The sequence below is a fragment of the Hypanus sabinus genome, chromosome 5 (genome assembly GCF_030144855.1).
Source record: "Hypanus sabinus isolate sHypSab1 chromosome 5, sHypSab1.hap1, whole genome shotgun sequence".
Taxonomy (NCBI): domain Eukaryota; kingdom Metazoa; phylum Chordata; class Chondrichthyes; order Myliobatiformes; family Dasyatidae; genus Hypanus; species Hypanus sabinus.
Genome location: NC_082710.1, coordinates 165,000,081 through 165,061,028, shown reverse-complemented (window position 1 = coordinate 165,061,028; position 60,948 = coordinate 165,000,081). Strand labels below are relative to the sequence as shown.

The window sequence follows — 60,948 nt, the reverse complement described above, 5'->3', positions numbered from 1 at the left end:
GAAGATCAGGACAGGACACAATGCGGTAAATTGGTCGGTTAAATGGCCGCTGTGGAAAGTAGGTAGGGTAAAGTCTGGGTGGGGGAGGAAGAGTGGGAACTTATGGGTGTTTGGAGCAAAAGGGATAGCAGGGAGAGCGGGCATTGACTCAAATGGCTTTCTTTTATGTTTACAGAAATGACTTCCCTTCACTCGCTGGTCAGGATGGGAGCTGCTGACTAAAAATATTTCACTGTAACCCTATGCGGTGTCCCAGGAAGTTAACCCACACTTGGGTATCTGGGAAGGAGAGAAACTCCTTAACAAGACACGGGAAGAAGGTTTGCATGGAACAATAAAGTTTATTGAAAGCAATCATGGTAACTTAGCAGCACAGAATGGCAGCATAACACTGGAGGAGACATTCCTGGTCTCGGCAAACCCCTTTACAAAACGTCATCTCAAAACAAAAACGAAGCCAAACTGACTTTTGGCAAACCTCTTGCTCAAGGCTCCTTGACACTGTCAGTCCTCAGCCCACAAGCCAGAGACTGGGGCAGGTATTGGGGGCAGGGCCTGTGGAGAGCGAGGGGGTGGGGGTGTTGATAGTCTGGCTAGGGGTTGGGGAGGGCAGAGTAGGGGTGGACGAATGCCACGGACCTCTCTACCCCTGATGCCAGGATCTGTCTTGCACCACAGGTACCCCCCTTCTGTCTCTCTGCCAAAGACCATTCAAACAAAAAAAAAACCCAAAACCACAGCCCATTCCACATCACAGCCATTTTTTTTCCTTTCGCTCTTTTTCTTAACAAAAAAATTTGCACATTTGTAAAGCATAACAGAGAATACATTGAAACAGTTGGAAAAGAAATATCAACTAAACATAATAGAAATTCAAAATCAGAAACCATTCAGAATTTCAAATCTAACCTGATAGGGCCCCTGAGTTGAGGCAATGTTCAAAGTTGGACCTCTTCCCATCCAATCAGGGGCACTGTGCCATTTTATGGTGTTTAAGAACTTGTAACTCACAACTCCACATCCCCACCCCAGCAGGTTTACCTTCTTTAGGCTGGGGAAGAAAGGCACGAATCCTAGGGTGGCACAGGAGGGGCTCCTGTGTAAGGGCCAGTATTTTCAGTTGGCTATTTTGCCACTGGCGACTCCCTTTGTCATTTGCTTGGCTTGGACTGGAGTTGCTGTGGAACAGATAGGTTTAGGAAGGGTGTGGGAACTAAGTCTTGAGTGTGGGTAACTATCTCTGGGCAATTTTCCCCTTCCGTATTTCTTGGGAACCATCTCAATGGTGTACAATGATGTACAACTTTCAGCACTTACTCCCTCCTCTCCTGCCCACCCAAAAATTAAGAGCCACACGTCCACAGTGGACATTCTCCATGGACACGCAGAAGGCAACAGGAAATGTCATGGCGGATGCACACTTCCCCCCTCCCCCATGGAACAATCGCATAGTTGCACCAATAGTGGCTTTACAGAGATAGCTGGCTGCAGCCAGTGCCTCTGGATGTTGGTGGTTGCCATGGTGCATTTAGAAACCCTGGTGCTCTGGTAACCCGAAAGACAATTCCACTTGGTCCCTACTCTCCTGTGAGGGTGGAAGAAGAACACAGAAGGAGGCCACACATGAAACCTGAAGGGGCAGAAGCAACAGGCAAGTTGCCTGAGGCCCAAGAGCTGGCACACTCACTCAGCCTAGGCCACAGCCTTTTCCAGCACCACTTGTCAGGATGGAGTGAAAGCGGGGGTGGGGAATGACAATTTCCCCCAAAACAGATACACAAAAGATCAAACAAAAAATATCTCAAATCCATCTTTTATTTTGATCTTCATCCCCTCTCCCCTTTGAGCTCAGAAACCCTCCAAGTAAGATTTGAAAAATTTGAAAAAAAAACTGGTCTCTGATTCACAGATTTTAATAGGTAACAATCAGCCTGCCGCTGCCTATATCCCAGGATGCGTGAAAACCGTGACAAAATTATCCTTTTTTTTGTCAGCGCCTTCAACTTAAAATCATCACACTGCAATTTTGTGCTGATTTCAAAAACCACTTTACAAAGAAAAGAAAAATAAACAAAAAAATGTTCTAGTGTGAATGTCAGAGGTAGTATGTGAGCACTCTAAAACTGGTAAAACATGTAGTAATTCTATTGGTTTATATGAGCTTGCATGAGGTAATAAAGCCGTTTTTTATTTTTTTTGATTGGCTAATCATGTACAAATACTTCTTTCTACAGTATATACACTGTGCCCGCGAGTTAGCACGACTAGTTCGCAGTGTTAAAAACGTCACTGTAAAACCCTAGTCATCAATGCGTGGCAGACAAAAAGAAAAAAAAGTATTAAAACACTGAGAGAGATAGACCTGGAGAAAAGGAGGTCTTCTTCCCGCTTCCCCCGAAACCCGCGACAACGCAAAACCACCCTCCCGCCCGACCCCACCAAACGCAAAAACGTATAAAGTGTTCACCTCAGAGGAGGAGAGATTGGCTGAGGATTCCCCTCAACAAACCATGGGGGTTGCTGTACCAGTGACGCCAAGCAGATGGGAGGAGGGTGGGGGGTTTTGGAGAGAGGAGTGATGTCCACTTTGGAAGGTAGGAATAATTCTCTTGAAATATAGAAGATCTGGTAACGTTGACCTCAATGGAAGCAGGGTATTGGGAGGGAGGGGAACGGGTTAAGATGATGCATGCTTAGCTGACGCAAGCACTTAAGGGATTTCTGCCCCTCTTCTATTTCTCTTGGCCTCTCCAAGAACTCCACACCTGCTTCCAATGCAACAGACCTATCAAACTGCCAGCTCATGAAGCAGTCCTAGCACCTGGGCCCCACCACCCCAAAAGTTTCCCCTGCCAGGTAATCTCCCTGCATTTACATCAATTCCACCCCTCACCCACACTCTTGGGGGCAATTTTTAGGTTCCATTAAACCTACTCTTTGGGATTTGGGAGGAAACTGCAGCTAAGGGAAACCCAAGAATGTGCCAATGGCAAGCAGAACCTGTGGAGAAACCGAGGCCCAGAGGATATATTGGGGGTAGAGTCAGTGGGACCTCTGCACTAACCCTACACACTTGCCTGCGCCACCCACTCCGCCTCTACCACTGGCTGCCATTCCTGTCAATCTTACAGATTATGTAGACAATTGGTTGATTCTCAGGTCTCAAGGAAGGAGAGCAGCCAATGAGCAATATAGATTGAGGAAACAACCTTCCTTTTGACTGTTTCTGGCAGTTGCAGCTCCAGGAAACCTGGGCAGATGTGAGTTGGACAGGGACAGGCAGCAACAGCCAGGGCACAGCTGGTGCCCTGGTCTCTCCTTCAGGTGAGCACCCCGCACTGGGCCCAGGGTCATGGGGCACTCCCAGGTCTCTGGCCTGTGTGAGTGTGACTGAGGGTGGGGGGTGGGGGGCGCTCTATCATTCAGCTGGCAGGTCGCAGGTCTGGACCAACACAGGAAGCCATTCAGCCCATCAAGCTCTCGTTGGCTCATAGAGCAACACTATCTTTTTCTCTCTTCCACTGTAATTTTCCCTGTAAGCTGATCTCCCAGCATCTACCAGTCCCACACTGTCCATGATGGAGAGCACACAGAGGATGTCAATCACACCACACTGAAAAATAGGACACACTCATCCAGGCAGAAAACACACACACACACACACATACATGCACGAGAGAAAAACACAGATCAGACACTTACAGATAAACCCAGACCACATACATGCATAGAAAAATTACGTATGCACACAGAAAACTCACCACATAAAAACACACACATACATACACCCTGAGGGAGAAGTAGAGAAAATGTAGCGGGGTTGAGGGAGAGAGGAGTGGGGGACAGGCAAGGGAGCATGGTGGAGAGACAGAGAGAAGAGTAAAAGAACAGTGGAGAGTGAGGATAGTAAGAGATAGAGACGGAGAAAAAAAGTGAGTAGGCAAGAGGAAAGAGTACATTGAAGAGAGGAAGAATGTAGGGGGTAAGGTGAGAGGGAGGTGGGACAGTAAAGGGAGAGATCACAGTGAGGACGAGAGTGTGAGGGAAGAAAAACAAGGGGGAGAGAGAGGGGGACAGTGGGGAGGGGGGAGACTGAGCTGACAGGTTCAACCACACCACACAAACTGTGTGTGGGACAACCATAAATTGACTCTGTCCTACCTGGGCCAGGGCAACAGAAAGCCTTCCCTCAAACTCCTCCCCCAACAGAAAAGACAAAGGCCAAGGTGAGGTGCACCCATGCGTGCCTCCGATCTGCAAAGCCCCACACTTACATCCCACTGAACCACACACCTCATGAGTAACTGCACATCCCAGTGGAATGGTTGCCTTCCTGGACAACAGAGGGATGGGTTGAACCCACCAACGGTCCGTGTGTCATGAGCAACCATTTGTAGGGACAGGACAGGATGGAATGTGGGAGGGGTGGTGGTGAAGTGGCCCATCCTGGGAGTGACATCCCTCTTTAGGGGTTATTCCTCCAACACCTGCCACCCTCTGTACACTGAGGTCCAAGGTTTTACAGTGAAACACACAAGGAGATAGGTTAGTATCAAGGTCACCCCAATGTCTGAAATCATCCTCTCCTCTGTCCTCTTCTTTCTTATTGGTCAATGCTGGAGACAAGCCCATCGGATCAGGGAAAGGCCCGGTTTCTCGGAGATCAGTTGGAGGTATCAGAGTGCACACTTCCAGGCCCTTCTGTGGGAGAGGTTACAGAGGATGGGGTGGCTGCATCCTGCCAGCCTCCATTAGCCTGGAGTCAGAACGGAAGCAGAGTTACAACCTGGGTAGCACAGGGGGAGGTCACAAAGCTTGCGGGACCAAACTCCAAACACTACCACTGAATTAATAGTGACCCCCAACCCCTAACCAAATCCCATCAATGGCAAACTCCAATCCACCCCCAAGGCCTGACCAAACCCCAGTCTAACTCCTGATAAAAATTTAAACCCAACCTGCTGATTAAACCATGAGCTCCCCAAGAATGAACTCCTGTCCAAACCCCAAATTAAACCCCAAAACTCCTGGCCAAACCCCAAATTAAACCCCAAAACTCCTGGCCAATCCCCAAATTAAACCCCAAAACTCCTGTCCAAACCCCAAATTAAACCCCCAAACTCCTGGCCAATCCCCAAATTAAACCCCAAAACTCCTGGCCAATCCCCAAATTAAACCCCAAAACTCCTGGCCAATCCCCAAATTAAACCCCAAAACTCCTGGCCAATCCCCAAATTAAACCCCAAAACTCCTGGCCAATCCCCAATGCTGACTAAACTGCAAATTCAACCTCTGAGCAAAGCAAAACTCCAACCCCATACCAAATCCCAATCCCACTCCTGACCAAACTGCAAGCCCCACTTTGGCCTGAGCCAAGCCCCAAAGGTGATTCCATTTCAAGCCACCCCTTCCCCCCAGGATGCCATCTTCTCCACCACCTACCGAGGTCTTGACCCTTTTCCAACCATCCATTGCAAAGAAAACGTTGGTCTCTCCCAACGGGAAATCTGCCCTGAACTCGGCACCATTTCCTGGCCTCTTAATGTGTCCCCTTGGGCCGATCTCTTTGGCTCAAAGCGAGTACCCTTTCCCTTTCTCCTCAGTCCCAGCCCTAATGCTCCCCTAAGGGGCAGGGACCCATGCTCCAGCTGTAGCCTCACTAGTAGCTCACACAGTGTTAGCAATAATATTCTTCAGGGCAAGAACAAGATCACCCAATGCTCATGCCAGTGGCATCAGGAACCCAGAGTAAGGGCTGGGGGTGATCCCAAACCTGGTGCCTTGTAACTCGCACTGTGTCCTGCACACCCACCAGGCACCTCTCTGTCGCCCATGTCCCTGTTGCCATATGGGCAATCTAATGGAATAGCAAGATCCACAGTAGGTCACAAGGACATTAGTCAGGCATCTTTTGGTATTATTCACGGTATCAAATGATATGGTGAGAAGGCAGGTGTATGGGGTCGAGTGGGATCTGGGATCAGCCATAATGGAATGGCAGAGAAAACTCGATGGGCTGAAGGGCCTAATTATGCTCCTATTTCTTATTGTCTTCTGGACATGCCAGGGTGACGGTGAACTGTGGGGTGTACATTGAGGAGCCATGGGCTTGTAGGAATCAGAATTCTTTAAATCAGGGGCTATGGGATTATTCTGTGCATTTGAGGGTTTTGGTCCTGTGACCCAACTGGGAGATGGTAGCCCAGTCAGAACAGGAACCCTCCAGATATCCGGACTAAGAGAGCTTCTCCGATTTTTCCCCCTCATTTCCTAAGTTTCCTACTTCCATTTCTCGACTTCCCCCCACCTTTGTCGCACTCTCACTCCCTCATCGATGGAATTACCTCTCTCCACATTGCCTACCTCCTTATTCCTTCCAACTCTTCCTCCAACCAACGGTTCATCCGAAAATAACCTTCCTTCACCCAACATCACCCAGTCACTGTCCCTCACACCCCTGTACATCCTGACACCCAGACCTTCCACCAATAGCACCCCCCTCCCCCACCCCACTGAGCTCACACCAGGCTATGGGTGGGTGAGACACGGAGGTGCTGGTGACTCTCATCCAAACTCAGGGATTCACCCCAATCACCAGCCCAACCTCCCCTCCACTGTTCCGTCACTCTTCCCCCAAATCCCTATGACCTACCCTCACGTCCCGTGGGCTGTACATCTGGTTGGCGGCCAGTCCTTCCCCATAGGGCTGGTTGAGGGAGTGATGGAGGGTCTCCACCTGCAGGGAGGGAAGACTAAACCATGAGTGTCACCCCAAGAGTCCTCCCTCCTTTTCACCCCCAGATTCCCAACCCCACAAACCTCCACTGCCACCCCTTCAGTACCCCAGCATCAGATGGGGCCTTGCCTTCTTTTCACAGGCCATTCAGCCCACTCCCTCCCCTCTGTCTTGCAGTCAGACTGGGAATCTGGTGGGCAGAAGGTTCAGGGGACAGCATCGTGGTGAAATGGTTCCGCTCCTCCGTGTCTCACCCTCAGGGCTTCCACCCCAGGGAGCTCTGCCAGAAGGTTGCAGGAGGTTCACACCTGGGAGTGGATGGGATGCCACAAGGGGGAAGGAAGGAATTGGGGTGGGAGGGAGAGAGATGGAAGGAACGGGTATGATCAGGGATAGTAAGGATGATAGATGGGGGGAGATCCAAGGTGGGGAGGACAATCGTGATTAGGAAGGACGACTGAGGGTTGGATGGGGGTGCGATCGAGAGTGAGGTAGTGCCGAGGGAGGGAGATGGGACAAACATGAGAGGCCGATAATCACAGGTGACATCTGCTGCAGACCACACTCCTTCCCCCACCTCAGCGGAGCAGCCCCACCCACGAATCGCGAGAGCTCACGGGGTGAGGCTGCGAGTTACTGACCTGTGCCCCTGGGTAGGAGTCTCCATTTAACCCCTGCATCCCCATGAACATGTCTCCGGAAGCAGACAGATTGAACGAGCCAGAGGAACCTGGAGAGGGGGAGAAGGAGAGAACGAGAGCACTCAAGGTCAGCAGCAGGAGCAGCCAGTGACAGCATATTGCAGCAATAACCCCATTTTCAGTAAGTACCCCCTTCCCCTCCCTACCCACCAGCTTCTGCAACAAGAGCAAAGCACCAGCTGTGCAATCCCAGAGCAGTTCTCAGTGAAATGAGGATCCTGTCACTGTGGTACCATGGACAAGTGTACACAGGGAGAAGTGGCTGCAGGCGCAAGGGACACAAAGGCAAAGGCAGACTGATACACACAGAGCCACCCAGTCCTTGTTGACCATCAATCATGCACTTACACAGCTCCCATTTTATCCCCTCACATTCATGGCCAGCAACCCCACCCCAGCTCCCACCTGTCATCCCACACTGGCCAATTAACCCAGGGTCTCTGGAGCACGTACTGCTTATTGATGACGTCAAGGGCAAGAAGATGTGCATAGGAGCGTGCCAGGGTCACACAAGGACTGTTACTGTGAGGGCACAATTTGCACACTGACCAATTGCTGGTTACTTTGGTGGAATTTCAACCGGAGAGGCAGTTGGAGCAGCCAATGGAACAGACGGGTAAGTTTTAGCTGAGGATCCAAACTCATTCTGTAGTAGTGGCTCAAAGAGTGGTAACAACCACCGGTCTGAGCAAAAGGACCTCACCCCAGCCCTCATGCTGAAGCAATCTGCAGGGAGGAGAGCAGGAGAAGTACAGGGCGGCCTTGAGCTGGGAGCTCCTGAGGGGCTGAATGGCCTCCCCTCACTCCCATCTCTTGCACTGTCAAACCACCGGTGATGCAGTGTTCAGTGTTTGTCTGGATTTTCTTGAACTAACTGGCAGAAACATCAGTGGAACGGGGTTCATGAGGCAGGAGGCAGAACGAGAGTCTGAGGTTGGTGGAACCAGGTCACGGTAGGGTGAGACTGGGGGTGTGAAGTCCTTGCAATCGTGAGAATCAGATTACACCTCCTGCAGCGGCAGGTAGACACCCACTCAATCAGAAAACCGGGCTGAGGTTTTGGGAGGCAAGACTGACAACAGGACCAGAGCCTCCCGCAGGTTCAAGTTCCAAGCACAGCAGCCCCAATGTGGACCCCAGACCAGGGAAATGCTGAGAACCAGCTACTAAACCAGAAATAGTGCCGCCATTCATTAAATGTGGGAATGCACAAGTATTTTATCTTGGAGTAGCATAGTTTCTTTAAGCTAAAGTATACTCTGTTGCATTCAAACTGACGTTGATGGGACCGTAGAACCGCGTAGTGTGTCAGCCTCACAATGCAATAAAACACTCTGCACCAACAGACTATCAACTACTTTTAAAGTACAGGCACAAGAGATTTCTGCAGACGCTGGAAATCCAGAGCAACACACACAAAATGCAGTAAGTCTCTGTAGGCCAGGCAGCATCCATGGAGGAGACTGAACAGCCAACGTTTCGATGAAGGGTCTTAGCTCCAAATGCTGACTGCTTATTTTCCTCCACTGATGTTGCCTGACCTGCGGAGCTTCTCCAGCATTTTTTCTGTTGCTCAACCCTTTTTAAGTACCTTGAAAATAAACCTTTACCATTCTGTCGATAATTACAATATCAAGGAATAAGTTAGGAACAGCTTCTTCCACCACCAGGTTCCTAAACAGACGATGAACCCATGAACAACATCTCACTAGTTTTGCTCTCTTTAGAGAGCAAAAAGTACTTATTTATTAAAATTTTTTAAAAATCAAACTTTTCCTGCTGTAATTTATAGCCTATTTTTATGTAATGCACTGTATGGCTGTCATAAAACCAAGATCTCGACATATGCAAGTGATAATGAACATGATTCTGATTATTACTCCTTCTTAAGTGGAACGACCCCCAAATTCTGAAGTGGTTCTAGATAAAAAAAACTTGCATGATATATGTCCTTTCAACTACCCCATCTCATCTCAAATGCACGTCCTCCTGTACTTGACATTCCTACCCAGGGGAAAAGATTCCTTCCACTATATAAACTCCTTTCATCCTCCAACACGCCAAAGAAAACAACCCAAGTGCGTGCAACCTCTCCTTGGAGCTGATACACTCAAATCCTGAATAAACCTATTCAGCACGTTTTCCAAAGCCAGTATATCCTCCAGATAACCCGACGACTACAGACTCCCCAGAGTCGAGTGTGTATCAACAAGTCACCTCGTTCTTCTAAACTCCATCAAATGCTGGCTCAACCCGCTCAATCAGTCCTCGTGAGGTGGCCTCTTCATCACAGGGAACCCTGATCCCTGGCAACCCATGGTCAGAAGTACGACTGAAAGAAAGGTCATTCCAGCCCTTTGAGGACCACAGGAGCAGGGGTAGGCCACTGGGCCCCTCGAGCCCGACCCATCATTATTTAATCCACAGCCGATCAGACTGTAAAATCAGCTTGATGTTCCCACCTAACACCAAACATTTCACCTCTCGGTTCATTAAGAATCTGTCCAGCTCTGTTAAAAAAAATATTCAAAGATTGTTTCTATCACCCTCTGGGGAAGGCTGCTGAGGACTCTCAAAGAAAATGATCGCTCTATTTTTTCCCTGAAATGGGTAACATCTTGCTTTTAAACTATTAAGTGCCCGTGATGCTGCTGTATGCAAGATTTTCGTTACACCATGCATACGTTCTTGTACACTGACAAGTTTCAGATTTTCCGCACATCCGCTCTATTGAGAATCCTTGGGATCTCAGCAAACAGATGACTGGAACACAGATCTCCCAACTGGAAAATCACTGCTCATATCTGGACAGAAATCCTGGAAAAGAACCAGGGGAGCAGGTGGGAGGACATTTGGTTGGCCTTGGAACAGGACTGAACAGTCCCAGTAGAGATCAATTCCCAGCAGAACCTGCATAGTCTGCCTTAAAGTCCTACAGCAATATAGTATGGAAACATGCCCTTCAGTCCACTGAATCCATGCTGACCATCAATCACCCATTTACAGTAATTCCTTCATTCTCCACATATTTGCATAGCTCCAGTACTACCAACCAACTACACGCTCATCAAATCTACAGTGGTCAATTAATCTATCCTTGGTATATGGAAAGAAACCGGAGCAGCAGGGGGAAACCCACGCGGTCACAGAATGTGCAGACGGTGTTCGAGGTCAGGATCGAACCTGGATCTCTGGAGCTGTGAGGCAGTGGCTCTACCCACTGTGCCGCTCCCTCACCAGGATGTTAAAGCAAGTAACATTAACCATCTAGGATTCCACCCCCACCTCTGGATCACTACATAACATCACCCTACCACATGCACACTCAGCAAAGCCAAGATGGATGTGTGATGCCCCTGTGGTTAAATAGTAACCACTGGCCACTGGTCAGTGAAGCCACACTGTACAGTGTTGAGCGTTGGCAGGTCCACAGTGGGGATTCTGTTCACCGCAGGCTGGAAGAGATTGTGAGACAGCCAGAGAGCGCGCCAGAGAGTGCATGGGCAAGAGAGAGAACCTGGGGGAGCAAGCAGGAGAGGCTAAAGCGGGGATCAAGGGAGCGAGAGGAGCAGATATATAGAAATCATACAGAGTGAGCTCGACGGAGAATGGGAGAGATATAGAGCATGAACAAGAATGCATGAGTGTGGGAATGGGAAGGGAATGATATGGAGAGGGAGGGAACCAGTCTGGGAGAATAAGGGGAGAGTAAGGGGGTGAAGGGGTAGAGTATATTTGATGGAATGGTAGGGAGAATGATGGAATGAGGAGAGTGATAATGGGAATAAAGGGGAAACAATGTGTAGAACAGAGATTTCCAACCTGGGGTCCACAGATCCCTCCGTTAATGGTAGGGGTCCATGGATAAACAAAGGTTGAGAACCCCTGAGGTAGAGAGTGAGGGTGGGTGGGGAGGAAAACATGCATTTCAGCGAAAGGTTGAGGTGCAAGGGGAGACCTCTCAACCAATGACTCAGCTGCTTCAGGGACTCATTGTCTGGGGTGGGTCCCTCCTGCATTCACTGGGTCAGTTAGAAGCAGAGAGAACTACCCCAGCACCACCCGCAGGTGTCAGGATAAGGGAATAGCATTGCAAGTGAGACAGGTAGCAGAGTAACATATCCCAGAGGCCACAGAACCAAGCCCCAGAGTACCAGCAAGCCATATCCCACAAAAGAAACAGCAGGAAATACTTGCAGCAAGGAAACAAACATCAAAACCTCAGAAATACCAGAAAAGCACACACAGACCGGCAGGTACGGTTAAAGATACTGCGGGAGGAATTCTTTCTTGCCTTAAACCAATCGGGTTGTCCTTTTAATTTTTGCCCCACCCCTCCCCAATGACAGAGCCAATTAGTGCAGAGGAGATGTTGCTCAGTTAGCAGCCTACCTGCGGAGGTGGGAGTGGTGGGCGAGTTTGCTTGACTGTTCTGAGAGGCAGCAGTCGCATTGACGGCGGTCTTAACAGCGTAAATGTTAGCCTCCTCCTGGAACTTACCAATGTTCTTCTTATATCGAATGCGCTTGTTTCCAAACCAGTTGGACACCTGCAGGGAAAGACACGAGGTCAGACAGAGCAGCGAAGGGGGTTGAGCAAAGAGCAGTAGGTGGAGTGGGGAAGGGTGCGAGGTGGAGGGTGAGGGAGCACGGTGGAGGGGGTGAGAAGCTGGAGACAGAGTGGAAGGGGATGGTAAGGAGAAAGAGAAAGAGGAGATAATAGGAAGGAGGGGTGAGGCTGGACCTTGGACTTATCTCGGAGCTGCAGCAACCACTGCAGCCCCAGAGGTTTGCACTGACCTCAGCCACCCCATTTCCACCCCCCCCCCACACCCCCCAGCGCTCTGAAACCACGGGGCTGAGGCTCAACTGGAAGCTGTTGAAAACTTTGGGTAGGTTTCTACCCTACCCACTTCCCTGAGGAAAAGGCTTCCCTCATCGACTCCTGCCAGACAAAGTAACCCTTTCCTTTCTCCCCTCCCATTTTCAGGCCCTCCTTTTACTCTCCGTATTCCGCTGCCCCGAACCCCTGGATATTAGATACTGTGGCTCTCAGACCCTCACCTTTGGTCCAAATCCAACCTCTCCCCTTTCTCGTCCCACGGACAGCCCTTCCTGGTGCACCATCTCCCCAGTCCCCCCACTGAATTTCTCCTCCCTCCTCCCCCACCCAAGTGCCCTCTTGCCCAGCACCGACTGTATTCTGCCTGTGACCCACTTAGTGAATACTCCAGTTTCCTCCCACATCCCCAATGACATGTGAGTCCGTAGGTTAATAGGCTACTGTAAACTGCCCCTGGGGTGGGGTGAGCGGTAGAATCTGGGGGAGTTGATAAGGGAATAATTGGGGAGAGGGATGAGAATGCCTGACAAGCTGGCACAGACTCGATGGACTGAATAGCCTCCATCTAAGCTGTGCAAAATAGGGGCAATAAAACAGAAACCAGCACACAACCATTTCCCCAGCCTGATGTCCTTTCTGCTGGGTATATGTTACTCAACAACCTCACCCGCCACCCCACAGGCCAAACAAAATGCTTGCATCCCTCCCCACCACATCCTACCAGCTATTTGAGGAAAGGAGTTCCTGTGTTTCCTCCCCAATCTTGTTCTAACTCTACAGCTGCTAGCTCTGTCAATCCCTTCTTGCAGTGGCCACCACTTGACCCAGCACTGATCATTTTGATGCACCTCCCCTTGTCCCACAGCAGGGAACGTCCGAACACCACATGAGACCAACAGACCCTAGCGTGGCCTAAAATCCTCTCTTATGGCTGACCCACCAGCAGGACACTCACACGTATACCCAGAGAAGCTGAAACGGGCCTAACCTGGGATACACTGACCTGCGACACAGTGATGCCACACTTCTTAGCCAGTTCCTCCTTGGCCTCCTCACTGGGGTACGGGTTACTGAGGTGGGAGTAGAAGTACTCATTCAAGATTTCCGTGGCCTGCTTGCTGAAGTTGCGTCGCTTTCTCCTGTGGAAGTAAGGTTTGGAGGTTACTCCTGTGGGCTCAGACTGTGTCAGATAGGAAGGCCACTCAGCCCATCTAGCTTTCCTTGCTTTTCAGTATGATCTGGCGCATCTATTCCAGATCTCAATTCCACCAGATCCTCCACCCCTCACTTTGGTACTTTATCTGCTACCACCAGTGATTCCTCCTGCACAACACGCTGGGGACAGAGATTCACTGCCCTCTGCCAAAAGAAATTACTACACGCATGGTTTTAATTGATACTAGTTTAAAAACAAGATTCCCTTGTTTGAGACAGTCCTGCTGGTGGAAACAAAAAGCCACTGGATCCAGCATGAATCTAAAACAAGCCGGAAATCCAGCATGTGTTACTGTTTGTGGTACTAATTTCATCCCTCTTGTATCCCCTCCACCAGCTGTACAGAATTTCCCAAGGGCCCAGACCCTAGGCTGCCCCCAACCTTAATTCTCCAAAATGAATTAATCAAATATACCCCTTAATCTTCCACAGGAAAGATGGCCATTGTTTGTCTAATCTCCCTTGGAGTTTTGTCTCACTCTTATCAGCCTCCACTGCAACATTACCACTGTACTCTTCACTCCATCTGCCTCTCATGTTATCTTCCCCCCACTTTGCCTGCTATTGCATCCAACTCTAACCCCCCCCAACTTCAAGCTGCCCATCACCTCAACCCTCAGCCCTCATCATTCCACCAATCAACTTGTGCTCCTCTCCCAGTCCTTCCCCTCTCCTCCCAAAACCAGCAATCTCTCTTCTCCGCTCCCATCCCTCATGCAAGATCTCCACCCGAAACATTGGCAATTCCTCTCTCCCTCACAGATGCTTCTCAACCAGCTGAATTCCTCCAGCGGATTGTTTGTTGTTCAGTCTGGTTAGTCTACTCTAGCTGATCCAGGAGTGGGTACATGGGGCTTGGTAGTAAAAGAGGATGGTGTGGACTGAATGGGCCAAAGGGCCTGCCTGCTTCTGTGCAGTAATGCTTGATGACTCTTCTGACTTCTTAACTGTTTTAGATACTGGTCCACATTGCTTTCTATCCCTGTCCACAGTGCACTGGTGATTTTCGTCACAAAACAACCCTCAAGCCCTTGTTTGCCACTGGTTCCGGCTACACACACCATAGAATATACTGTGCCCCACCCTCCAACACAGCCATGAGCTTGAAGACCTGCAGAGCTTCTCCCCAAGCTGGGGAGCCTTTCATGCACTCAGAGTCATAGACTGATCACGCTAATTGGCACTTCTCTAACTCCTGGAGGAACGTTGTTTCGTTTTTACTGTGTACTGTACCAGCAGCTTATGGTCAAAATGACGATAAACTTGACTTGACTTGAAGACTAATTCTGGATCAGGCACCCAACTGGGATAATCAGGGGCCATAGGATTAACAAGCCAGGCAGCATTTGGCAAAGAAGTTTCATCATCGTATGCCAGCAAGTGACAAATCATCTGGAGGTCGACTCAGTAAGCTCAGGGAATACTGAAACACTAAATCACAGAGAATAACTGGACAATAACTGTGACGAAAGCACACTGTTTTGGAGGGCTATCATCGAAAGTCAGGATACTGTTGCATTATTAATATGTGATTTCAGAAAGGACATTTTTTTTTAAGATGCATTGTATTACCACTGGTGGAAAAGGGCAGCACATTCACCCCACTGTGGGACTCCAGAGAAGGGGTCTCAACCAAAAATGCCTACAGTCCATTTAATTAAAACCAGAAGGCACAGGAGTAGAATTAGGCCATTTGACCCATCGAGTCTGCTCCATTATTTCATTATGCTGATCCATTTTTCCTCTCGGCCCCAATCTCCTGCCTTCTCCCCAAATCCCATCATGTCTTGACCAATCAAGAATCTGCCTTAAATATACATAAAGACTTGGCCTTCACAGCTGCCCATGGGCAACGAATTCCACAGATTCACCACTCTCTGGCTAAAGAAATTCGTCCTCATCTCCGATCTAAAAGGACACCCATCTATTTTGAGACAGAGTCCTCTGGTCTTAGACACTCCCACCATAGGAAACATCCTCTCCACATCCAGTCTATCAAAGCCTTTTACCATTTGGTAGGTTTCAATGAGGTCACCCCTCATTCTTCTGAATTCTAGTGAATACAGGCCTCCAGCCAGCAAACAGTCTTCATATGACCAGCTGTTCAAAACTGGAATAATTTTCAGGAACCTCCTTTGAACCCTCTCCAGTTTCAGCACATCCATTCCAAGGGATCCAAAACTGCTCACAGTACTCCAAGTGAGGCCTAACCAGTACTTTATAAAGCCTCAACATTACATCCTTTTATATTCTAGTCCTCTTGAAATAAATGCTAACATCACAGTTGCCTTTGTCATCAAACTCAATCTGCAAGTTAACCTTTAGGAATCCTGCGCAAAGACACCCAAGTCCCTTTGCTCCTCCATTGTTTTGCATTTTCTCTGCATTTAGAAAATAGTCAACCCCTTTATTTCTTCTACCAGAGTGCATGGCCATATACTTCCCAACACTGTATTCCATCTGCCACATCTTTGCTCTTTCTCTTAATCTGTCCAAGTCCTTCTGAAGCCTACCTGTCCCTCCACTTACCTTCAAATTGTCTGCAAATTTGCAACAAAGCCATTAATTCCAGTATTCAAATCATTAACAATATAACATAAAAAGAATCAGTCCCAACATAGACCTCTGTGGAACAGCAGTAGTCAACCAGAAAAGGCTCCCTTTATTCCCGCACTTTTCCTCCTCTGCTTTATCCGTGCTAGAATCTTCCCTGTAATACCACGGGCTCGTAGCTTGTTAAGCAACCTCAGGTGTGGCACCTTGTCAAAGGCCTTCTGGAGATCCAAGTTCACAAAATCAACTGATTCTCCTTTGTCTATCCTGCTTGTTATTTCTTCAAAGAATTCCAACAGATTCGTCAGGTATGATTTTCCCTTGAAGTAATCATGCTGACTATGGCCTATTTTATCATGTACCTCCAAGTATCCCAAAACCAAATCCTTAACAATCGACTCCAACATCTTCCAAACTACCAAGGTCAGACTAACTGGTCTATAAGCACAATATGCTGGAGAAACTCAGAGATGCCTCCACAATTTCTTCAGCCACCTCTTTCAGAACCCTGGGGTGTACACCATCTGGTCCAGGTGACTTATCTACATTCAGACCTTTCAGTTTCCCAAGAACCTTCTCTCTTCTTATGGTAACATCACACGCTCATGACCCCTGACTTGTGGAACTTCCAGCATACTGCCAGTGTCTTTCACCGTGAAGACTGATGCAAAATACTTGTCTAGTTCGTCTGCCATTTCCTTTTCCCCCATTACTACCTCTCCAGCATAATTTTCCAGTGGTCTGATATCCACTCTTGCTTTTTTTTTACACTTCATGTATCTGCAGAAACTCCTCAGATGCTGCCTGACCTGCAGAGTTCTCAAATGTTTCAGATGTTGCTCCAAATTTAAAGCACCTGCAGGCATGTGCATCTATCCTGGGCTATCCCAGTCTGCTTTCAGGACCCTAGCAGTTCAAACTCCCCACAACCCCAACAAGCCCCCCTCCCCCCATCTGATTCCCCTGCCACTGACCTGGCGTCGAGGAACCTTGACCTCAGGATCATGACAGCCTCGCATGTGCTCTGCTTTAGCTGCATCTGGATGGAGCTAAACTTCCGATGGATGATCCCGACCATCCTCTCGATCTCCTTGGGAGAGATCGGCCGTGTCCGACTCTGTTCCCGAAGGAGGTTCATCACATGCGTGGTAAATTCGTTGCAGGCCTACGTGTGGACAAAAGCCAGTGGAGAGTCAGGAGGAGTGGCCTGTGCTAGCGCGCAGCCCAGGAAAGTCAGGGCTGAGGTGATGGTGGGGAGGGGGTGAGAAAGAGTTTCAAACACCCCCTGACTAACACAGCGCAGATCCCCAGAAAGGAAGGGGGAATCTTCATAGGACAACAAGTAGAAAGAGAGGGGTTGTGCAAGAGAGAGGGTCAAAGGCACAAAGCGTGTAGAGTGAGGAGGGAGAACAGGAAAAGGGTGGATGGAAGAGAAAGAGGAGAGAGAGAAAACAAAGGTGAAAGGGGGAGAGTGAGAGAGACAAGAACGGAGAGGACAGAGAGAAGGCAACAAAAGCCATAAATGATCTCAAGCTCTCACCCAGAGTACAGAACCATGAAGGCACAGAATGAAGACAGGAAGGCTTCATTTCATCTCCTTCACATTTCGAAGTATTATTGTCAATAGTGTAAGAGGAGGCTTTGCTGTGTTCACGCTGTATCATCCCTTGTCCCAGCAGTGTGTGATGAAATGGCGTGGAGGTGACTTCACTCTGTCCCTGCCCTGGGAGTGTGAGGTATGACACTGTGAGAATATAGTCAATACTGCATGAGACAGGACGGTGTAGAGGGAGCTTCCTGCTGCGTCTAACCTGTCTGGTCTCTGCCCTAGGAATGCGGGACAAGGTGGCACGAACAAAGCTTTGTTCTTTTAACAAGAGCACTTCCAGTCACCATCATAAGATTTTGCAGTGACCCAGGCAATGGTATTTCACAGTGAAGACCAGTAACCCAACTTAACCCTCTGCACAGTTCCCCACCCCAGCGGACAGCCCCCACCCCCCCCCCCACGAGCCCAGAGACCCCTCCCCCGCTACCTGCTCATATTTCTCCAGCTCCGTGTGGTAGATCTGCCGGATCTGGGCCAACTTGGCCCGGTAGTCAGAGTGCTCGATGGAGTTGTCGGGGGAGACCCCGCCGGAGGCAGCCGCTGCCGCTGCGGCCGCCGCTGAGCCCCCGCCCTTCTCGGGGCCAGCCACGCCCTCCGCCAGCAGCATGTTGTCCAACCGCATCAGCTGTGGGTCCACGGGCTCCTCCTCCTGGCTGCTTCGGATGCTCAAGCCTGCAATGGGCAGCAGCTGGGTCAGGTTATCCCCGTCAGGAACCCCCGTCCCCCACCTTGCAACTCCCCACCCCAGGCATAACCGTCCGAGCCGTCGGTGTCCACGGTGACGCCGTGCTTTAAGGGCAGGACATCCCGTGTATTACAAGGCCATCAGGATATTCCATCACTCCAAAACTCCACGTGTCCCAAATCAAATTTATGGTCCAGTGCACAAGTACCAAGTATCTTGTAAGATAACATCGACCCTCGATCTCACAATTTACCTCACCATCTTCCACCTTATTATTTACCCGCACCGCACTTCCCCTGTAGCTTTTACACTTTATTCCGCATCCTGTTATACCCAAAAGATAGTGGGGGAGGGGGGTTCACAGTAATTCATGCGGTGGTCTGTAGTGTTTTGTTGCTAAGTTACAGTGAGGTCTGTGAGGATCATTTCATGAACCTTTTGGTTGCAGGAAGGTAGCTGTTCCCGAACCTCCAGAGGTGTGGGTCCAGGCTTCTGAACCTCCTGTCTGGAGGTGGTGAAGAGCACATAGCCTGGATAGTGGGGATCCCTGGTGATCGCTGTCGTGTTCTTAAGGCAATGCCTCCTATAGATGTTGTCAATGGTGGGGGGGTGGTTGTGCTCGTGATGGACTAGGCTGTGTCCACAGCTCTCTGCAGCCTTCAGTACTCCTGGATGCTGGAATTGCCACACCCGGCTGTGATGCAGAGAGCCTACGGAGTGGGATAGAGGCCAGGGTCCAGGATGCTGACTGGACAGAGTTTCGGAATCCACAACTGAGGAACAAGGATCACGGGGAGGTTTGCAACCGGAGAGAAGGTCCAGAGTACCAGTGTGTTCCCTGCTCCCTCTAAACTCACAATGCTCACTAGAAAGTCTACTATCCTACTGTGTAAATTGTTAAAAGTGAAATAAAAAGCTATCTGGGTATAAAGAGGAGACAAATCCAAGAGTCTGGAAAACCGACCAGCCTGGCACTTTTGTAGTCCGGAGAGAGCTGAGCCAGATTATTGGAGTTACACACTACTTCCCTGCTCTCCGTACCCTTTGCTCGGTAAGTTCTCGGCCACGATAATAGATAAGTGGCAGCTGATCAGTGCATGGCAAACCCCAGGATCAGCGATGAAGAGGACCAAAGCATTTAAAGGTAGACAATGGCCAGCTGGTAAAGCAGCATCAACAGGGCCAGAAGGCACATGGCCTTATTGGTGGCAAACCTTTGTTCTGCAACGAGAAGGCTCAGAGGATCATCCATGGAACTGGACCAGCATCCAATTGGTCATGGCCCCACGGGCACAGGCTGGGATGAGGCAGATGAGTAAAAGGGGATTAGGGGAGGTGAGGAGGAGGAGGGGGTGACAAAAGTGGGGAGGGCAAGGATGGGTAGATGAGAGGGAGATGGGGTGGTTGAAGATGAAAGGAACTGGAGAACACGGGGAAGTGGAGGTGACAAGGGAATGGTGGGGGTGGAGAGGATGGGCACGGAGGGCTTGACATGGGGATAATGCAAGTAAAGGGGAACTGATGGGGAGGTGGGGAGTTAAGGTTGAAGGAAGGTGAGAATGGGGGGAGGTGGGGGAGAATGGAGGCAAGGACAGGGTGGTGTGGACAAGGGGAGATGGGAACAAGAAGGGGGAGTGGGGAGGGCAGGATTAGGGGAGAATTGGTGAGGATGGGAGAAGTGAGGTGGGGGTGGGCAAGAAGGGGAGGTTCGGTAGTTGAAGGTGGGGGGGGGGGGTGAGAGTGATAGAGAGCAGGTTCCGAGTGAAGCTGGGAGAAAGGCAACAGATGCAGGTGGGGAAGGCAAGGACGAAGTGGCCTTTTGAATCAACACCCCCTCCCCCCCAAACCATAAACCTATGGGATGGTGCAGACTTCCGACCACCTTCATATTCCCTCCCGGTAATCCCCACAGGAAGTAGTGGTAGTGGTAGGGTTGAGAAGCCTTTATGTCTTCTAGACCCCCTTGGTGCCGTAGCTCCGTCCGCACTCCGCAACCCTCCACATGGGTCGGCCTGTGCCTCTACAGAGACTGTGCCCCTGTCCTTCAACAACCGCCAGAAGTGACCGCCTGCCCTCCCCTTTCAGGTAGGAGGAGTGGTTGGACATTTTTACGGGGGAGAAGATTCATCCGCTGCCCCAAGCGCGAGTGGTCGGGAGCTGGGGCCTCGGAATGGAGGCCTGCCCAGCTCTGGGAGGGGGTAGGAACCGTTGCCGTGGGACGGGACGGGTCGGGTCGGGGCGGGGAGGGGCCGAGGCAGCGGAGCGAGGCCCGTGGTGCCGCCGCAGCGCCCAGGTACAATGCACTGGGGAAGGCCGGCCCCGCACTGCTTCGCTCCAGAACTGTCGCCATGGCGACAACCTAGCAATGACCTCCTTCCCTCGCCGCCCCGCGGAGTGGGGGGAGGGTCGGGGAGCAGCCGCCTCCACTGCTCACAGGAATGTCCGCAGCGGGGAGGGGAACTGGGGACGGCGGCCGAAGGGAGGCAGGCAGGCAGCTCCTCCTCCTACTGCCCCCATCATCGCCCCGCAACTCAGTCCTACGGATTTACACACACTCCCCCATCCCTAGTGTCAGTCACACACACACAAATACACTCTCTCTCTCTCACAAACACACTATTGTGCTTTCCCGTTCTCTCTCACACACGAAATTGCACCCTCTCACAAACACACTACTGTGCTCTCCCGTTCTCTCACAAACACACTACTGTGCTCTCCCGTTCTCTCACAAACACACTACTGTGCTCTCTCTCACACACACAAAACAATCGCGCACACACTCGGATCACAAACAAGAGAAAATCTGCAGGTGCTGGAAATCCGAGCAACACACACAAAATGTTGGAGGATCTCAGCAGGCCAGGTGGCGTCAATGGAAAAATCAGAGACTCCAGTCCTGCAGAAGGGTTTCGGCCCGAAACGTTGACTGTACTTTTTTCCATAGTTGCTGCCCGCTCTGCTGAGTTCCTCCAGCATTTTTGGTGTGTAACACACACACACACATTCATTCTCTTTTCTCTCTCACACACACACACATTCATTCTCTTTTCTCTCTCACACACACCCTCAAATTCTATAAAAAATTGGTTTATTGTCACGTACCAAGATTCAGTGTATACTGTGTCTATAGATCCGATCATTACACAGTGCATTGAGGTAGGATAAGGTAAAACAATAATCTCTCTCACACACACACGCACCCACACACTTTGATACACTACACACCTGCCAACTCAAGGCAGAACCTGTTCATCCAGAAACTTTACACCTCAGGAACGCTGAGGCCGAAAATAAAATCCACCGCTGTCACTGCCCCATGCTCGCCCATCCCCCGTCAATCATGGCGGCACCTCCGTGCCCAGTCCCATTTTCCCTCCCGAACCCCTCTCCCTGCACTGCCCCCCCCCGGCAGAATCAGCCCTCAACCACGGGGTGTGTGCACTGACTGCAGGTCGGAGGGAGGGAGCTGGACTGGCATCAACCCCCGCAGTAAAGTGCTTCTCAATGTCCCTGCAGTACCCCCCCCCCACCACCCCACCACCCCAACACCCCACCACCCCAACAACTTCAGGAAACCCTTTGCCAATTTTTCCTCTGCTGGAGAGACTGCTTTCTACCTGTGCACAGCAAGATCCCAAGGCCAGTAACGTGGCAATCATACACACACCACTTTCCCATATTTGAGAGAAATCAGTCCAAGGCCACCCCTCCACCCTAATGCCAAACAATGCCACGAACTTCACAAAATGGCAGGTAGATGCTTGGCTTAGCTCATCACCTGCGCGAGTGCACCCTCTGACACTGGCACTTCTTCAGTGCAGCCCAGCACCGCCCGCTGTCCTCCGCCAAGGCTGTCCCATGGACCTGTTCCGCCATTCTGAGCAACGTCAGCCAATGCAACACAAGTGCGAGGACGATGTGAGAGGGGGAGGGTGTTCACGCATCTTCCGCACACCCCAACATCCTGGAACACCATCTCCATCTAGTCTCCCATGGGATCAAACTGTGCCCCTGGCCGTCACTCCCAACGTTCCGTGAGATCCCTTCCAACATCCCTCCCTCCCCCAACATTCCTCAGGACACTCCCTTGTTGGAGGGTTTAAGACCAGAGATCCCTTTTCCAGCAAAGAAAAAGGGGAGGTTGGCTGGAATTCCCTGGAGGGGAGGGAGTTAGCTGAAGGAACTGGATTTATCCACAACCCAACTGCGGGCAATCAGCTGCTTACTCCAAGGGATGTTTAGTGCACTCCACTGGGGAACTGGATGCCCTCTCTCCCTCGCCAAGCCTGATCTTACTCTCTCGCCAAGCCTGGGACCCGGCACAGGCTGCATCTCTGTGAAGGAGCACTACATCTTGTTTGAATGTAACGCATGGATGCAGCATGTGAAGCACCTTACCTGATGCATCATGGAATCATGTGGCAATTGCTCTGCCCGGGACCGTAAAAACCTGCAGAGTTGTGGACACAGCCCCAAGGTTCACAAATCTAATCCACTGACTCTGTCTACATTTCTCACAGCGGTTAATGTAATTAAAAAAAACATTCAACCTGGTCATTCTCTCTCCTCCCTCTCCCTTCGACAAAAGGTTGAGGACACAACCACCAGACTCGAGGACAGCTGCTTGCCCACTGTTACAAGAGTTCCTATACAAGACCTGTAGGATAAAGATGAGCTCGTGATCTCTCAGTGTCACACTGAAGTTGGTTTTGTTGCCAGCCAAAAGCCACTTTCACTGTACTGGTCACCAACTGACCCGTTTAGAAGTTGTGGCCACTCTTTCCCATTGGCTGGCTTGCTTGCCACACCACCAATTTCCAGTTCGGGGCGTCTCAGGGGTACAAGAATAGCATGCGAGGGAGGTTTGTGCTCTTTCTTCAGCGATCCAGTGCTGAAAGAGCGTTGCAGACTCAGACGCCACCCCCTCCCCCCACAAGTATCCACTAATAAAATGCTTAGTTCTTTGGTTTTAGAATTTGGGGAGATTTAGCGGAGTACCCGTTCAACTAAAAGGCAACTGAATGTCCAGTTTTGTGGTTTTGGGTAGTTTGAACGAACACTTTTTCAGTTAGAAGCCTGGTTTAGTGTTTCACTGTTCATTTTTAAACGAGTAGTTAATGTGTCTATTTTAAATCTGTATGCTGTGTCACTCGTTGGATCCTCAAACCTGCCCCCCATTACACTCCATCTACCTCATCATTGCCCTTGCACCATATTTATCTGCCTGTGCTGTTTTCTCTGAGACTGTAACACTATATTCTGCCTTCTGTAATTAGTTTACTCTTCATAGCACCACAATGTACCTATACATGAACTGGTGTGTCTGATTGGCATGCTAAACAAAGCCTTTCACTGTAACACAGTACATGTTACAGTAATAAACCAATAACTAGTTACTAACCTGTCCCTGACTGTTTGAATCTTTGAAAAAAAAAGCCTCTTTAACCAGGCCAGTTAACGACTGGAGAAATGTGTGGTGTCAAACTCCACAATCAGCCCTGGTGAGATTGTGCCTGACGGTAACAATCACAGTACCTCACCCGCCAGCACCCACACCCACCCTCCACCACCAACCCCAAATTCTGCACAGGTCAGAATCCATTAGAGAGTCTGCTACCTCTGCAGGTTTCTGTCCCCAGGCAACCACAATTCAGTTAGGCCTACTTGCTCAGGCCTCAACAGGCCCAGTCTCCAGGCAACGAGTGATCAGGTTAGAGCTTCAAGCTGAAATAATACATTCGTATTACACCGAATCTGTGCTGCACCTGGAATACGAGGCAGGTTATGGGCATGTTTAGGCAAGGAATCTGGATCCAGCTTACACATACTGAGAAAGAGTATTGGCCTGCAAAGTCCCTGCTATAGTTTAATCTGGCATTGCCCTTTGCGTTCTCAAATCTAGGGGAAGAGTGGCCAAAGGTCATTCGGTAAGCCAACTCCAGAAGCTTGGATTCCTTGCTGGAGTGGCGGAACTGCACGTTCCTGAGGCCTGTGGGTTCCTTCCATTGGAGTCGGTGCTAGAAAACAATCAAACCCGGCTGATGGAGTTGCAACATACTACATGGAGAAACACACACAAAATGCTGGCGGAACGCAGCAGGCCAGGCAGTATCTATAGGGAGAAGCTCTGTCGACGTTTCGGGCCAAGACCCTTCGTCAGGACTAACTGAAAGAAAAGATAGTAAGAGATTTGAAGGTAGGAGGGGGAGGAGGAAATGCAAAATAATAGGAGAAGACAGGAGGGGGAGGGATGAAGCTAAGAGCTGGAAAGGTGATTGGCAAAAGGGGTATGGAGCTGGAGAAGGACAAGGATCATGGGATGGGCATTTGGCCCAGCAAATTCATGCAGACCATCAGTCACTCATTCACTCTAATCCCATTTTGTTATATCCTCCAGTGCCATCAATCAGACACCTCCCCATAGATCTACCATTCATCTAGATCCTAAGGTTAATTAATCTACCAACCCAAACAACCTTGGGGTGTGGGATGAAATTGGAGCATTGAGGGTCGTGTAGATCAGCCACAATTGCATGGAATGGCAGGGCAGCTTTAATACGTGGAGTGTCCTTGCCCCACTCCTATTCCCTTGTGTTTCAGGGTGAGCAGAGGATTGGAGGAGGAGAAGGAGACAGGGAGGGGTCAGACCAGTGGGGGTGGGGGGGAGTGGCATTTAAATCAGGCTGGGGGGAGGGTGTGTCTGTTGAAGAGTTGAGGAGGGGGGGCTTTGCAGGCCGAGAGAGGTGGTAATCCTGGGGAATGAGACAGCGGCCTAAACCACCTCACAACAGCCTGCTCCATCCCAGGGCAACAGAGCAGGCGCAGAATGAGGTCGAGACTGTCCTCATTGCGGCCCTGAGCCCTGTCCTCTCTGATTCCTCCAAACCTCATCAACGAGGCGGGATTCCCACACTGTTGAGCCCTTGACAGCTCACTTTGATTAAAGATTGTGTTAAACGTGGGATCCAGCACGCTGGCAACCTCCAGTGAGCGATACACTGTCAAACATGTTTAAAATTACACCCATCACAGGGAGCTCACACATTACTTGTGCTGAGGAATGAAATTATATCACTCTGGGGGTGCTGTAAAGAGGCAATGAGTGACTTGTGAGCTGTCTGTTTTATAGGGCTGCTGTTTAATACTGTAATGCATTACAGCCATCCTGTCCCCTTCACCCCAGCTACACAGAACAAGCCAGAATAAGCTCACTGCGATAGAGAGCGGGAGTCGGCTCTGGAATTGCTGATGCTCTTCCCTGGCCACATCCGGGAAGGCTGCAAGAACACCGGGAATGCTGGCAGTACATGGAGCCTGCCCCCACTCACTGTGTGTGCCGGGGAGGGGTGGGGCGGGGGGCACCCAAGCCTTGCTGAGAGATAGCAACAGCCTTCTTGCCAGCTCCATGGAATGCCAGGCCTGCCGTGGATCAAATCGCAGGGAGAAAATGTTCAGGAAGGGGGAAATACGTCAGGGCAGCAGACTCCCGTTGACCCGGATTTGGTGCTGTCCTCGTGGAGATTACAAATTCTTCCTGTGCTTTTGTAGTCACCAGAACAAGGCTCTTCAGCCCACTGAGTCTGTGCTGACCACCTGACACTGATTTACGCTAAACCTACACTAATCCCTTTTTATTCCCATCTGCAACTCCACCACCACCACCCCCTCCCTCAGATTCAACCACCTACCCGTACACCGGGGGGGGGGGTACTTACAGCAGACAGTTCACCCCAGCGACCTGCATTCTGTGGAATGCGCAGGTAAACCGACATGGACGAGAGCTGAGATCTTTCTCTCTCAGTGGACGGAGAGTCTTTGCAACCCTCTCCCTCAACAGGTGGCAGAGAGACATGTGGAAGGGGATGCAAGTGTCAAGGTCACAGTCGGAGAGGTCACTGTATGGTGAAGCAGGTCCTGGGGCAAAATGCCTTCCTCTCACTCTTAAATCAATCATTGTAAGGTGACAGGGAGTGGTAGGTGCCTGGAATGTGCTTCCAGGGGCAGTGGTGGTAAGAGGTAGGACAGCAGTGTTCAAGTGTCTTTTGGACAGACACATAAACAGTCAGGGAGTTCTGTAGGAATACACAGCAAGTCCAACTTAAATTGGCAACATATTCGGCACAGACATGGCAGTCCAAAAGACCTATTCTCGTGCTGGCACTGCACGGACACAACAAGGAGAGTGTGTCCTCTCTCGCCCAACACCCTCCCCTCTCTCTCTCTCTCTCTCTCTCTCTGCTGGTCACGGTGTCAATGGCAAGATGAGCCTGCGTCGTGGGAAAAGTCAGGCCGAAAGTGTGCAAGGAACCGGGACGCGGATCCCAGAGACCCCTGAGAGCGCCAACACGGCCCCTCATCACACCCGCTAAAAATAACCAAACGTAAAAATCAGCAGGAACCAGCACAGCAGAATCTCAAAATTCAGGTCAAACTCGGGATGAAAAAAGTAGCGAAAAAAAACCAAGAATCTCATTGCTAATGTATGCAGAAATGGATTTAAAAATAACACCAAAGGATTTGTTCAAGATGACAGATATACCGGATGATAAATATGGCAGGAGCAGGCCACTCTGAGACTCCAAACTGTTCCACCACTCAGTGAGATCGTGGATCGTCCAACCCTCACCCCTCAGTGATATATCACCCCTCACTGGTCAGGCGTCTCCCCACCACCCATGGGTTAAGGGAGTTTCGAAGGCCCACCACCCCTGCAGAAAGAAATCTCAGCTTACCACCTGCAGTTCAAGCCACCCTCTTAACAAAAAAGGCGTGGAGGCTTTGGAGAGGGTGGTTTACCAAGTTGCTGCCTCAATGAGAGAGTGTGGGCTACAAGCAGTTTGGGTGCTTTTTGCTCTGGAGCATTAGTGGTTGTGGAATGACCTAATAGAAGTATATAAAGTGTAGCCATAGCTTTAAGGAGGGACAGGGGAAATGTACAGTTTATATGATAATTATTTTTTTTAAAAATGCAGAGTGGTGGGAGCGTGGAGGTACTGCCAGGGCAAGCATATACACATAGGAGCCATTTAGACAGATTGCACAACGTAGCAGAATTGGACCATCGAGTCCACTCTGCCATTCGATTGTAGCAGATTTATTTCCCTTCTCAACCCCATTCTCCTGCATCCTTTGACGGCCCGACTAATGAAGAACCTATCAACATCCACGTTAAACATACCCAACGATTTGGCCTCCGTGGATTCACCACCCTCTGGCTAAGGAAACTCGTCCTCGTGGACGGGCAGGGAACCGAGAGAGACGGACCACGTACAGGCGGATGCACCGTTTGCACTGCGCCTCAAGGTCCTCACCGACATCGTTTGGGCCTCTTCCCTGGTGTAGGATGGCACGGTACAGCAGCAGTTGGTGAACCAGCGATTGGGGTTCAATTCTTGGCCGCTGCCTGTAAGTAGATTGTACATTGTCCCTGCGGTCGCTTGTGTTTCCTCCGGGTATTCCGGTTTCCTCCCACGTTCCGATGATGTATGGTTAGGGCAAGGTAAGTCTTTTGCACTAGAAGCATGTTGACACATGGGTTGTGCCTCACATCCTCGGACTGTGTCGGTCACTGACGTAAACAGTACATTGCACTGTATGTTAATAAAACTATTCTTCCCGTGCTGCGTTCTGAAACCCCTTATTTTCAAACAGGGACCCTCAAAGCTGCAAGTTCTCCCACATCACCCAAGAAGATGGGGAACACCTCATTGCTCCCCACAAAACCTCTACCCCAGCCTCAATACAGTCATTGGCTGGAGGCATTTTCCTCACTTCCTGTCTCCCTCCACCTGCCTCCTCCTCTCTCCCTGCAGATGTTCATTAAATCTGTCATGTTCTCCGAGTTATCGCTCAGCAACCCTGACTGGATATGGCGTGGGTCACTCCCCCACGATGCACTTCGGGCAGAGGAAGGCCACGTTTCTCTGGATGTGACTGCTGGTGTGGACGGGGCAGAGGTTAAAGGTCACTGCGGGGCCGGGACCACCGGGGATGATGCTGGGGGTGGAGTTGAACCGTCACTACGGGGCCAGGACCACCGGGGATGATGCTGGGGGTGGAGTTGAACCGTCACTGTGGGGCCAGGACCACCGGGGATGATGCTGGGGGTGGAGTTGAACCGTCACTACGGGGCCAGGACCACCGGGGATGATGCTGGGGGTGGAGTTGAACCGTCACTACGGGGCCAGGACCACCGGGGATGATGCTGGGGTTGGAGTTGAACCGTCACTACGGGGCCAGGACCACCGGGGATGATGCTGGGGGTGGAGTTGAACCGTCACTACGGGGCCAGGACCACCGGGGATGATGCTGGGGGTGGAGTTGAACCGTCACTGTGGGGCCAGGACCACCGGGGATGATGCTGGGGGTGGAGTTGAACCGTCACTGAGGGGCCAGGACCACTGGGGATGATGCTGGGGGTGGAGTTGAACCGTCCCTGCGGGGCCAGGACCACCGGGTGTGGGGGTGCAAGGTCAGGAGGGAAGCTGGTCTGAGCAGAATGTGGTTAAAGATAGTTTAACCAGAGGCAACACAGTAATGGGTGCAGGGAACACACTGCCAGGGGTGGGGATGCAGCAGATACATTAGGGACATTTAAGAGATTCTTAGATATGCACATGGATGAAAGAAAAACTGAGGTTTATGTGGAGGGAAGGGTTAGACTGATCTTTAAATAGGTTATATTGTCGGCACATCATCGTCGGCCAACGGGCCTGTACTGTTATATGTTGTACGTTCTTTAACACCAGGCATGGGGGGGGGGTAGATTGCAGGAGAGTGAAAGTGCGCAGAAGTGGGGAGGGGTCAGAGAACTGACAGTGAGAAAATGGTATGGGTGAGATCAGGACAGAAAGTAGATAAGAGACGGTAGGATGGGGGAGTGAGAATGAGGGGGTGAAAGGGCTGCAAAGATCCCATAACATCAGCACAAAGAGAAGATAAGAGTTACCTCTGGGCCAACATTAACCCCTCAGTCCAGTCATTACCACCTATTGCCATCAATACATTTTGCCTTATGGGTATCCCCGACAAAGCCAGCATTTAGTATTAACTTGGGCCACTGCAGGCCTTCGGAAGGAGTTCCTATGGTGCTATTGGTGGAGGATTTGTTCCAGGGTTTGGACCCAGTGAAGGAACAACAGTAAATTTCCCAGTAAGGAAAAACTGGTGCCATTTGTAGACGTTGCACACTGCAGCCTCTATGACCCAGTAGAGAAGGGAGGGAGTGATCAGGGTGGGAGAGGGAAGCCCGTGGAGAGGGCTGCTGGCTTCATCCTGGTTGGTGCCAAGCCTCCCGAGAGCTGTTGTAGCCACAATGACCCAGGAGGTGCCGAGTATCCCATCGTACTCCCGACCTCCAATCTGTCCTGCCTCTGAGAAAGAGGCCACCTGGATGTGACCAAATATCCCAAGATGTCCTTCTCTAATCAAAGGGTCCTACCACACCCCAAATCAAGGTCATTCCCAAAGTACCAATCTGACACAGGAAGGAAACTCTGACTGGCTGCTCCATAAGTCAAAGGGCACGAGGCTTCCCAACTGGGGACCCTCCCCATTTTACATCCCACCTCTCTGCACCCCTTCACCAACCTTCACTACAGTACAACCAAGTGCACCCCTTCCCCTGGCGGTCCACGTACAATGACACCCACACCCCTCCCCTCTCCGCAGCAGCCGCTGAACCCCCCCACACTCAGACGACTCAGTTGCTGGGATAAGCTCACGGTCTGTCCCAGTGGACCACGTCCCAGGTTCTCCCGCGGGATGGCTTTGTGGATATAGGAAAAATGCATTCTGTCCTGTGGGAGAGCCACAGCCAAACTCACATCCACCCCCGGGGAAACATTAGCAGAACAAACCAGAGTTTGACCTGATCCGAGCAGACTGAGGCGCAGGCAGGGAGTCATTGATCATACCCATTCCCTGCAGCCACCGGCTGGCTCCGTGGGGAATGGTACTTGGCAATGCACAGGCACTCCCAGGATCCCGTAACCTCCCACTTCCAATTGCAGCAGAGTAGCTTCAGGATTTAATTCAATTAAAATCTTCAAAAAATCCAATTAGCTCCCAAATAAACTCAGGGCGGGTGTGAGACTGTGAGGCTGCCAGTGGGGAGATGGTAACAGATTAGAAAGAAACAAAACCTCACCAGGCTCCGATAGGAACTGGCAGTTAGAGCTGCTGTCTGGAGGGGCCAGGTTCAATACCAACTTCCGCTGCTGTCTGGGTGCAGACTTTGCACATCCCCGTCACCCCATGGGTTGCCCCTTTTCCTCCTGCCTCCCCGAGACATGCGAGCTGATAGACCTAACTGGCTGCAGTAAATTGCACTTGGTGGCCAGAATGTGAGGCGAATACCTTACAAGTAAAATCAGTGGAGAATTGTATACCTCTGTGAGCCGGTACAGGCTCGATGGGCCAAATGGCCTCCACCAGGACTGACACCACAGAGGATTCAGGGTCACTCCCCACTAGCATCAGAGACTCAAACAGATCAGCCACTCAAGTACAGGTGCAGATAAGAGGCAGCATATCCTGTGGTGAGGGACACCCCTTCAGTCTTCCCACATCAACAAGGTATATATAGGTCAGTAATCTGAAAGAACACTCTATATTGACCTGTGTCCACCCACTCTCAACACCATCCAGGACAAAACAGCTGATTGCCCTTGATCGGTGCCCAAACTTCTACGCTTGGCTTTCCCTTCTCCCACGACCAGCACACAGAGACAGAATGCAGCGCAGTCACCCTCCCAGGCTACTCCATCAGCATCTCCCAAACCTGCCATCTCCAGTGCCAAGAACACCAAGGGCAGAAGACACAGGAGCTCCACCTTCCCCACTTACAGATGATCCAATGCCCAAAATCAAAAGAGACGGCAGAGTTTCAGACTCAGCCAACTCAATCACAGCCACAACCCTCCTCGCCATCGAGAACATCTTCAAACTGCGGTGCCTCAAGAAGATCGCATCCTTCATTATGGCCCCTCACCTCCTGGGGTATGCCCTCTTCTCATTACTACCACCAGGGTACCACCTGGAGCCTGAAGACCTACGCTCAATATTTTAGGAATTGCTTCTTCCCTCTGCCATTAGTTCTGAATGGTCCATAAACCCACAAAAACTACCTCACTGTTCATCTTTTATACTATTTTTATGTCTTGTATTGTACTGCTAATACAAAGCAAATTTAAAGGCCTGCACTCAACGGTCATTTAATTAGATACACCTGCTCGTTAATGCAAATATCTAATCAGCCAATCACATGGCAGCAACTCAATGCATAAAATCATGTAGACATGGATAAGAGGTTCAGCTGTTGTTCAGACCAAACATCAGAATGAGGAAGAAATATGACCGAAGTGACTTTGACCATGGATTGGCTGTTGGGGCCAGATGGGTAGGTTTGAGTACCACAGAAACTGCTGATCTCCTGGGAATTTCACACACAACATTCTCTAGAGTTTACAGAGAATGGTGTGAAAAATTAACATCATCCAGCGTGTGGTAGATCTGTGGGCATGAGTACCTTGACATTGAGAAAGGTCAGAGGAGAATGGCTAGACTGGTTCAAGCAGATAGGAATGCGACAGTAAGTTAAGTAATCGATGTCACTACAGTGCAGAACATCTCTGAATGCGCACCTTGAACTCGAAGTGGATGGGCTGCAGCAGCAGAAGACCATGAACACACACTCAGTGGCCACCGAGTGCATTTCTCTGATAATAAACCCAATTCCAATTTTCGCAGTTGCCCGCCATACCAGCCTGACTAGGAAATCTATTGCCAGTCCCTCACCGTGACTGGGACTCAATCCTGGAACATCCCCTGACAGTACAGCGAGAATACCTGCACGGACAGGATCACAGTGGCTCAGAAAGGCAGATCGAACCCCCACCCCCAGGTGTCAGCTGGGGATGGCTGGCTACGGTACCAACGCTCAGGTCCTGATCAAATGAATGGAATATGCTCCCTGCTCCTCAGAGAAGTTTACCAGGCAGCGAGCAACATCAAAACTTCACATCCAACTCCCACTCCCAAAAGCAAGTGTTGGACAGTGAAACCCCAGGTTTGACCCACAAGAACACTCTGGAACCCTCCACTCCCTCAAACCGGTCTCAGGAACTTCCTCAAAGTGGAAGAACGTGGCACTGAAGGATCTGGAGCAAGGCAGGGCACAGACCTGTGCTCTATTCTTCCGGTGGTTCTGCACCCCACCCACGTCAGGCCAGAAGTCACAAAGCAGTTGGGAACTGGACACCCTATTCCAGTGTGATGGAATCAGCAGCCCCAAGTAGAGCAATGGGATTGAGTATTCTTCTAAGTCATAGATACAGGCCATTCAGCCCACCATGTCCCTGCTAATCCTTTTACTCACCTACACCAATCCCACTTCATAGCTCCCTGAAAGTGGCGGCACTGGTTAATAGGGTGGTTGCTTGCCCTTATTAGTCCAGGCACTGAATTCCAAAGTGAGGAAGTTATGTTGCAACTTTATAAACTTCTAATTAGGCCTTATCTGGAATATTGTATGCAGTTCCAGTCACCCCATTTATAGGAACGATGCCGAGACTTTTGAGACCAGGATGCTGCCTGGATGAGAGGGCATGGGCTATAATGAGAGGCTGGACAAACTTGAATTGTCTTCTGTGGAGTGGACAGAGGCTGACGGGAGATCTGATAGGGGGTTGTAAGATTATGAGGGGTCTAGACAGTGGACAGTGGACAAACAGTATCTTTTTCCCAGGGTCGAAAAGTTTAATGCCAGAGGGCGTTCATTTAAGGTGAAAGGGGGTAATTTCAAAGGAAATGCGAAGGGCATGTTTTTTTTAAAAAACACTGAGTGGTGGATACCTTGAATACACTGTCTGTAGAGGAAGAATAGTGTCTTTTAAGAGGCATTTAAATAGGCACACGAATGTGAGGAGAATAGAATAAGGACATTGCGTAGGCAAAGGGGATTAATTAGGTTCTCCAATTGATTTCTACTTTAATTAGACTGGCACAACATTGTGGGCAAAGGGCCCGTTCCTGTGCTGTATTACCCTTAGACTATTACCCTTCTAATTAAGTGTCTGTCTCAATGCCTCCTGAATGTCTTGATTGGGTCCGCTGTGAGAATCCTGCACTTGGAAGCAGCAAGAGCAAGCAGTAAAAACCAGTCTTATCACCGAGAAACGGGATCGCCCAGTTTCTGTCAACAGACCTCTGACTGCCTCCGGCAGCCATTTCAGAGAAAGGCTCACCTGTTTTCCAGCATCCTGGGAAGAACACGCCCCTCTGGAGTATCACTGAAATACTCGCCTCCTCCTTCCCAGCTCTGCTCCCTAAAGGACAATCGGGTCTACCCTGTCCCCAGAGGACAGGAACTTCCCAGCATCCCAGTGCAGTGGTGATGCCACACCTGGAGCATTCTGCACGGCTCTGCTGCCCTCAGTTAGGAAAGGATCTAATAGTACTGGAGGTTCACTAGCCTAATTGCTGGGATGAAAGGTTTGTCCTGTCACCAGCAGTGAAAGAAGTTAGAGCTACATAACTAGATTAAACTACATAACTTTATTTGTAACATGTACATCAAAAAAAAAGTGAAATGCGTCATTTGTATCAATAACTAACGTAGTCCAAGGATGTACTATCAGGAAGCCTGCAAGTATTGCCACGCTCCTGTCGCCAATGTGGCATGCCTGCAACTTTCTAAGCTTATCTGCGTGTCTTTGGAATGCGGGAGGAAACCAGAGGATGTGGAGGAAACCCATGCAGTCATGGGGAAAAGTTGCAAACTCTTTACAGTTAGAGGTGGGAATTAAAAATCGCTGGCGTTGTAAAGCATTAAGCTAACTGCCACACTATCATGCTGAGCACTTCTTGGAATTCAGAAGCATTAAGGTGAGAGGGGGAAATGTTCAAAAGGGATGCACGGGGCAAGTTTCTTTTATACAGATTGGTGGGTGCCTAGAATGTGCTGCCAGGGGTGGAGAAGGAGGCAAACACAATAGAGGTGTTTTAAGAAAGGCAGACACAGAGAACACAGGATGAATTCAGAAGGTCAGGTAGCATTTATGGAGAGGAATACAGAGTCGTGGTTTCAGGCCGAGACCTTTCATCAGGACTGCTCCCTGCTCCCGAGACTACTTGACCTGCTAAGTTCCTCCACAAACAAGAGAAAATCTGCAGATGCTGGAAGTCCAAGCAACACTCACTAAATGCTGGAGGAACGCAGCAAGCCAGGCAGCATCTACGGAAAAGAGTAAACAGTCGACGTTTCAGCTGTCAAGAGGATCTAGGCCCAAAATGTCACCTCTTTACACTTTTTCATTGATGCTGCCTGGCCTGCTGAGTTCCTTCAGCATTTTCTGTGTAGTGCTCAAGATGTCCAGCATTTCCAGAACCCCGTGTCTACCTTTTGAGGGATAAACAGAGGAATAATATGCAGAGAATGGAAGGTTACGGACCACACGCAGGCATAAAGAAATTACTGTAATTAGGCACCCCTTTACCCTACTCTTTCCCCCTCCCTTTCTCTCCCTCACTTCATAACTTTCTTGTTCTCTCTCTCCCTCACCCATATCCCTGCCTTTCCACTTACCTCTCTTCTTCAGTATCCCCCTTTCTGTCCCAAACCTATATCGATCTCTTTCCCCTCTCTCTCCCTGTCTGTCTGTCTCTCTATCTCTCTTCCCCACCTCATCTCTTGTATCCCCAAAACCCTTCAACGATGGGTCAATGAGTTTACTCCTCGGTACCTACCGAAATTTAAATTTTTCATCACCAGGAGTCTTTAGTCTCAGGTATCCAGCCTGAAGCTGCAGAAATAACTCCTCCCACCTCTGTGTGATGTTTGCTTCCCACTCTATACCTCCTCCTAGGGTGGGAAGCAAGGTCTGGGGATGATGTTGTCCCCTCTAATGTGCCTTCCGGATGGACCATGGGGTGAATTGGTGATGTGGTAGAGAGATAGTCCGGGAAGTGGGGGAGCTGGGTTAGTTTGCTGAGGTGGGACGTATAATGATTCATATCAGTCGCCAGCCCCCACTCTCCAGTAGGTCACTGGCAGATCTGAGAGACCATGCATGGCTTGTTAATTTACAGGCTTCAAAAAAAATTCTGCAAAATCAGCTTAAAAGGAAAACAAAATAGTGAGCAGGAAAAAAAAAAATCAGGTCAAAGAGAGAAAGAAAATGCACCTGTGAAGAAGAGGAGAGTGTTTGCAAAGTACTGGATTCTGTCCGATTACAGAAATCAGAATCAGATTTAATATCACCAGCATATGTTGTGAAATTTGTCGTCTTTACAGGACAACAGCATAATACAACTCACAGTAAACCAGAAGACCATAAGGGAGAAAATTAGGCCACTTGGCCCATCGAGTATGCTCCACCATTTCATCATGGCTGATCCATTTTCCCTTTCAATCCCAGTCTCGTCTTCTCCCCGAATCCCTTCATGCCCTGACTAACAAGAATCAACCTCTGCCTTAAGTATACCCAAAGACCTGGCCTCCACAGCTACCTGCAGCAACAAATTCCATAGATTCACCACTCCATGGCCATATAGAGAAAAAATAATAGAGAAAAAAAGCAAATTAAAGTCTAATTAATATATAATATTTAAAGAAGTAGTGCAAAAATAAAAGAAGTATTGAGGTATAGCGTTCATGGGGTCAATGTCCATTCAGAAATGGGATGGCAGAGCAGAAGAAGCTGTTCCTGGAGGGAATGAAGGGATTTCTTGGATAGCGAAGGGGGCGACCAGCAATGTAGAATGGACAACACCCACATCTCCAAGATCCATGAGGAGACCAGAGCGCCTGGAGGAAGGCAGCACCGGAGGTTAGGACAGAAACAGGGTTTTGTGCCGCTTTATCGGTTTCATTCTCCCCACACTCCATAAGCCCAGAAGACGTAGAAGAATTAAGCAAACCAGCCCATCGCATCTGCTCGGCCATTCCAGGGCTGATTTAATTACCTCCCCCCACTTCAACCGCATTCTCTTGCCTTCTCCCTATAACACTGATGCCCTTACTAATCAAAAACCTATCAAACTCTGCTTTGAATACACCCAGTGATTTGGTGGTCTGTGGAAAATAATTCCTCAAATTCACCACCCTCTGGCCACAGAAATTCCTCAACTCTGTTTCATAGGGATGTCCTACCAACTCCACTTCCAGCCCCAGGTTGTACCCCTCACCTACACTCTGGGGAATGGGTTTGGCAATTCGCAGCCACTCTGCCATGGCTCTGCATGTCTTCAAGATATGATCACACAGGGAAAATATGCAAACCCCGTGCAGACGGCCCGGGAGGGTGGGTGGAGGCAGTAATCAGAATTAATACAACTGGAATATGTTGTTCTCTGGGAGCAGTATATTGCAAAAGGTAACAAAAAACTATAAATTACTTTTATATATAAATTTGAAAGTAGTGCAAGATGAGAGGAAAAATAGTGAGGTAGTGTTCATGGGTTCATTGTCCATTCAGACATCTGATGGAAGAAGCTGTTTCTGAAGAGTATGTGTCTTCACTCTCCAGTAAGAAGATGACATGTCCTGGGTGAATCGGGTCCTCAGTGATGGATACTGCCTTCTTAAGGCATTGCCTTTTCAAGGTGACCTCGTGCTAGGGAGGCTAGTGCGCATGAATTTACAACTTTTGCAGCTTTTTTGATCCTGGGCAGTGGCCTCACTATACCGGACAGAGATGCAACCAAGTTAAAGTGCTCTCCAAGGCACATCTGCAGAAATTTTCAAGTATCCTTGGTGACATAACCAATTCTCCTCGAAACTCCTAATGACATTAACTGCATGACCCAGGATTGATCTTCAGGGATACTAACACCCATGAACTTGAAGCTGCTCACCCTATCCACTGCTGGTTTCTCGATGAGGTCTGGTAGGTGTTCCCCTGACTGAAGTTCACAATCAATTCCTTGGTCTTACTGATGTTAAGTGCAAGGTTGTTGATGGGAACCCACTCAACCAGCTGATCTATCTCGCTCCTGTATGCTCTGCCAACAATAGTTGCGTCATCTGCAAATTTAGAGATGCCATTTGAGCTGTGTCTAGCCACACTATCGTGCATGCAGAGAGTAGAGATGGGGTCTAAGCACACGTCCATGAGGTGTTCCAGTATTGATGGTCAGTCAGATGTTATTTCTGATCCACGCAGGTTGTGGTCACCCGGTGAGGAAATCGAGGATCCAGCTGCAGAGGGAGGACGGAGGTCCAAGTTTTGGAGCTTGTGGATTAGAACTGAGGGTATGATTGTGTTGAACGCTGAGCTACAATCAATAAACAGCGGACTGACGTGGGCATTACTATTGTCCAGGTAATTCAAAGTTGAGCGGAGATCAAGTGAGATTTCACCCACTGTAGGCCTATTGTGGTGATAGGCAAATTGCAGTGGGTCTAGGTCCCTGATTAGGCACTGAATGTTGCAGGGTCTCCGTTGATTCTAGCTATGACCAACCTCTCAAAGCATTTCATCTCAGTAGATGTAAGTGCCACTGTGCTCTGGTATGATTGTTGGCCTTTTGAAGTAGGTGGGAACTTCCAACTGCAGCAGAGAGATACTGAAGATGTCCTGGAACACTCCCGCCAGTTGGTTGGTACAGGTCTTCAGAGCCCCACCAAGTGGACCATCAAGGCCTGATGTTTTGTCCTCCTGATCTCTCACTCTCTTGAAAGATATTCTGACATCAGCCTCCAAGACGGAGATCACAGGGTCACTGGATGCTGCAGGGATTTGCACAGATGTACTTTTTTCCACTCCCTTTCAAGACATGCTACTATGCTCATCTGGGAGTGAAGCATCACTGCTCTTCATGATGTAAGGTTTCCCTTTGTAGGAAGTACCGGCCTGCAAACACTGCCAGAGCATCTGATTCCATCTCTGACCTCAATTGGAATTTTGCTCTTAAAATAGCTTCCCATAGGTCTAGCCCTCAGAAGACCATGGATCTCCCGGTTCATCCAAGGCTTTTGCTTTGGGAATGTCTGGTACATTCTCAACTCATCCACACAGGTTTTGATGACGTCGGTGACAAATGTGACTAATCATTCAGATTTGAAGATGAATCCCTGAATACTGTCCAGTCCACCAACTCAAAGCACTCATCTGCTTCTCTTGACCCTTCTTGGCTTTCACCACTGGTGCTGTGATCTTTAGTCTCTGACCATGCTCTGGGAGAGAAGTACAGCCAGGTGATTAGACTTTCCAAAGTGTGGGCGTGGGGTGGCATGGTAAGTTTTTTTTTTGATAGTGGTCAAGTGCGTTGGCTCCTCTGGTTCCATGGGTGATACGTTGGTGGTAGTAATTCTGAGACTTCAAGCTGGCCTGGTTGAAATGCACTGCAAAGATAGGGTGCGCTCTTTCATGCCTGCTTAGCTTCCCTAGTGCGTGTCTGACACTGGCCTGAAATGGAATGCACACTGCTACCAGGATGATGGCGGAAAACTCCCTCAGCAGATAAAAGGACCCTATGTTCCAGATTGGGTGAGCAGGGTTGACACAGAACGCCATGTCTGTATACCACGATGAGTTAATCATAAAGCATATTTGCCACCTCCATAGACCCTGGATATCTTCTTCCCCTAATGCCCCCCACCCCTCTGAACTAGAGCCAGGAATTACCTTTGGGGAGATGACCAATGTTTCCTCTAGTTTGTAATGACCAGTGTGCGCAAAATCAAAGTGGTTTTCGTTTTAACAGCTAGCAAAACACTGTCAATAAGAACTTTGATCTCCTCTGGGTTCGATCATTTTCGCTCTCATTCATCTGCGCTCTCACAGTGCATACGTAACAGGCCTGCAGCGGGTAATGAAGGATTTTCTCACTGGAGCTTTTGCACAATGTCCAACTGTGATTTGTTTGTTAAATAATGCTTTAAAAAGCCATGTTTCCAAACATCACTTCACTTCTTCCCACCTTCGAATTCTCCAACAACTTTTGCATTGCGACAATACACGCAGGTAACACCAGTTTCTGTACTGTACAAAAATATTTCTCATTGCTGCACGTTCCTGACCTCATGAGCTTTTGGTGTAGCCGTTTCTACTGCTTCACTAAGCCATTTTGCTTCAAATGAATAGTTCTTTCGTGCTTCACCCCTTTGTTTCTTTGGAATTCGACATAGTGAATCAATAAATTCTTCAATGAAAACAGTGCTCATGCCAGTTCTAAAAATCGACAAATCACCACAAACTCCACATTGTCAACACCACCCCCATCAGAAACCAGAAAAGGAAATGTGATTTTGTATGATTGTGAAATATACGTAACATGTCAATGAGGTAGAGGGCGGGAACCTTTGTGTGCAGTTTAAATTCCTGTGTGTGCTAGTAGCAAAAGATGTGTGCGCACACACACACCTCAGAAGAGACATTAGATGTGACGATGGAGCAGGTATCCCTGCAAGGGCAGCCCACCTAATCAGAGAGTAGCTTACATCAACATTGTCTGCAAAACAGCCACAAGAGGAAGAAATTTAAGTAACTTCCACCCCTCAAGGGAAGGATTATTCATCCTGTTAAAAGACGACAAGGACACTGGATAAAGATCCCATCGTAAAATACTCCTTCGAGGTTTTTCTCATCAACCTTAGAGGTGAGACTGCAGCAGGGCTCACAGACACTGAGTGTGCCCTCAGACTACAGACAGGGTGATCACATCCCCTTTAAGATGTCAGGAGCGCACACAAGCAAACCAGCTTTAATGGAGGCAGAAGGGGAATAAAGGAGACCCATAACATCTTATGAAGACATCGGTCATTTTAATGAGAGTTATAAAGTGCGCTCTCAGCCCATTTATAGAATGAATGAAAGATCAAATGTATCGAAAATCTCTACTTTAATGGAGTCTCATTTATTAAAAGGATACACGAGGTGTAATTATTGAACCACCTCCCTCAATGCTTCTAGAGAAAACTGCTGCAGGACACTGATGCTTCCTTATAATCTCAGTGAATCGCAACTCTTCCTGACACCCACAACAGATTGTGGCCATTCCATCTCTGCCAAATGGATCATAATTCTCGCCCATTCCTATAATTCCTGTGGGCCACAGACAATCCCACCCCATCCCGACAATCCCAATGGTTCACACGGCTTCCCACTATTCCCAACAAATTTCACAACACATGCCGGTTGCTGGCATGTGAGCAAGTGGGTGGGGGGTGGTAGCGTGAGAAAGGGGCTTGTTGTTCCTGTTAGTGTCTCGTTTTGTTCCGTGGAATATGGAGGACATGCTATGTCGGCACCGGAATGTGCGACGGCATTCATGGACTTCTGCAGCTCACTGTGTTGGTTGTTAACGTAAATGCTTTGCCACATGTTGTGATGTGCCCGAACCTGATAGCAGACATCCCAACCCATGCCGAACGGATCACAATTCCTCCTACCTTCTCCTCATCTCTGAACAACTATGCTGGTTTTCGCTGGACGGCGATCGGCCAGTCACACAATCCTGATGGATTGTAGGCAGCCCCACCATCCCAAATGATCGCACCAACACTGCCCCTTCCCGACAATCCCAACAGATCGCACCAACACTGCCCCTTCCCGACAATCCCAACGGATCGCACCAACACTGCCCCTTCCCGACAATCCCAACGGATCGCACCAACACTGCCCCTTCCCGATGATCCCAACGGATAGCACCAACACTGCCCCTTCCCGACCGTCCCAACGGATCGCACCAACACTGCCCCTTCCCAGCGATCCCAACGGATCGCACCAACACTGTCCCTTCCCGACAATCCCAATGGATCGCACCAACACTGCCCCTTCCCGACAATCCCAACGGATCGCACCAACACTGCCCCTTCCCGACAGTCCCAACAGATCGTACCAACACTGTCCCTTCCCGACGATCCAAACGGATCGCACCAACACTGCCCCTTCCCGACAATCCCAACGGATCGCACCAACACTGCCCCTTCCCGACAATCCCAACGGATCGCACCAACACTGCCCCTTCCCGACAGTCCCAACGGATCGCACCAACACTGCCCCTTCCCGACAATCCCAACAGATCGTACCAACATTGCCCCTTCCCGACGATCCAAACGGATCGCACCAACACTGCCCCTTCCCGACAATCCCAACAGATCGTACCAACACTGCCCCTTCCCGACAATCCCAACAGATCGTATCAACACTGCCCCTTCCCGACGATCCAAACGGATCGCACCAACACTGCCCCTTCCCGACAATCCCAACGGATCGCACCAACACCGCCCCTTCCCGACAGTCCCAACGGATCGCACCAACACCGCCCCTTCCCGACAATCCCAACGGATCGCACCAACACTGCCCCTTCCCGACAATCCCAACAGATCGCAGCAACACCGCCCCTTCCCGACAATCCCAACGGATCGCACCAACACTGCCCCTTCCCGACAATCCCAACAGATCGCACCAACACTGCCCCTTCCCGACAGTCCCAACAGATCGCACCAACACTGCCCCTTCCCGACAATCCCAACAGATCGCACCAACACTGCCCCTTCCCGACGATCCCAACGGATAGCACCAACACTGCCCCTTCCCGACAGTCCCAACGGATCGCACCAACACTGCCCCTTCCCGACAGTCCCAACGGATCGCACCAACACTGCCCCTTCCCGACAATCCCAACAGATCGCACCAACACTGCCCCTTCCCGACAGTCCCAACGGATCGCACCAACACTGCCCCTTCCCGACAATCCCAACAGATCGTACCAACACTGCCCCTTCCCGACGATCCAAACGGATCGCACCAACACTGCCCCTTCCCGACAATCCCAACAGATCGCACCAACACTGCCCCTTCCCGACGATCCAAACGGATCGCACCAACACTGCCCCTTCCCGACAATCCCAACGGATCGCAGCAACACCGCCCCTTCCCGACAATCCCAACAGATCGCACCAACACTGCCCCTTCCCGACAATCCCAATGGATCGCACCAACACTGCCCCTTCCCGACAATCCCAATGGATCGCACCAACACTGCCCCTTCCCGACAATCCCAATGGATCGCACCAACACTGTCCCTTCCCGACAATCCCAACGGATCGCACCAACACTGCCCCTTCCCGACAATCCCAATGGATCGCACCAACACTGCCCCTTCCCGACAATCCCAATGGATCGCACCAACACTGCCCCTTCCCGACAATCCCAATGGATCGCACCAACACTGCCCCTTCCCGACAATCCCAATGGATCGCACCAACACTGTCCCTTCCCGACAATCCCAACAGATCGCACCAACACTGCCCCTTCCCAGCGATCCCAACGGATCGCACCAACACCATCCCTGCAAACCTACTAAACAGTGCCCTTGCCCTGATGCACACCGGTGACCCAAGCTCTCTGCTGCCAGTCAGTGCCCCCCCTCCACACGTGCCATCAGTGCTCCACACCACACCCCTCCCTACAAAAGCGATTTGTTGAAGGGCCACGTGTCTGCACCACACAGCAAGAAGGCAGACACTGCCAGACTCTCAAACCTCGTGCAGGGCAGACTTTGGTAGGTAGCTGGGGAGAGTGAATTGAAAGACACAGGAGGCTGCTTGGCCCATTGGCTCCATGCCAGCTCCCAGGTTTGCAGTCCCATTGGTCCATGTGTGTCCACATTCTCTCATCTACACCCCCACTAACTGCCCTCAAATACAGTCTTTCATCCACACAGTAGAGACAATTTCCTGTGGCCAATTCACCTACCAGCCCACATGTTTTTGGGATGTGGGAAGAAAATGGAGCATCTCAGGAAAGGCTCTTCGTCTCATGTTCTCAATATTGATTGCTTACTTATTTATTCTTCTTTCTTTCTCTTTGTACTTACGCACTGGTTGAACTCCCAAGTTGGTGTGGTCTTTCATTGATTCTATTATGGTTTATTAGTCTATTATGGATTTATTGAGTATGCCCACAAGAAAATGAATCCCAAGGTTGTATACGGTAACATACATGTACTTCGGTAATAAATTTGCTTTGAACTTTGATCTGCAGCACTGCTTTCAATTCTCATCACCCCATCACAGCAAGGATGTGGAGGCTCCGAGGAGTGCCAAGAGGCCCCAGAACAGCTTCTTCCACCAGGCCATTATGCTGATAGAATTATATTTCCATGTTATATTGACTGTCCTGTTGATCGTACTATTTATTATAAATCACCATAAATTGCACATTGCACATTTGGATGTAACGTGAAGATTTTTGCTCCTCTCGTATATGAGGGATTAAGTCAATTCAATGCAAGAGGTTCAACAGATGCTGCCCGGATTGGAGGACACGCGCTACAAGGAGAAGTTGGACAAACTTTGGTTGTTTTCTCTGGAGCATCAGAGGCTGAGGGGCATTCTGACAGAATTTTATAAAATTGTCAGAGGCACAGATAGGACAGAGAACTGGAATATTTTTCATAGTGCTAAAATGTCTAATACTAAAGGGAATGTGTTTTGGTCGAGAGGGGGAATGTTTAAAAGAGATGTGCACAGAATTTTTTTTTAAAACAGTCATGGGTGACAGTGGAGGCAGATGCAAAAGAGGCCTTTAAAAGGCTCTTAGCCAGTTACATGAATATGCAGAGAATGGAGGGATATAGAACATGCGGGCAGAAGGGATTAGGTATCATTAGCTGAATTAATTAAGCACACCTTGTGGACCAAAGGGCTTGTCCCTGTACTGCACTGTACACTGAAGGGGCATCTTGTATACATGCAAATTAGGAGCAAAAGGCCGCTCAGACTCTCGTCTGCTATGCCATTTTGCAAGTCATTGGCTAGTCTAACTGCAACCCTGTTCCCTCAGTCACCCCTCAGTCTCTCACTTACTAACCACATACCCGGCTCCAATCTAAAAAACGTTCAATGACTTTGCCTTTACCACCCCGTAAGGAAGGAGTTCCAAAGATACACCACATCTCCTCAGCTTCTTCCTAAATGGCCACCTTTTGTTGAGCGGCCTCCTTGGTAATCATCACCTCTTCAGTGGAGACATAGAACACAGAACAGTACAGTCCAGGAACAGGCCCTTTGGCCTACAATGCCAAGGTAACTCTTTAATGAAAGGACATCTTTAGGACCAATCCCCCACCCCTATTTCTAGGCTGTCCCACTAGAGGAAGTGAGATTCTGTCAGACATCTTCAAGAGGATCAACATGTCAACATCACAGAAGGAGGTGATTTTCCTCCAATGAGTTTGTAGTTCTATTGGGGGGGGGGGGGGGGGAAGAGGATGCAGAACTGGGAAGCCATTGATTCCGCAGAGATGGGCATCCATTTCAGATGGGAATCAGGCATTTCTTTGAGGTGTAAAGTCTTCACAACTCTCCTCAAAGGCAACATTCAAGCGAGGTGCTGAAACTTTCTGTCCATCAGAAAGTAGACAGAGGTCACACAGCGGGTACAGCCACTGCCTCACCGTTCTGAAGACCCGAGTCTGAACCCGACGGGGAGAGAGAGAGAGAGAGAGAGAAAATATGTGGAATTTGCACTTTCTCCCTGTGACCACGTGAGTTTCCCTCCCAACCCCCGGTTACTCTGGATACCTCCCAGGTCCCAGCGTTGTGTAAGCCGGCCACTGAACTGTCCGCAGGGGGGTAGAGTCTGAGGGAGAGGTCGAAGGGGAGGTGGAGGAAATAAAAGGGACCATTGTAAATAGGTTGACACAGAATTAGTGGAGCAAAAGGCCTCTTTCCCTGTGGCGAATCTCTGAGAAGTTTGTCTGCGACAAATGCTGCTCCTCACTCCCATCCCGAGCTCGGAGGCCCCCTATCGCACGAGCAAAACCCAACAGACTCGAGCAGCCCCACCCCATGTATACTTGTGGTCAGTTTAGGTTGCCTGAGGGGACGTGGAGTGGGTAGTGATGGTGGGGGGTGGGGCGTAGAGGCAGGGAGTTCCACACTGGCACCAGTGGCGGAGCCAAGAGCTGGGCACGGGCCCAAATCCAAGAGTCAGATTTCTTGGCAGAACCCTGGTCTGTTTACCAATATTCTGCCTGAATCCACTCCCTGCCCATTGTTGAGGGAGTTTCCCTTGCTAACTCGAGTGTTGTCTGGGAGACACTGAAGGGTCAAGGGACAAGCCTGGGCTGGAATCTCTCCTCCCACCTCCACTGAACGCTGGCAGCTCAGCATTAACACCAAAGGAGTAAGGGGGTGTTGGATGCTGAAGGAAGAACAGATTCCCGGAACTTCACCCTGCCCTGGAACCTGCTGTCGCAGCTGCTCCCTCCCCCAACCATGTCCCACCGACAGGTGGGAACCCCCACAGGCAACTGGCTGTAGACCTTCCAGTGACAACGGAAGGTCCTGGTGGGAAGTGACAGCAGTCTGTATTACCCCGTGAGTTTCAGCCGTGAGCGTGCACTGCACTGTGATCCCAGAGTAACTGATACAATGGCCCAGTGTTCACTACAGAATGGTCTCAGAGTGATCCAGTACAAAGCAGATCTCAGAATGATCCAGTGCGCATTGCAGTGAAATTCCCCGGGGAGATCCCACTCACGTAACAAGGGACAAAAGATCCTGGAGACTGATGCAAGGGTATCCTGGTGATCCAGCAGATAATACGCCCAGCTCAACGCATCAGTGATCCACTGCACCCCTGTGCTGGGAGGACTACAGACCGTTCAGCAGGGACATACAGAGATCCAACGTGCACGATGGGGGGGGGGGGGTGCGTTGGTGCTCACAGTACAGTGAGGACCCAGAATTGATCTACTGTCAACCATGCAGTGATCCAGTGCACACTGTAAATCCCCAGCAACTGATCTTGACACATAGCACAGAACCAGAGATTCAACGCACGTTCTCCACCAAAACCCCTGAACCCATTGCAGTCCACATCGTATATGTATTAAGAGCTACAGGCTCTGGCCACTAGTGCACACTGTGTGCTCATAGTAATCACTCCCAGTGAACACAGATCGTAACCTGACCCCGGTGCACACTGTACACCCAGAGTAGTCGGTCCCAGAGTGACCGATCCCAGTGCATCAGCCTCATTGCATCTAAATCCCAGATCTCCTTCCCCAAACAGTACCTTCCCTGGAAGGACTGTGGTGGCTCAAGAAGATGCCTCCTCCCCCACCGTCTAAAGGGCAGTTGGGGATGGTGAAGGCAGATTGTGAGAAATTATTTAATTAGGCACAGGCTACCTCTTGCTCTTTCTCAGTGGCACTGAGAGAGATGGGGGAGAGGGGGTTGGAGTTGCAATGAACCAGCACAGGAAACCCATCAAATATTTTGACCCTCCCCCCTTCCCATTATCCAAGCCTCCATGAGGCAAGAAGAGGTACCTGCACCCCAGGTTCAGCTTGGAGGCAGGAGGGGGTTGGGGGGGGAATACCCAATCACAGGTCATCACTACAATTCAGCCACATTTCCCAGGGAAGCTACCACCAACAATCTAAAGACAAAATATACAGCGATCAAGCTGCCACTTGTCAAAGCTTTGGCCAATAACAATTACTTATCCACCTCTCTTGGCAGAAGCTCTCCCTTCAGTTGCAGAAGTCTGTCACAAGCACACTCCAAGGAGATTCCTTGGTGTATCACTGCTCCTGCCACCTCAGCACTATCCAGCACAGGACCCACAGGCCCATTCTCTGACTCCCTTGCCAGGGGCTGTTCCCAGCAGATGTGGAATACTCCCACCCACCTGAGGGGACAGCAGAGGGCCCATTAATTTGTCTACCTCTATCAAATCTGCCCTCGTTCTCCTACGCTCCTGGGAATGAAGTGCATTCCACGGAGCAGGGCTGTCCAGCCCCCTGACCCACGCCCTTCTCTGCTCGGATCTGGCCCCAGCACCTCTTCCCCATTACGAGGGGCACGGGGCAAAGCCTGGGTCCAGAGCAGTCCAGGGCACCCCAGTATGGAAAAGGGCAAGAAAACAAATCTAATCTTCAGTAACGCATTCAGCACAAGCACGCTTGCACACGGCGGGTGACCACATGTCCGTGCAAGGGATCTGTGCACAAGGGGGTCACTCACGAGGGACTTTGCGCCTGTGTGAGGGATGGATGTGCAAGAGGAAGGCCACTTGCAAGGTGAGTGTGCAATTACACAAAGGTGTCAGAAACTGCTGCAGACATCAGAACAAGCCCACAGTGGCAAAAAAATTACAGCGACCGTTTACACACACAACCATCACCTGAACAGCCAGTTACTGCATAAAATTCACATATTTATAGAAATACAAGTTTTCCAGATCACACAGAAGAGATTTTCATCCAATACAAAACTGGAGATTAAACTCACAAATCAACATTCCAGGATATACCTGCCACACAAATTCATCCTGACCAAATTTACTCCCAGAGTTTGGGGACCAAAATTTTAACAAGCATTTCGAATACAATCTGAACACCACCCTTCCTTCCCCCACAGCCCTTGCCCACACAGATAGACACACATCCACACACACTTTACACCAATGTTACAGCGACACACTGGGGTCAGGCAGCAGACAAAACAAATTCAAGAGCAGGCAAACGGTTTGTCAGACCCTCCAAGGTTAACACCAGTCGTGTTGAGTGTTCCCCTGGTGCGGCACAGCAGGGTGAAGGTTACATTGCCTGCGTGTGTGAGACCACGTGATTGGGCAAGACAGCCTGTGTCTCTAGGTGTAACACTGTATATCTTCGTATAATAGCTGTGCATCTGAGTGCCTGTGTCTGCATACATGTGGGTGTGCATCTCCGAGCGAGCCATGTGTGCCTGTGTCTCCATGTGCACTTTTGTGTGTGTACAAGTCTTTATGTGTGCAAAAATCAGCATGTGTGTGTGAGAATCTGCTTGTGTGTGAGTCTGAGAGAGAGTGCGAGTGTGTCTCTCTCTGATGGTCAGTCTGAGGCTGTGTGCATGTGTGTGAGAGCCCAGAGTCTGCATGTCTGTCTGTGTGTGTCTGAAAGTTTGCTTGACGTGTGAGTCTGTGCATGAGAGAGAGAGATTTTATGTGTGGCCCAGTCTGTGTGACATAGTGTGTGTGTGTGTCTCAGTCTCTGTGTGTAAGAGGGAGGGAGAGAGAGTGAGTTTTTATGTGTGGCCCAGTCTGTGTGAGAAAGTGTGTTTGTGTGTCTTGAGTCTGTGTGTCTCAGTCTCTGTGTGTAAGAGGGAGGGAGAGAGAGAGAGTTTTTGAGTGTGGCCCAGTCTGTGTGAGATAGTGTGTTTGTGTGTCTTGAGTCTGTGTGTCTCAGTCTCTGTGTGTAAGAGGGAGGGAGAGAGAGAGAGTTTTTGAGTGTGGCCCAGTCTGTGTGAGATAGTGTGTGTGTGTGTTGGGTCTGTGTGTCTCAGTCTGTGTGTGTAAGAGGGAGGGAGAGAGAGAGAGAGAGAGAGTGTGTGTGTTTTTGTGTGTGGCCCAGTCTGTGTGAGACAGTGTGTGTGTGTGTGTGTCTTGGGTCTATGTGTAAGAGGGAGGGAGAGAGGGAGAGAGAGGTAGAGAGAGAGATGGAAACAGTTGCGAATGGTGGGAAGATTGCCAAAATTGCTGAAATTCACAGTGTTGGGGAAACTAACCAAATAAACCCTTGCGATGCCGAACAACGATCTGAGGGGGGGGGGGGGGGGGGAAATGGCCAAGGACTGGAGAGAGAGAGAGAGGCGGGAAGACGAAGACAACAAACTGGAAAGGGAAATCTACAGAGAAAGAAGACGGGACCTGGGATATGCACTGATCAGTTTCACATGGTGGATAGGACGCAGGAAAACGCTTGGCTTTCTGCCGTCCAAGCTGCTGATCAGTGATCGGAAGCAGCGTTGTGACCCTCCCGGGAGGAGGCACGAGAGAGAGAGAGAGAAAAGAAGAAAGTCACAAAGATTTGAGAAGGGCCCAGAGACACGCAACATACATATACACATACATACACACCCTGGGAAAAGCAGTCTGAGCTGGCCAAGATGGCGGGCAAGAAATCTTTTTCCTTTTTGTGTGTTTCTGAGTGAGTGAGTGTATATGAGTGAGTGAAAGAGGGAGACGGACGGAGGGAGATGATTATTTTACACCCTCCCCCCACACACATAGATCCACACAGAGAGGAAGCACTCACCCGTCTTCTCTTTGATCTCACATAAAACACTGAAGAGGGCAGGTTTCATTCTGTGACAATTCAGCGCGTGTTTCCTTAAACGGGAGAAATTCACATCAACACAAAAGGCAAATAAAAACTTCTAAACGCACTTTCTTGTGTAAAATATTCAACAATATATCTACGTATGAGGGTTTTTTAAACACAAGCGCGCACAAATATAAACAAAATGTGCAAATTTAAAGTCACAATTCAATATTTTGAAGATATTCATTGTTTAAAAAAACAAGGAAATCACTAAGGATTAAAAAAATAAACCAACTTGGCTTGTGCTTCGTCCAGACTTTGATCGGTGATGGTCATGATCTGGTGGAGTATGTCCCCGATGTCTTGCTTCCTCCCGTCCCCATTATCCGTGGGGCTTTCGCGGAGATGGGTCGTCAGCGGCTGTAGGCCCGCCGATGCCGGGTGCACAGACATCGTTACCCCGCTGCCGCCGCCTCCTCCGCCTCCCCCTCCTCCTCCGCCTCCGCCTCCCGCTCCTCCGCCGCCTCCACCACCAGCCCCGGCTGCCCGGGCCTGCATCAAGCGGCTCTGCTCTTCCATCCGGACTCGCAAGCTGAAAACTGGCCGAGGGGGGTCCAGCGTGTTCCCGAACTCACGGAGAGAGGGAGAAAGGATGGGGGGGGGGGGTGGGTGAGAGAAATTTCAGGCAGATCCCTTACAGATCCGGGCAAGCGGCGAGTTTTACTCTATGCCTTCTTTTTTCCGCCCTCTCTCCCTCCCTCAAATGAGGAGAGAGAGAGAGAGAAAAAGAGAGAGAGAGGGAGGGAGGGAGAGAGAGCGAGCGAGGAGTGCAGATCAACTGAAATGTTTACTTTCTATTTTGCTTGTCAGTTTTCACGGCCTTGTCAATTCCACTCAGTTCCCAGGTCGTCGCGGCCGCGGGGTAAAATTATCCAGGACACAAATGAAATACCTTTTCCTTTCCTCCTGCTCCTCTCCTCTCCTCTCCCGCTGCCGCTGCCCCTCTCTCTCTTTCTTTCTTTCTTTCTCTCTCTCTCTCTCACCCTCTCTCTCTCTCCCTCGCACAGAAGTAAAACTATCGCTGCTTACACCGTTTCTCTTCCATCATCAACTCAGTCCGTAGCTCAGCGCTGCCATTTACTTTGTGGTGTGGATAGATGTTAAGGGGGTGGGGGGGGGGGAGTGAAACTGATCGGGTGGGTGGGGGGAAGGGGAATGGGCTTCTTAAAGAGACACTACCACCCGATATCTTGCCCCAAAAGAAAGTTCTTATCGAGTTGTACAACACGGAAATAGGCCTTTTGGCCCGTTCTGTCCCTGCCAATCTTTCTGCTCCGGTCCCTTGGATCAGAACTCGCGATTCTAGATGTTTTTAAAAGCATTATGACAGCCTCGGCTTCCACCACCATCCCATCTGGGGGAAGAAAATCGTCCTCAGAGTCCCTCCAAAGCTCCCTGCTCCTTCCTCCGTGTCCCCTGGCTTCAGGCGCTACTGTTATTGGAGGGAAAGGTTTGCTATTATCGACCCGAAATAAGCCTCTCACTATCGAGGTTCAAAGTAAATTTAGTATCAAAGAACATATACTACATACTACTACTCTGAGATTAATTTTCTTACAGGCATTCAAAATAAATACACAGAAACACAATGGAACTAATGGAAAAATAAACGCTCAAGACAGAGGCGAACAAAGAAATGAACAGTATCAGCCCCCAATCCACCCCAATCTCCCGTGCGCCAGAGAAATCAGCCCCCAGCCTGTCCAATAACTCCCCTCTCTTCAGTGTAACATGCCCTTACCTTCTGAGGTGTCTAGGTCTGTGATGCTCAGTGTGGCTGGGGTTTTGGGTGGGGGGGGGGAAGGGTAGCTTTACTACAGGTTGAGAGAGGTTAGTCTGAGATTTCACCCTGGGTGCTGGGGAGGTATATAAAATTGTGAGGGGCCCAAGTCATTAAGCAGAAAAGGGTGCAGGAAAGAGACATGCGGATATCCCTAGGCCTTGAGGAGAGACTGCGTGGGCTGCGAGTGTTTTAACTGGAGCAAAAGAGGCTGAGGTGTGACCCTGTGGTCACAGATAAGGTGAATGGTCACAGTCTTTCTCCCAGGACAGGGGAATCCCAAACTGGAAGGTCCGCATTTAGGGTGAGAAGGGAAAGATTCAGAGGGGACTTGAGGAACAGCTTCTTCGCACAGAGGGTCACAGAATCATAGAAAAACGACAACACAAAAACAGCCCCAAACCATTTGCACTGCCTAAACCCATTGATCTGCACCCGCCCAATACTCCTCCCAGCCATGTACCTATCCAAACTTCTCCTGAACGTCAAAATCAAAATTGCATCCATCACTTGTGCTAGCAGCTCATTCCACACTCTCACTACTCTCCAAGTGAAGAGGTTTTCCCTCATGTTCTCCTTGAACATTTCACCTTTCACCCTTAACCCATGACCTCTAGTTGTAATCTCACCTAACCTCAGTGGAAAAAAGCCTGTTTGTATTTACCCTACCCATTCTCCTCATAATTCTGTATACATCTATCAAATCTCCCCATAATCTATGTTCAAAGGAATAAAGTCTGAACCTATTCAATCTTTCCTTATAAATCATGTCCTCCAGTCCCAGCAACATCCTTGTAAATTTCCTCTGTACTCTTCAAATCTTGTTTACATCTTTCCTGTAGGTAGGTGACCAAAACTGCACGCAATACTCCAAATTAGTCCTCACCAATGTTACATACAACTTCAACATAACATCCCAATTCCAGTACTCAGTACCTTGATATATGAAGGCCAATGGACCAAAAGCTTTCTTAACAACCCAGTGTAGCTGTGATAACAATTTCAATGAATTATGTATCTGTATTCCCAGATCCCCCTCTTCTACCAAATTCCTCAATACCCTGCTGCTCACCGTGTAAGACATACCCTGGTTGGTTCTCAAAGTGCAAAGAGTTTGGTCCTCACACTTGTCTGCAATAAATTCCATCTGCCATTTTTTTTCCAGCTGGTCCAGGTCGTGCTGCAAGCTTTGATAGATTTTCTTGCCGTTCACTACACCGCCAATCTTGCTGACATCTGCAAATTTGATGATTCAGTTAACCACATTTTCATCCTGATCATCGTTATAGATGACAAACAACAAACACAGCACCAATCTCTGTGGCTTCCAGTCAGAGAGGCAACTCCTCTACTACCATCCTTTGGCTTCTCCCACAAAGCCAATGTCTAATCTAATTTACTACCTCATCTTGTGTGCCAAATGACTCAACCTCATGTGGGACACTGTCAAGTGCCTTGCTGAAGTCCAAGCAGACATTGTCTACTGCCTTGCCTTCATCAACTTTCCTGCTAACATCCTTGAAAAATTCTATAATTTTGGTTGGACACTGCGTATCACTCGCAAAACAATTCGGACTATCCCTAATCAATCCCTGTCTTCCCGAATACTGTACTCATATATTCACTCTCTTAGAATATAGAAACATTGAAAACCCACAGCACAATACAGGCCCTTTGGCCCACAAAGTTGTGCTGAACATGTTCTTACTTTAGAAATTACTAGGCTTACCCATAGCCCTCTATTTTACTAAGCTCCATGTACCTATCCAAAAGTCTCTTAAAAGACCCTATTGTATCCACCTCCACCACCGTCACCAACAGCCCATTCCATGCACTCACCACTCTCTATGTAAAAAACTTACCCCTGACATCTCCTCTGTATCTACTCCCCAGCACCTTAAACCTGTGTCCTCTTGTGGCAACCATTTCATCCCTGGGAAAAAGTCTCTGACTACCCACACAATCAATGCCTCTCATCATTTTATACATCTTTATCAGGTCACCTCTCATCCTCCGTTGCTGCAAGGAGAAAAGGCCAAGTTCACTCAACCTATTCTCATAAGGCATGTTCCCCAATTCAGGTAACATCTTTGTAATCTCCTCTGCCCTTTCTATGGCTTCCACATCCTTTCTGTAGTGAGGTGACCAAAACTGAGCGCAGTTCTCCAAGTGGGGTCTGACCAGGGTCCTACGTAGCTGCAACATTACCTCTCAGCTCTTAAAGTCAATTCCACGATTGATGAAGGCCAATACACTGTATGCCTTCTTAATCTTTGCAGCTGCTTTGAGCATCCTATGGACTCGGACTCCAAGATCCCTCTGATCCTCCACACGGCCAAGAGTCTCACCTTTAATACTATCGTATTAATGGTATCGTATTTGACCTACCAAAATGTACCACTTCACACTTATCAGTGTTGAATCCATCTGCCACTTCTCAGCCCAGTTTTGCATCCTATCAATGTCCGGCTGTAATCTGACAGCCCTCCACACTATCCACAACACCTCCAACCTTTGTGTCATCAGCAAACTTACTAACCCATTCCTCCACTTCCTCATAACTTTCCCACTACTGATGTCAGGCTCATGGGCCTATAATTTCCTGTTTTTTCCTAAGAGCCTTTCTGAAATAGCAGAACAACATTGGCTATCCACCAGTGCCCCCCCCCCCCCCGGTACTAAGTATGGTTTAAATAACTCTGCTTCGACTGCTGCAATTTCTGCACTTGCCTCCAGTGGGGTCCAAGGGGACACCTTGTCAGGCCCTGGGGATTTATCCACTCTGATTTGCCTCAGGGTAGCAAATGCCTCCTCCTCTTTAATCTGTATAGGGTCCACGAGCTTACTGCTGCTTTGCCTCACTTCTATCAACTCTGTGTCTATCTCACCAGTAAATACAGATGCAAAAAATCCACCTAAGTATCTCCGCTATCTCTTTTGGCTCCTCATGCTGAATACCATTCTCATACTCCTTGTCTGCTAGAGCGACTCCTTGCCTTCTTTTAACCCTCCTGATTTCTTTCTCAAGTGTTCTCTTGCATTTCTTACACTCCTCAAGCACCTCATTTGTTTCTACCTGCCTCTACCTGCTCTGCACCTCCTTTTTTTTTATCAACTAGGGCCTTAATATCTCTTGAAAACACAAGCCCTATGCCCAATTTTCTTTCATTTTATTCTAACAGGCACATGTAAGCTTTGTACTCTCAATTTTTCACTTTTGAAGACCTCCCACTTACCAAGTACAGCTTTGCCAGAAATAGACTGTCCCAGTCCATACCCAAGGATCAGACCTATCTGTTTCCATAATTACCTTGAAACTAATGGCACTATGATCATTAAATGGAAAGTCACTTGCTCCATATTAGTCCCTAAGCAGATCATGTATGGCACACTCTCTCGTTGGGACTTCTAACTTTCCTGAATGCACTTGACAAACTCTAACCCGTCTCGTCCTTTGGGAGTCCCAGTCAATATGTGGAAAGTTAAAATCCCTTACCAGGATGCTGGGTATATGGAACAAATTGCCAGAGGAAGTGGTCGGGTTGGGTGTAGTTGCTAATTTTAAAAGGCATTTGGACAGGTACATAGATGAGAAGTGTTAAGAGGGGTATGGACCAAATGTAGGTAAACGCTTGACCAGCATGGATGAGTTGGGCAGAAGGCCTGGTTACCCTCTGTGTTTGGAAAACCGGAATAAAAACGGAACATGCTGAATACACTCAGAAGGTCAGGCAGCATTCATGCAGAGAGAGGCGATATCTCGTGATTCCTCAGACAGAGAAGGAGGCCCTTTTAGCTCATGCTGGCTCACAGAGTAATCCCATCCCCCACTCAGTAACCTCCTCACCTTCCCATCAACTAACAGAGGATGAGTGTAAATGGTCAGATTAGACTCAATCGATCAAAGGTCTTAATATGGAGTCTACAACAGGGAAATCTGCCCTTCAGTCAAGCAGACCATTAACAAGCCATTTACACATAATAATCTCATGTTATTCTCCCACATTCCCACAATTCTTCTTCCTCCTTGATTCTACCCCATCAGTAGGGACAATTTACAGTGGCCTATTAACCCACCAAATTGCACATCTTTGACTCAGAGCACCCAGCGAAACCCCACACTGCAAAGAGAAAATGCACGAACCCCTCACACAGAGCATCGGTGGACGGGATCGAACCTGTGTCTCTTGAGGTGGAAGGCAACATCTCTACCTGCTGTGCCGCCAGCGTTTCTGGTCAAAGGTCCTTTGTTAGCTGTGATCAGTATGGACCCCAGATAAAGATAGATACAGACACAGGGTAGAGTTGGGTACAGACACTGGGTAAAATTGGTACTGATCTGGGGTAGAGCTGAGTAAAGCTGGGTATAGACCCTGGGTATATGTGGGTATAGACCCTGAGGGCAAATGGGTACAGACTGGGTAAATGTGTGTACATTTAGGATCTTGGATAGAGGTGGGTGCAGACCTTTGTAGAGGTGGGTGCAGATCCTGGTAGAGGTGGGTACAGGCATGTGGTAGAGGCGGGTACAGGCATATGGTAGAGGTGGGTGCAGACCCTGGTAGAGGTGGGTGCAGACCCTGGTAGAGGTGGGTACAGGCATATGGTAGAGGTGGGTGCAGACCCTGGTAGAGGTGGATACAGGCATATGGTAGAGGTGGGTACAGATCCTGGTAGAGGTGGGTACAGGCATATGGTAGAGGTGGGTGCAGACCCTGGTAGAGGTGGATACAGGCATATGGTAGAGGTGGGTACAGGCATATGGTAGAGGTAGGTGCAGACCCCAGTAGAGGTGGGTACAGGCATATGGTAGAGGTGGGTACAGATCCTGGTAGAGGTGGGTACAGGCATACGGTAGAGGTGGGTACAGACCTGGGCAAGAGGTGGCTGAACACCTTGGGTAGTGATGGGTGCGGGCACTAGGAGGATGTGGGTCCAGACCCTGGAGAGAGGAGGGCATGGATGATGGGTAGAGTAGGACAGAACAAACACGAGAAATTCTGCAGACGCTGGAAATCCAGAGCAACACACACAATATGCTGGAGGAACTCGGCAGGTCAGGCAGCATCTATGGAAATGAATAAACAGCGAATGTTTCGGGCCGAGACCTTTCATCAGAGCATTGTGTGTGTGTGTGTGTGTGTGTGTGTGTGTGTGTGTGTGTGTGTGTGTGTGTGTGTGTGTGTGTGTGTGTTGCTAGAGGATGTTATAAACTCTGCAGAGAGCTGAGTACAGAAATTGGGTACAAACTGGATAGAGGTGGGCAGGGTCTCTGTCACACAACAAGGCCAACAACCCCGTTGATCCGGTTACTCCAGGGTTTGTGAGTGTTTTAGGGGATCACCATGGACTCAGTGGGCTGAAGGGTCTGATTCCATGCTGTATTTCTCTGTGACTGTACCCAGCATGAGTGCCATGGCGATACTCTGTGAGGGCCAGGCTGAGCGGAGCCTTGATTCCTCACCAGGAAGGTAGCATCACTCTGTCAGAGCCACACTGGCGGGGTCCAGACACTATCTGTGACACTGTCGCTGTTAGGCTCACGTCAATGTGATACTAGCACTGTTAGCCCTCTCCTGTGTGAGTCTGGGGATGAACAACAATTTCTCATTCAATGTCAGCAAAACCAAAGAGACCATAAGACCTAGGACTTTAATTACAGAACACAGAATATAGAATATACTACATAACACAGAACATAAAACATAATGTATATCAGGATGCACAGAACATGGAACGCAGAACTGAACAGCACAGAATGGTCTCTTTGGCCAACGATGCTGTGCAGACTTTAACCTACTCCTTGGAAAGTAGGACAGGATGGCCTTATAGAGGAGTATAATATCAAAGTACAAAATTCAAAGTAAATTTATTATCAAAGTGCATATATGTCACCATATGCCACAACCCTGAGACTCATTTTCTTGAGGACGTACTCAGTAAATTGAAGAACCATAACAAGGTCAATGAAAGACTGCGTCCAACAGGGGCACAGATAGGGTAAGCATATATAATCTTTTTCCCAGGGAAAAGAGGACTAAAATGGTAGATGGCATAGGTTTAAGGTGAAGTAGGAAAGATTTAAAAGGGATCTGGGGGGAGCTTCTTCACACAGAGAGTAACATGCACAAATGCTGAAGGAACTCAGCAGGACAGGCAGCATCTATGGAAAAGATTAAATAGTTGATGTTTCAGGCTGAGACCCTTCATTAGGATAGTGTTGGGGGCCTGATGAAGGGTTTTGGCCCAAAACGCCAACTGTACTCTTTTCCATAGATGCTGCCTGGCCTGCTGAGTTCCTCCAGCATTTTGTGTGTGTTACTTTGGATTTCCTGCATCTGCGAATTTTCTCCTGTTTGTCATGCAGAGAGCAGTGGGTATACGGAATGAATTTCCAGAGAAAGTGGCCGAGGCAGGTATGATAGCAACATTCAAATGACATTTGGAGAAGTACATGGACAGGAAAGTTCAGAGGGATAGGGGCAAAGTGCCGGCAAATGGGACTAGTTTGGAGGGCACTATGGTCAGCACGGATTAGTGGGGCTGAAGAGTTTGAGGAGATTCACTTTGTCATGAAAAGCTTTAGCAAATTTCTGCAGGTACAGTATGGAGTGCATTGTGACTGGTTGCATCACAGCCTGGTATGAGCCAGCTTCATCAGAGGCACAACTCTCCATCGAGGACATCTTCAAGGTGCAGCGCCTCAAGACAGTGGTGTCCAACATTAAGGACCGTCACCATCTAGGATATGCTTCCTTCTCATTACAGAAATCAGGAGGTACGGGAGCCGGAAGACACGCACTCAGTGCTTTAGCAACAGTTTCTTCCCTTCCGCCATCTGATTTCTGATTGATCCATGGAGCCACCTCACTGTTCATCTTTCGCACTATTGTAAGTTAGAGTAACTTTTGGTCTTGCAATGTACTGCTGCCGCTAAACAACAAATCTCCCGACACACGCCAGCGACGGTAAGGCTGATTCAGAATCTCTTTCCATGCTGCGTGACTCTGCAAGTCAGCTTGGGGTGACCTCGGTTCTGGAGTGAGACACGGTCACTGTTAGTCCCGCGCATGAACCTCACTCTTCAGGAAGCTTATTGGAGGAGCTGCGGCTGGGTGGTGGGAGAGGAGAGGGTGTTGGGGCAATGATGTGGCCACCAGGCTGAATCCACTGGTTAGGATCTCATCACTTTTCCGACCGTGGATAGAGTGGACGCAGTGGATGGACACATTGCCTTGGACCTTCAGCAACTGGGCTCGAACCCTGCCTCCAACACAATCTATGTGGAGTCTGTACATTCTTCCCGTGTGCGCTTTCCCTCTTGAGTGCTCCAGGTTCCTCCCACCTCCCGAAGATGCACAGAGTCAGCGGGTTAAGTTGGCTGCTGTAAATTTGCCCTGAGTTGTTATTTGAGGGGTAGAACCTGGGGTATCTGCGGAGAGAATGAAATTGTGGGGTGGGGGAAGCTGAAACAGAATGGGGCTTCTTCTGTGCTGCAATAAGAAGGGAGGAAAGTTTCTCCAGGTGAGAGAGACAGAGGACCCCGAGGCCACTGCAACACCAACATCAGTGTTGTCAACTACACTGTACAGTTACCACTAGAACAACCAGCACTGCCTACTGCACTGGCATAGATAGCACTGGGCACACTGGCACAGTTAGTCCTGGAACTGTCAGCACTGTCCACTGCACTGGCAGTGTCAGTACTGCCCACTGGTAATTAATTATTGGTTTATCATAGTCACATGCATTGAGAGGCAGAGAAAATCACTGGTTTTGCGTGCAGTCTGGAAAGACTGTTTACATGTATATTTAAGGCAGAGGTTGATAGATTCCTGATTGGTCAGGGCATGAAGGGATACGGGGAGTGGATAGGAGATTGAGTCCAAGAGGAAAATTGGATCAGCCAAGATGAAATGGCTGAGCAGACTTGATGGGCCAAATGGCCTAATTCTGCTCCTATATCTTATGGTCTAATATAAACACATCAGGGTATAGTGTATAGTGTAGTATTTACAGAGAAGGTAAGGTGCAAGGCCATACTGAGGTAGATTGGGAAATCAATGGTTCATCTTAGTCGTACAAGAGGTCCATTTAATAGCCTTACAACAGCAGGGTAGAAGCTGTCATTGAGCCTGGTAATATGCATTTTCAGGCCTTTGTCTATTCTGCCTGATGGGAGAGGGGAGTAGAGAGAATGTCTGGGGTGGCTGAAGTCTTTCATTATGTTGGCTGCTTTACGGAGGCAGTGGGGAAGTCCATCGAGGGATGGCCGGTTTCCATGACGTGCTGGGCCGTGTCCACAACTCTCTGCAGTTTCCTGTTGTACCAATACATCCAGATTGAATACTTTCTTTGTCCAGTGCACTGATACCATCAGCCCTGCCAGTGCTACACTGGGTCTATCTGCACTTCCAGTGTTAAAGAGAAAACTAATCGTGGGGTAATTTCGAGTGCCTGCTGTTGGAGTTGAATGAGCATAAGGTCCAATAGTAGGTTAATTGAAATTGCGAATTGCAACCCCTCCCTCGGTGTGTAAGTGCACAATTGAATCTAGGGGACAATAGGTTACAGGGAAAATCACTGGGAGGGTGGGGTAGATCTGAGAAGCAGAACTGACCTGATGGGCTGAAGGCCTCGTGCACAGTAAGGAGGAGTGGAATATGGAAGCTCACTCTCATCCCCAAGGCAGAGTGTGCAGGCAGAGACAATCGATCCATAAATAAAAGGTTGTATTGTTTTACGACTCCAGGACTCAATGGACTTTCTCTTCAAAGCAATTTAATCCCATCAGGTCATTAGTTTACAGTTCAACAATGCTGTTCTATTTTTATTGTATTGCGCATTGCTTCACTCCATTGGCATTAAAAGGAGCTCGACTTTTATCAAATGAGACGCCACTACAAAATTTGAAAATACTGAATCCCAATATTTGGCATTGTGGGAATAGATTCAGCATCAGTCTTCATCTACACTGTCCTCTCACACTCTCCCAGAGCAGAAACAATATGGGATAGATTCAGAGCAAAGCTCCCACTGCACCATCCCATCACACTCTCCCACGGCAAGAGTTAGACACAGACTGAAGCTCCCTATACTCTCACCCATTATATACTCCCAGTGCAGGGACAGCATGGGTTAGACAGAGTTGAAAGCTTCCTCTACACTGCCCCATCCCAGGAGGTGGACAGAGGGTTATGTCCACACCTGGGTGACCGTGGGGAAGGAACGTGCCGCGTCCATGGATACCATCTAAGTGTTCTTGCATTGCAGGTAATAAACTTCATCCTAGATAGTGATGGGAACATTTTAATATAGTTTGTGTTATTGTCTCTGTGTTTGTTGTAGTAGTGCAGAATTGTAATTTGCAATTCTTGTAAAGAAAAGAACAGGGTCAGATGCAGAGCCGGGCTCCCTCCACTCTGTCCCATCACACACTCACAAGGACAGGAACAAAGCTCCCTCTGCTCTGTTCCATCACACATTCCCAGGGCAGAGACAGTATGGGTTAGACTCACTCCACTCTGTCCCATCACACATTCCCAGGGCAGAGACAGTATGGGTTAGACTCACTCCACTCTGTCCCATCACACAATCCCAGGACAGGGACAGTATGGGTTAGACAGAGTAAAGCTCCCTCCACTCTGTCCCATCACACACTCCCAGGACAGGGACAGTATGGGTTAGACAGAGCAAAGCTCCCTCCACTCTGTCCCATCACAC

General features: G+C 49.4%; 1 protein-coding gene across 4 annotated transcripts; it reads right to left on the bottom strand.

The window, feature by feature from the left end:
- Positions 1-316: 316 nt before the first annotated feature.
- On the bottom strand, positions 317-50,555 carry LOC132394540 (pre-B-cell leukemia transcription factor 2-like). Of its 4 annotated transcripts, none has more exons than XM_059970826.1 (9): positions 49,681-50,555; positions 49,380-49,453; positions 18,084-18,328; positions 17,022-17,212; positions 13,268-13,418; positions 11,938-11,986; positions 7,378-7,466; positions 6,653-6,736; positions 317-4,756 (listed from the first exon to the last, which is right to left on the bottom strand). In XM_059970826.1, the coding sequence occupies exons 1-9, from the start codon at positions 49,962-49,964 to the stop codon at positions 4,664-4,666; spliced, it is 1,260 nt and encodes a 419-aa protein (XP_059826809.1). In that variant the 5' UTR covers positions 49,965-50,555; the 3' UTR covers positions 317-4,663. The 4 variants fall into 4 exon arrangements, with proteins under 4 accessions (XP_059826809.1, XP_059826810.1, XP_059826807.1 ...); XM_059970827.1 differs by having other exon boundaries at positions 13,283-13,418; XM_059970824.1 differs by having other exon boundaries at positions 11,830-11,986; positions 49,681-50,554.
- Between the last annotated feature and the right edge of the window lie 10,393 nt (positions 50,556-60,948).

Coding starts and splice junctions, on each gene's coding strand:
- LOC132394540 (XM_059970824.1), bottom strand. CDS start 49,964: ATGGAAGAGCAGAGCCGCTTGATGCAGGCCCGGGCAGCCGGGGCTGGT. Junction 11,987..13,267: donor CGCAGGTCAGTGTATCCCAG/GTTAGGCCCGTT, acceptor CTTTCCCTGCAG/GTGTCCAACTGGTTTGGAAA. Junction 6,737..7,377: donor ACTCCTACCCAGGGGCACAG/GTCAGTAACTCG, acceptor CCCTCCCTGCAG/GTGGAGACCCTCCATCACTC.